Source organism: Cryptomeria japonica, chromosome 8 (assembly GCF_030272615.1).
Source record: "Cryptomeria japonica chromosome 8, Sugi_1.0, whole genome shotgun sequence".
NCBI classification, from domain to species: domain Eukaryota; kingdom Viridiplantae; phylum Streptophyta; class Pinopsida; order Cupressales; family Cupressaceae; genus Cryptomeria; species Cryptomeria japonica.
The window spans coordinates 458,288,989-458,350,657 of NC_081412.1; the positions used below are offsets into that span (position 1 = coordinate 458,288,989).

Consider the following 61,669-nt stretch of genomic DNA (forward strand, 5'->3'; position numbering starts at 1 on the left):
CTTAAGTGAGTCACTACAAAATGAACTTATGTCCAAAAACATCAAAAATTACTAAACACTTTTAAGTAGTAGCCCACTCATTCTGTTGATTGAGGATATTTGTGAGAAGTTCAGTGCAAGAGCATAGATGGTTTTGCTCCCAAGATACTCACCATACATATTTCCTTGAGTAGAAACATAGCTTTTTGAAAGGTTACTTGTTGCCCGATAAAAGTGGTGACTCCCCCATCATAGGGATCATCTATTTGTTATGCTTGCGCAAGACTTAGTATATCACATCCTTACCTACCATGGCAGGATTCATAAGGTATGTAGTACCAAAGTCGAAGAAATATCAAGATGTGGTCTGAAATTATCTCAACTGGCCATTTGACCTTAGGGATAAAAAGTGTTTGAAGATTTTGAGTCAAGACCATTGCAAAATTGAGCCGACTTCAGGCTTTGGAAACACCTAAAATACATTTGAAGGAAAGGGTCATAAAAAGTTCAAAAGATTGGGTTGATCTAGACCAGTACTTACTTGTGCCTTTTAAGGAAACATTCTTGTGTTTGTGTGCTTGCTTTGTTTTCTTGTCAAAGAAACATCATAAAACCAAAATCCAAAACAAGTATTCATCCCACACAGACATTTTCAAAAAGATAAAAAACAAACAGCAATAATCAAAAGTATCAAACTATATGACCATTCTTCACATCTTGAGAAAGAAGAATCTTCATCAACATATCAACTTGAAGAAAAGACCATTGAGCTCAAAGGCTCTTATACTAGGATGTTAAAAGGGGTCATATGGTGTTCTTAGGGGTCATATGGTGCCCTAAGGGGTCATATGGGCTCCTAAGGGGCCACACATGTGATAGAACACCATATGATCCCTTAGGACATCATATGACCCCATAGTATGGGGTCATATGGTGTCCTAAGGGGTCATGTCATGTACTAGGATGTTAAAATGGGTCATATGGTATCTTGAGCAGTCATATGGTGTCCTAAGGGGTTAGATTGTTTCGTTAGGGGTCATATGATGTCCTAAGGGGTGACACGTGTTAAAACACCATATGACCCCTTGGGAAACATATGACCCCTTAAGAGATCATATTGCCCTAAGGGGTCATATGGCATCCTAAAGGGTCGTATGGTGTTCTAAGGGGTCATGTCATGGACTAGGATGTTAAAAGGGGTCATATGGTGTCCTAAGGGGTCATGTTGTGCACTAGGATGTCAAAAGGGGTCATATGGTGTTCTAAGGGGTCATATGGTGTTCTAAAGGGTCATATGGTGTTGTTAGCGGTCATATGGGATCCTAAGGGGCTACACATGTGTTAGAACACCATATGACCTCTTAGGACACCATATGACCCATTAGGATCCATCATATTCTACTAAGGGTTCATACGGTGTCCTAAGGGATCATGTTTGTACTAAAATGTTAAAACAGGTCATATGGTATCTTGAGCTGTCATATCATTTCCTAAGGGGTTATATGGTGTCATTAGGGGTCATATGAGGTCCTAAGGTGTGAAACATGTGTTAGAACACCATATGACCCCTTAGGACACCATATAACCCATTAGGACATCATATTTTCCTAAGGGGTCATGTGGTGTCCTATGGGCTTATGTTGTGTACTAGGATGTTAAAAGGGTTCATATGGTATCCTAAGGGGTCATGTCATGTACTAGGATGTTAAAATGGATCATATGGTGTCTCGAGGGGTCATATGGTGTTGTTAGGGATCATATGGGTTTCGAAGGGGCACCACATGTGTTAGAACACCATATGACCCCTTAGGACACCATAAGAGAGAGAATATTAAAAACGCTAAAAGGGGACAAAGAGAGATAGGTCCTAAAAGGACTTAAGGAGAGAGAGAGAGAGAGAGAGAGAGAGAGAGAGAGAGAGAGAGAGAGAGAGAGAGAGAGATGTACTAGGATGTCTTAAGGGGCCTAGGATGTACTAAGGGATCATATGATTTGTTTGAATAGATCCTAGGATGTACTAAGGGGTCCTAGGATGTACTAAGATGTCCTAAGGAGTGGTATGATGTCTTAAGATGTACTACTTGGGGTCCTAGATGTCTTAAGGGGTCAATAGATGTCCTAGGATCTACTAAGGGGTTGCATGAGTCTTAATAGCTCTTAAGATGTACTAAGGGGTCATATGATGTATTAAGAGGTCCTAGGATGTACTAAGGGGTCCTAGGTGTCTTAAGGGGTCAAAATATGTTGTAGCATGTACTAGGTCATATAATGTCTTGATAGGTCCTAGGATATACTAAGGGGTCATAAGTGTCTTAAGGGGTCAAAAGATGTCCTAGCATGTACTAAGGCGTCCTATAATGTCTTGATAGGTCCTAGGATATACAAAGGGGTCCTAAGTGTCTTAAGGGGTCATAGGTGTCTTAAGATGTCCTAGGATGCACTAAGGGGTCCTAGGATAACATTTTAGCATCTAACTATACATGTATAACATTTATACATAACATTGAAAACATCTAGAATGTATACATAACATTTAAACATATCAGAAATAAATTTAAACATTTAAACATCTAATTAAGTAGGTAGGAAGAGAGAGAAATAGAGGTAGGGAGGGAGTTAGGGGAGGTGCATAGAAAGAGAAAGGAGACAAAGAGTAGAGAGTTAAAGATGTGAGAGAGAGGTGGAGAGATAGATCTAAATTTTGGGAGAGAGAGGAGAGAGATAGAGAGAGGTAGAGAGGGATATAGGAAGAGTAATATGGAGAGAGATAGGTCTAGAGCTTGATGGTGATAAAGAGAGTGATATAGAGAGAGCGAGAAAATGCTAATAGGAGCCTGTTGATTGCTGGAATTTGTCTAAGACTGAAAAATTTATAAGATCTTCTAAAATTTAGAATTCACATTATAACTCCTAGACATCTAAAACCATTCTCGAACATCCTGCCAATATATACATGAAATATAACTTAAAAGTAACGGGATACCATTTTCAGTTCTATTTTAAAATGGGATCCCATTTTTAAAACGGTATCCCGTTCCATTTTTAAAATGGGATCCCATTCTATTTTTGAAATGGGATCCTGTTTGCTTTTTTACTTTTAATTCTTGAAAAAAATAAAACAGGATCCCGTATCCTAAACAGTAAAAGGGATCCCATTTCTAAAAATTTTGAATTTTGGCTTAGTTGTTCCTTCGGATTTTGGCTTGGGAAATGGCTTGGAGTGGCGACCCTCTTGCTTGGACCTGGTTTGACTTGCAACTTGAAGGCCAAATCAATCTTCATACAAAATAATGACTTCAAAAATATATCTAAACACCAAAATTTCATAATTATTAAAAAAAAATGAAAACCCATTATTGTAGAGACTGTCTAGATTCCAAATATATAATTTTTTTTAAAATGGATCAATATTTTTTATTTTAAAAATAATTTCTAATGAAAGAGGTCCATAAACTTGAAATAACAGGGTTTTTTTAATAAATTTTTTGTCTCAAGTTTTTTGAAAAAAAAAAATATGGCATCAAACTAGAGATAATTCTATACAGTTTAAAAAAAAAAAAATTAAAATGTTAAGTTTAGGTCAAATTATGCTTGCCATACACGAGGATTTTTCAAAACAATGATTATGCCCAATAGAAAATTAACAAAAAAAAATATGCAGAAAAAAATTATACAAAAATATCCTAATCAAAGGTGAGTGAATTACAGATATTTTTGCAAAAGGATTAAAAAACAACTTTCATTTAGGTCAAATTATGCTTTCCGTACACGAGCATGGTATGGTCCTGAAAAGTGACTTTTAAACTATAGGTTTTAGTAATTTCTATTTAAACTTAATTTTTAAGATCTGGGTATTAAAATAAATTACATATTTGGAAAGTAGACTTTGAGCACTACATTTTCTATTACGGACTATTTTCAATATTCATTCTTCAAGTGCTTCAAATTTTTAGGTCAAATAGGATGAAATCTTAAAAAATATAGAAAACACTTCCACTTTTTGGCACTGAACTTCTTGCAGGCACCCGTGAGATTTGTAAGTGATGATACTACAAGAATAGTAGGAAAAGGGTACTATCAATATCGAAAATGATAAGATAAAGACAATATTTAAATATGTTGAAGGACTTAAGTGAAATCTACTAAGTGTCATCCAAATGTGTCGTCACTGGTATAATGTCATATTTCATAACAAAGGAAGTCAAATTTGAAAGGAAAGTTTAGGATAGTTGATTATAGATGTATATAAATCTAACACAACCTATATATCCTCAATGAGATCAATGGATATAAGTGATGCACGAGTCAGATAGATGAGAGTTGGTGGTGGTCTAAAATAATGGGTCATATCAAATTTATAGTCTTGTGAAGATCAACTCTAAGAATATCAATGGATATAAGTGATGCATGAGTCAGATATATGAGAGTTGGCGGTGGTATAAAATAATGGGTCATATCAAATTTTATAGTCTCGTGAAGATCAACTCTAAGAATATTGTAAGAGGTATGCCCAAAATTGCAAAACCCTAAAGCACCTTCTGCAAATAGTGCCAACAAGGAAAGCAAACAAGAACAAGCTTAAAATCAAAAGATTATTCAACATCAAAGCCTCTAGATTTAATGCATGCTATACAACCTAAAAGGATAACTAAAAGTGGAAGGTATTCTAAGGTTCTTTTTAAATGAAGGATAACAGAGTGCCCTCAAATTTGTGAAGTTGAATGAAAATATCCCTACAATAGAACCATAATTAAGATGGAGAGAACAAAATGAGTATAGTGAAAACAAAAACCTCTAATGTCTTATTGCGAGAAGATATGTTTCCCCTTGTTGCATGTAACCAAGCCTAGATAAAATAGTTTACAAACCTTCTGTACAAGATGAATGGATTCATATTACAATCTTGTTACAGTCATATTATAGTCATGGTACTATATCCTAATATATTCCTATGATATATATTAAGAGAGAGAGAGTCTTTGTTGTATAAACATACATATAGTTTCTTTTTCTAGTAAATGAAAAATATAATGGTATCATTTTGAACCTTCTATGTTTATATACAACTCAAAAATAATTACATAGTGTGTCCTAAAACCTTGTGTGCTTAACTTAGGAAAATAAGTATTCTACAAAGACAAGATGTATTGAGTTTTATTCTCTATCTTTAATACAAAAACAAATTATGAGATCACTCATAACATGTGTCACTAAGTGTCAATATTGAGTGCTAGTACCTTCACTCTCAAAGTAGTAAATCCCTTGTTTGAGTAGAACAATTCATCGTAGTCTAACATCACTTCAAGTAACCTGTTAAAAAAAGTAAAGGGTAACATAAATAAGAGAAACATTTAAGTTGTTATAAAGATCCTTTAGCCTTCATAAATTTTTAATTTATTATATATGTACACACTTCTTGAATGATAGTTATCATTAGAAATCATTCAAAAGACGTGATAGTCTCCATGTTGAAAAATTGTATTGGTCCTTCAAGAATAATAAACTACTATTATAGTTTGGTATGAATAGATTTTACTATGTTTCCTATACACTTCTCTTTGATAATTATCCTTCAAGTATAAGTTATTGTTTAATATCATTTCTTTTTCATATTAGACATTTTTTTAACAAAAATATAATGACATTTTTTTACATCTAGGTTTAGTAGTGTTTAGGTAAATTATTTCTCTCATTTTGTCCACATTATCTAATTCTGTGAAAAAAATGATAGTGTTAAAATTATGAACTTATGTAAATCCCCTAACAACTTAGGAATCCATGTACTAATCCATCTTCTCATGGATGGTGTTCAAGTACTAATCTAGATGATTTTAAATATTGATCTCATTTGAAAACTAGATGTATAACAAACAACATTACATAGATTGAGTTCTTTTAAAAAAACTTTATAATTTTGTAAGAAATTAGGAAATTCATGATTTTGTAAGATATTATTGTCAAACTTGTTTTACTAAAAAAACACCATAGTAGACAACATTGCATGTCATCATATTTTTTTTATATTTCACTTCATAGATTTATGCAAATAACTTATTTAAGAATTGAAAATCATTATTTGTTGCGCTACCATATTTTATCCACAAAAGAAGCTTTGTCATCAAAATCCATGCCCCACTTTCTTGTTTGAGCTAGTGGGGACCCCATTTTTCTTTTGTTTCTTCTTGTTTTCCTTTGTTTTTTTCCTTTTCTCCTCTTTTGCTTGTTTTGTTTTTCCCTATTCGGGCTTTTGAGGATTAGGGTTTGGGGTGATACTTGTCCATTTTGAGGCTTAGTAGCCTTAATCCCCAACCTTGACTTGTTTCTTATTTTTTATCTTGTAGGAATTAGTGAAGCTAATCCCTAACTCCCAATGCCCTCTTTTGGGGACCAAGCATCAAGGGTGTTAGGTATTTATATCTCCATGCATACCCAACACCCCAAATCCCTAACCTTAATAGAGAGTTGGGACCCAACCTACCACCCTAACATGCATTTTTTCCACTCATTGACTATAAATTTCCAATTCTAGGGTTCATTTAATCAATTTATTTTCACCATTTTCATTGTGGGTATGTACAGGATCATGAAGGACCAAAAAGTGGCGATATCCTAACTAAAGTCTTGATTGATAGGTTGATTGAAAAATATCTATAAATTTAAAATGGTGTCACATATTTTAAAACCAAAACATGTGTCACGTTATATGCTTCATATACTATACGATTAAAAAAACAAATTGAATTTCATAAATTTTTGACCAAGTTATGGTGGTTAGAAATACAATTTTTTTATATTTTGAAAAAGCTGTAGTAAAAAACCATAATTAATTATTTATTTAAAAAATATACAAAAAAATATGTGTCACGTCCACACATGATTCTTCTACTTATATCTAAAATCTTATTAAAAAATATTATGATTTGATTGTGGTTAGGGTGGTCAGATAGACACTTGCTTCCTATCTCTTTTACTAAAATTTTAGGACTACTGCATTGAAATTTCAAATTTTTGTCAAATAGATTGTTTTTTTTCAAAGAAAAACTAGTAGCTTAGAAACTACATTCAATTTTCTACAAATTCTATTATTACATATTTTTGAAATAATGTTGGTAACTTATTCAAATTTTTATGTGAAGTTTCCTAACTCTATTTTTCTGATTTTCATTTCCACTTAAGGGCATGTTTGGCCCACCATGATCTTGCATATACCCTTGCCCCTAAGCTATTTTTTGAAGGAAATTGAGAGATAGAGAAGTCAAGTGTTTCCTACAAGTGAGATCAATTGATTTGTAGGGATTCTCTTTGATGTAGTTAAGATTTGGGCTTGTCATTTATGGGATTGTGGATAGGTTTTTTTGTTATTTTCCTTTTTTGTGTGGGTTTATTTTATGGCTTTCTTTTGTTTTCTTTGTGTTTGTTCTTGTAAGTCACCTTTCATAATTCTTGACCATCTTCCTATTTTCTTTTGCTTTATTTTCCTAGTGTATCCCCATGGGGGTTTCCTTGCCATGATTCTATAGCATCTTAGAGATGTGTTTAGGCTTCATTTTTTTTCTTTGGCCTACCATTTCCTTTGTGTCTGTGTGTGCTCCTTTTCATTATGGTAGTATAAAGTAGTAAGTTTGGCCAAGATTGGTTTTGAATTGGTTGGGTTCTAGTTCTATTTCCATGTAGCACATATTCAAGACCACAACCCATCTACCCTAGGTTTCTTTGAAATAATCTATCAATTTTTTATCCTTGAAATAAGTTAGTTAAAATAGGGTTTTACATGTATAATAGAGCACAAATAATGTGATGAAAGTATAATATAAAATATATTTCCTTAGCATTCTCAAACTCAATCTAATATTAGTAAATAACTATCACACCACAAGGTTTGAAGGTGGCTAAATGCTAAAATAGTTTAGGGATTTTACACCCCTGATCTTTCATTTTATTGCTCTTGTAAGTGTCGAGCATCAAAGATGTTACATCTCTGATACCTGAAAATGTCTTAGGGATGTTACATCCTTGACCACTAAACATTATACCCAGTTTCTAGGGGTTTGACATCCCCAACCCTTGAAAAACCCTAGGTCCAAGATTTAAGAAGGGGATTGAGGATATAGCTCTCTCTCAATTATGAATGGTTGTTTTGATGCTAGCTTTAGCTTTAGTGTCAGTCTTGAGCTTGGTTTTCAATAAAAGTGCAACAAGTAACTATAAGAATAAGTTATTTTTATGTCGAGTAACATAATACTAACTTAACTTATTTTCACTCAAAATTGGCAATGATTGAGAAAAGAGTGGCTCTAGCAATGTAAAAATTCAATGGCTACCTTTCTCCAACCATGTTGGTATTAGTGGATAGGAATTCCAATGATACAAACCTAGGGCATATATATGTGAAAGACTTCTTAAGGAGAATGTGAAACCCAGATGGAAAAATAGTTTGGGATATATCCTTGGTATAGTCAGGATTGATACAAGTTGTAGGCTTTCCTATTTCACTACAATCGCCAGAGATGGTACTAGCCTATAATATGAACTAAAACTAAAATGAGACAAGAGTTTGCAGCCCATTAGGAGAAGTTATCTTGGATATCTCCCCTAAATCAACTTAAGAGGCACATTTCATATTCCACGACATGACCAATACTCCAAAGTCATAGTGGCTTGTGGGGAATAGTATTATGATAATGAAAAGAATCCAATGGAATACATCAATGAACAATTATTTTAAAATTTGAATAAGATTTAGCAATGAGAACAAATCAAGATGACCCATAGAGCTTACTTGTATATAGATGCAAGGGATTATGTCACTCACTTGACTAGAGTAGTTGACCTATTAGATGGTAAGGATTAGGCCATGCATGCTCCTATTCATAAAGACTACTAAAACTAGAAAGGAGTTGATTTATTAAAGTATATAAATGATAATTTGGATGAGCAACTAGTTAGAGTGAAAAATGATCCCAAATTATACATATCATACTTGGTCTACTCACTAGCTAGTTAGGCCACCTACCTTGGATTGAAGAAGAGAAGGTCAATCACCAACCTAAACATCAAAGTGCATAACCATTACCGTCAATTGACCTTGGAGAGAAGAAAAAATGATCATTATACAATCAATGTTGTTTTTTGTGTTTGCAGTAATAAGGGCTTTGGAAGGAGATTTTCTAAGATGATATCACTAGATGTTGATGTCAAGATCCAAGCATTTAGTAGCTATATATCATTCAATTTGGAATCTTCACATACATTAGAGTAGTAGGCTATATAATAGCCCCAAATAAATTGTTTCAGTATCCTTGTGAGTGATTGATTATCTTAGAACTTTAATCTACATGTCAATGATGCCCACAAGTTAGTGGTAAATAAACACAAACCTTGCTTTTAGCTACCAATCAAAGTGTGTTCTCACACTTTCCTAGAAATAAAGACAACGAATAAGGTGGAAGTTGACATATTAGAGTTTACATAAAACCCTTGTGCATATAAAGAAGAAAAAATGATTCAGTTGGTACATTTAACAAGGTGATAAGATTGCATTTCAAACGTGTGCCAAATATTGAAGATCATTTGGCGAACTATGTAGATGATCATGAAGTAAGAATAATAGACAATTATAGGTTAGACTTATACTTGGCAAGACAAGTAGATAAAATTTGGATTCTAGATGATATTTAGGCTAAAGATAGTGAAGTTAGATTGCATCCAATATACAACAAGAACAAGATCTTTGACACCCCAATTCATAATATAGCTATGAACCTAGCATATCAATAAGACATGCAACAACAAGCATGGGATTTTATATATGGGACTCATGAGTGGATCAACAATCCCTATCTAATGCTTAATTTTCCATAGGTGGAAGGAATGTGTCAACAAGATCAAGCAAGCACATCTAAGGGGGAAAAAGGCTACTTGTACCTCAAAGAAGCCATCTCGTCTGACTCACCCAACAAGCCATGCTAGAAAATTCATTGATTAGACTCCCCTTAGGGTGCATAGACAAATGAAAGCTAGTAAGAGAAATCAAAAGCTTCTTTCCATAAGTAGAAAGAAAACTAAGAAAAGGAAGGTGATTCCTCTTCACACTACTACCATTGTTGCCCCATCTTTGATCCATCAAAGAATCAAGTTTTCCAAAGATAAGGTGAAAATAAAAGAGGTGCTAAAGGATAGTCCTTGAGTTTACAAGATATTGAGGAAACGGCTGCCACCAATAAGAACAATTATAGACTATTCCGAATAAGAACCCAAAGAGGAAGAGAAACATCTATAGAGAAAGAAGAGGATGAGGGTAGAAACCCCTAGTGCACAAGAAAAAGTTGTTCCTTCCATCAAGACAAAGAAGAAATACCTCTATAATAGACTTCAACAAATTAAGGAAAAGTTTCATTGCCATGTTCCTTAGTCAATGTGATAGAAAAGGAAATAGTTGAGCAACAACCTCAAGATACCATTCATATTGAGGATGATGATGAAGAAGAGACTAAAAGAGATAATAAATTCTAGAAAAATACATAGAAGGGGAACTAAAGGAATCAAAAGGACTTGTAATTGAATAAAGCCTCCCCAAGGATGATACACAAGAATCAAACTTTCCATAATCAAATTTGGAGATTGAATAAATAGAAAAGGATGCTAAAGAGAATAAGCCTACTAACACCAAATTGGACATGTATGCCTTGAACAAAGAGAGTGAATAGGCTTTATGCTCCATGACCAAATGAGGAGATATCTAAGATGAAGATAATGAATGAAGGAACAAGCCTCCTCATGTCTAATTAGAGCATCAAGAAGAGGAACTCTTGAAGGATGGTCTTGAAGAATATCGTGTAGAGAAAGATGACAAGCCTCATAAGGAACAAGAATAAGAGTGTGATAGAGAGCATGAATAGGAAATGGACCAAGAAATAGAAGAAGTACCCCTATCACATGTTGAAGGATAGAATAAATAAGAAGAAAATCAAGGCGATAAAGGAAGTGATAAAAATGAGGGAAAGTTCAGACAAGAGAGATGACTATGTAGCTATGAACTAGCCCCAAAACAATAAATAGTAGTGAGAGCAAGAGGATAGAGATAAGGAAGATATTGTGTCTAGTAGTACTCCAATATGGTTAACTTGAACCATTTAACAAAGATAAAAAACAACATGATAAAATTGATGAAGGTGACTTTTCCATATTGGAACAAACATTTAGATCTCCTAAACCAAAGAAGAGAGACCACAAACTATTAGTTTTTACCACTGATGCCTCTAGCCATCAAAGGGAACAACTTGTTGTATTTTTAGTTGATAAAATTGAGATTGGGATAGAGCTCCAAGAGTATTAGATATAAGAGGTGGATCTCGGGGAGCAAAACAAATAAGGGGAGAAGCATTCTCTAAGATACCTAGTAGAAATAATCTTTGAGAGGTTGGATAAAGAAGAAGACACTAAGGAAGAATTGAAAGTACACATCAAGGAATTAAAAAAGAAAATGGTCATTTAATGGGACCAATAGGATCAACAACCTTTTCTACTAGTTCACAAGATCCATTCTCTCAAATCACATCATTCTCAAGTGGCGAATCTCTCATTAAAACTACATTAACCTAGAGACAAGAGTTTGATTGATAAGGATAGAAAGTGATTAATAACGTGATGAGCTTATAAAATTCCATCAAAGACCAATTGACAATGCTTCATGGTAGGTTAATAGGGGAAGGAAAATAGGCTATAAGAATTGAAGATATATTTCTCATGTGGGATGACTACCTCCCTATAGTTTGATAATTTAGAATACTAATGAAAAGACATTGTTAGAAAAGGGGATTCTCAATATTTCAAATAAAGGAATGATAGTAGAATGAAAAAAAGACATTAATATGGAAATAAAGGAGTAACAGAAGGCAAAAGAGAAGTTATTCAACAAATGAGTGGTGCAAACACGTTGTTGGTAAGAGAACAAGAGTTCCTAGAATCTCTCCCTTGTACTCTTTTAGATGATTAAATGATAGTTATTAATGCTCAAAAAATAGTGCAAGAATTTAAGGATAAGTTACATAGGGATTGTACTTTTCAGATCATTGAGAAAATGGTGTTGATGAAGCAATGAATTTAGATCATGCAAGCAAAGATTTCTCATTTTTAGGAAAAGAGAAGGAAGTTGAATATCTTCACCAAAATCTAGATTGTAAAACTAAAATATTAAAAAATACTAGATGTTGAAGTGTTGAAAAAAAATGGTGAATATTTTTAATCAAGAATCTCTAGAAGCAGTTGCTCACTTATAAGGATGATGTACTTCATATTTTGGATAGTTACAGTTGTAAAAAACAAGTTACAAGCAACAAATTTTGGATAAATATTCTCAAACTAGTTCTTGATACTTCTAGTTAACTTTAGTTCTTACTTGCAAAAAAGGGGGCTATAAAGGGCCATTTTTGTTTGTTCTCTAATGTCAAATAATTTATAGTTCATTTTTAGCTAAGTCAAGCAAAAAAATGGGTGATAAAATCCACATTTTGAAAAGAAATCCTGTCAGATTTGAAACAATAATTAACTTGAAATTCAAATGTGGTAAAAAGAGCTTGTTTTCTCTAGATTTCACACCCCAAATCAGTGATGTACCTTTTTCACAAGATTTAGAAGCAGTTTTCTTGATTTTTAGAGCAGTTTAAGAGTAGTTTTATTTAGTTTTTTTTTTTAAATCTCTTAGTTTCGCCCAAAAATCCTAGCTTCGGTTTTGTAAACTTAGCCTTGTAATTGATATATAAACCCTTCATTTCAACTTAGAAAGGTTTGAATTTTTCATATAGACATTATGGTGAAATGTTTATGCAATTCTTGGTGTTAAATTTCTACCAGATTTGTGAAATTTGAATGAATAAAGTTCAAGTTTGAACATCTCCTATTTGTATTGATGATTCAAACAAGTTTATTAAATGGTACTATTAATTATATGATTATTTGGCTACAAGGATAATTTTATGAGATCATTTTTTCAAAGTTCTTAATTAAATTTTAATCTTACATATGCACATGGGTATCACTCTATAGTTTGGTGAATTCTGAACATCTATCATTTAATTCCATTCCTTTGCATTGTATTTACATGAGTTGTGATATTTTGATGTGTCTACATGATTTCTTTTGATCTTGTCTAGCCACCACATGTAGTAGATTATTATATAATCAATATTGTTTGATAGTTGTTTCAAGTTCATATTACATTCTTTCTTGTAACTCCCCTACCTTTGTTGCTTATTTTACAAGTCATTAGGAGATGAGCTTGTTAATGTAGAATAGATTGTTAGATTAGAATGAGTTGTTCTCACTTGACTTGTGTGGGTTTTATATTAAAAAATACCAAAAAGATCATTTAGATTGTGACGAGATATCAATTACCATGAATACATCTCAATTGTTCCTACTGATCTGCACCGTATAGCTAAGACCTAGCCTTTTGCAACCTTGGAGTGAGAAATTTCAATTTGCAAGAGAGGATATCCATCCTCAGATCTCCTACTGGTGTTCGTGTTAACACCACAATTAGTAGAAGTCACGCAAAGCACCTTCAAATGTAGGTGTCACTCTCAAAAAAATAACAAAAAAATCACATCCATGCACTCAACATATTACAACATTCAAAACACATCTTAACAAACTTCAACAATCATAAGATCATTTTTTTCTATATACATGATGCTAAGAGATAATATGTAAAGCGATGAATTTAGATGAAGCACATAACCCGTAGAGATTTGATTTGACACTCTTTAAACCAAACTATCCCCTCATTATTTAAAATAAGTGTGAACTATATTATATATAAAAAATTATTATAATCTACAGATGTAAAATTTCATCTCTCACTCATATATATTAAAAAGAATTATTAGAATCTGATTAATGTAAAATTTTGCCTCTTATTTATATTGTTCTTTATATAATATAAGTGTGAACTGCAAATTTTAAGATTATCTTAATTTGTCTTTTAAAAAACCATGTGAAAGATTTTTAATCTTCTATATTAACAACATTACAATGATGTTAGTCGTGATATGAAACTCGAGTTTTTTATTGACCATCTAGAATACATGTGATCAGCATGATTGACATGATACAGTCAAATATGTACCTTGATTAGCCGTTGCCATCATAAAGTTAAAATATAATAAGTATGCAGCATTTTTAACAGTGCCAAACATGGTAGAAATGACATAAAAGTTGTTCAAAAGGAAACTTAAAAACTTTGTAACTCCCCTTGAAGACTGGCTATTCGTTAATGTTTCGGTCCAAGGCATTTCAGTCAATATTTTTTACTGTTATTCAATTTCAATTCATTCCCCACAGTTCAATCAGCGAAGGATTCTATAGTGTAGGCGTATGCTCTTCATCATTAAAAATATGGAAATTATGTCGGAAGCCGAAAAATGGAGACAGGTGGAACATCTTGTCCGCTTAAAGCGAATAATTCTTGTAGACTTTAAAGAGGAATAACAATGCAATTGTAGACTTTCCAAAGTTATCGTACACTTTCTAGATCAAATGTGATGTGTTTATTCTGGTTCAAAAATGGACGAATCTGTCAGACTAATAAGACTAACATTGCGTGTTAATTGCATCGTAGACTATTTTGGAATCAGAATAGCATCGTCAGATCAAATGTAAGAATACCAACACGTTTTTCTTCAAGTGAGTTTTGATAGAATGGCATATACTAACTGCCACTGCACAATTCTATATATACAGTCTGATAGGATTCCAAAGAATTATTCAATAATATTTAGAGTTGAGAGCTGGTTGTGCATTTTGGAAATGGAGGAGCAGAAATATATTATGAGGAATCCTCACACCAAGGTAAGGAGACTTCTCCCAAAGCGTGGGCATATTAAAAAGGAAATATTTTCTTCTATTCTTGCTGCAGTGGCTATTGCCGTCTGCAATATTTCCTGTTGTATCAAAGCCACTCCCATGGCCCTTTGTATGGACATCATTGGTCATGCTGATGGTGATGGTGAGGGTGAGAGGGATTTTCTCTTCTATCAAGCTCAATTCTATGTCCCTTTGCCTTATGACTCGAAAGTACATCCTCTCTGAGATTAGTATTTGGTAGGTTTATTATGTCATTTTTAGATTCGATTCGGTGATAGTCTTTGTATCACTATCTTGGATCACACTCTGTGATCTATTATCAAAAAATTCAATTGATGATCCATCATCATAAAAAAAAATTTTAAAAATGCCTTTTCTTTTCTATTTTTGCAGCAAGTTCAGAACTGAAATAAAATGTCAGTGTTTCTTCTATGATGGGCTTCCTCCTGACATAGTTTCTCACGGCTATGCTTTGTTTACTTGTTTTCGAAATTTTAGAAATGTTGACAAGTCAAGTGCATTGATTGGAAATATACCACAAAGAAAAGTAGTCTCATGAGATGAGATGATGGCTAGGTACAGGGAATCTATCAAAGGTTAAAGGATGGAATAATATTCTTAATTTTTTTTTGTTTCATGATTATTTTTCATTCTGATAATGAATCGCAGAGTGTGATGCAAAATGATGATTCAAAAAATTACATAATCAAAATCAGAAATAATAATAGCAATAAATTTCTGCTAAAGGTATATGAATTGTTTGTGAAAATACCTTACAGAAAATATCGCATCCCTCAAAACCATCCATTTGATCTCCTCGAGGGTATTTGGATTAATGGATCCATTGATGGCATGATGTAGTTCAATTGCATGTAGATACATCTTTGGACTAATTTGATAGTAATATTTTTGTAGTAAAATATCTACTAGGAACCCCAATTGATCTCATACGATGTGGACTCAATTGTTTTGTTGTGAGATTGATTCTTCATGCCAAACCAACCCTCTTCTCTTATCCCTAAATGTCAGTTCGAAATTAGAGGATCAATTGTTTGTATCATTAAATAATTGCAGTTGTTACAATGGCCATGTTTGGCGATTATAGATAGAAGCATAATCAATTAAAGTTATTTTACTAATAAATAAATAATTCGACCCAAGTACTTCAATGTTGATTACCTTAATCTCACTAATTGATTCATTTGATTTTGACTTCTTTATCATGATAACTAATAAGAATTTAATGATAATAAAAGAAAATGTGATCATATAAAACATAAATAAATAAATAAAATTGAACAAATAAAATATCAAAATAAAATTAAAAATAAGGTTACATTAGAAAGGTGAAGAGCTACCTTTCATGAAAGGGTGAGAAAGTAAAAGAAAGGGCATGTTTTTCATGAGGAAACCTGGTCATATATGATGTCATGGTGTCCTTCCTCCACAATAATTAATATTTACAAAACATGGCTATAAGAATGTCTTGAAAAGAGGAGACAAGGAAATAATTAAAGGATGTTTGTGAAATCCCATTTTGGGGGGAATTGTGGAGCAAAAGTTGAAGGGTTCATGCTTATGAAAGAAAGGATTTTTGTAAACTCCCTTTTTTTGGGGGGGGGGGGATTGTGGAGAAAAAGTTGAAGGGTTCATGCTTAGGAAATAAGGAAAGAGAGAATAGCGATGAAGGAGTGTAGGTTCAAAACAATTTAGAAAGAAGGAATAACAAAAATAGCTACACAATTATATCATTGTCATGACTATTATTATAGCTAGTATGCATTTTTATTTACAGGTGAATTACATTAAAACCCATACAATATAATAAATTATTGATAAACATAGCAATTATGGGAGCTTTAGAGAAAGACTAACCAAAATTGTAAGAAAAAAAATATTAATTTTTAATTTAGCTAATAAAATAACACACTCCCTATCACCATACACCCATGTGGTTGGAAATGGGGTAAGGATGCCTCTTGAAGTTGATGGGAATGGATTCTTGTGAACTGTTGTAGTTGCAAAGCCATTACATAGCATCGTGACCTTTATAAATTTATGACATGATTTTATAGTAGAAGAAAGAATGGAATAGATTCTCTCTTCTTGAATTATGATTTACTCTCCTTTAGCTTATATTGAATAAACAAGATTTAAAAATTATTTCAAGTTTCTTGGTGTCTCATATTAAGAAGAAAGTACAACTTGTATTGACTCTTTTAAGTTTAAGATTTCTTTTTTTTAATGAATATACTTAAAAAATAAAAGAATTATGTGCATGGATAGGTAAAATTAATATGGATAATTTTTTTATACTTGTACGCATATTGTTATTTATATTATTTGGATTCATTATACTAGATTGTATATTATCATTTATTTTGCTTAAATTCGCTTGCCTAATTTATACTATTAAAGTAATGTTAATAAAAATATATTTGCACATGTTGATTATTATAAATGCTATTCGTGATTTAAAATAGTTAAAAGTATTATTGATTAGAATATCATGTGTACATCATAATTATGATAAACTAAAACCGAAGACCTTGTATTGCGCCTCATAAGATGGCATAATTCATCCATTACACCTAGGTATCTTATAATAGATTAGATATATTGAGCCTTAAAGGATGGTATAACTCATCCATTACACTTTGGTAACTACTAGTAGCTTAGATCAATATGCTTAACAAGATAAAATGAAATAAGTTGATTGAATCAACATGATTGATATTACAACAATTTTCTTACTCATAAATGTTGGAAAGTGAAGCATGAGCCTCTCACTGCCATGCATATGATTCACTCAATGTTATTGCCATGCAAGATTCAGTTGATTACTATGATGCATGCTTAAACAATTAGTTTAAGCTACCACTGCTAATCTCGAAGCTCAGTAAAGAATGCAACAAATAATGCATTCTAGATGCATGTAACTGTTGGCATTATAACAGACAAGGAGAGATTGTTGCCAATTGAATAAGGATATTGAGAAGGTTGTTGATGATTATGGATATAACTGATTAAGGATGTTTACTATCTTAATATTATTATTTTGTCATTGATGTCAAGAAATTGATTTTCTAATTTAGTATGATGTTGCCATATCTTAAGAAGTATGATTTGATGAGTATAAAGATGTCGGTAAAAGACACAAACAGAGTGTTATGAATAAGGGGAGAAATAAGTTATTCAATGGGCAACTATTACCGAGTTAGACAATGATGAGTTCATGATGTTTAGATTGTTTTGATATCCTACATATGTTATTGATTGTAAGGTTAATACTATACTATGTTACCGAGCAAAGAACCTAGTCAGTAAACCCTAAGGAACCTAGTCGGTAGACCCTAAGGTTATTGCTATCGGTTAATGAAGGCAGAATGTCTATCGAGTGAAGTTTAGTATTTACCGAGTTGCAACCGAGTAATAACAGAATGCATTGAATGAACAAAAGTATTATTTAATGAAGGAAGCTGATGAGCTAGCTATGATTAAATGATTCGTATGAAGTGCATGAAGTTTTTAAAAAAATCTATGGCAAAGGAAAATTGGCAGGAAGATCTACAGCTTAGATTGAACCGCAATACCCTAGGACAAGTTCCAAGAAATGTATGCAAGTTCCAAGGCAGGGTAAAACATTTTTCAGATCGAAGGATACATTGAACCTAGTCAAGTTTGAAGATCTGATGGCTATGATTGATCATGGGAAATGTGATCAAGGAGATTAAGCGGTCAGCAAATTGTTTATAAATAAGGAACTATTGATAAACAATGTATGCAGGGAAATGTATGCACATGGATGCTATATAATGATTACTGAGCACAGAAGCTTGAAGACCTGTTTGAATGATAGAGTATAGAGCCCAGCAGATGGACAAGATAAGTCCTATTGTATTAAGAAAATAAGAATCTGCTTTAGCATTTTTAAATGTGAAGTTACAGATAGATTTTTATTACTGTTATTTTGTGAAGTGACAAAAAATCTCTTAACCGAGTGGACTTAACAGTCTTATTTGTAAAACCCTCTAGAAAGGTGACATTCTGATTGAGTGTTTGAAATCCTTTAACAAGGTCACTTCTAACAAGCTGAAGATCCCAACAGATCTAAGGGAAATCCCTTAATTGGGTCATATCTAGCAATGTGTTTGTAATCTTTAACAAGAATTGCTTTTAAACGAGCATACTCTAGAAGAGTATATTTCTTAGTGGGTTCAAAATCCCACAATGGCTTTTCCCTATTTGGGTTTCCACATTAAATCTGGTGTTATGAGTGTTATGATGTTTATATGCTTTTGAGTTTGCATGTTTAGGAGTTTTGGTTATATTACTAAAGTATATGTTACCGAGGATGAATATATTGTTTTTATGGAAGATTAAGTTTGTATGATTCACCCCCCCTCTCATCTTGTTAGTTATTGGATCTGTACTTACATTGAGTATCAGAACTATCAATTGGCATCAAAGCTTTGGACTCTGGAAGAAAAGTTTAAACGTACTTGAGGCAAAGATCTAAAGACGTATAAGAGGGATGCATCGAAGCTGAACAAGTCAAGTTTCTCTACATGGTAGAAAAAGATGAAGTTGCACCTATCAGGATTTGGAGAATATGTTGTATATTATCTGGAGAATGATTTCATTACACTGAGCACCTATCCATTGACAATGCAAGAGATAAAAGAAAAGCAAGAACATATTCAAGCAATGATTGAAATAACATCTACATTGACTGATTCAGAGTTTAATGATCTAGAAGGCTGCAATGATGCAAAGGCAATGTGGGACAAGCTCATATTTGTGGATGGTGGAGATGAACATGTTCAAAGAGCAAAAGTAGATAGTCTAAGGGGACAACTTGAATCTATGAGGATGAATGAAGGTGAGTTAATAACCCAGTACAGTACAATACTAAAGGAGATTGTCAATCAAATCAAAGGAGTAGGTGGAACTATTGAAGAAAAGGATATAACAAGTAAGTTATTAAGAACCCTTCTACCAGCTTATGTAATCCGAGTCTTTGCAATCAATGAATTAAGGTCTGTACCCAATATGCCAGTTTCTTTAGATGCTACTATTGGTAAGCTACATGCATTTGAGTTAAGTAACTTTGATAACAGTGGGTCATCGGTAAATAAAGTTCAGTGTGCATTTAGTTCTTTTCATATTCGTGAATCTGATTATTACAATGATGTTAGTCGTGATATGAAACTCGAGTTTTTTATTGACCATCTAGAATACATGTGATCAGCATGATTGAAATGATACAGACAAATATGTACCTTGATTAGCCGTTGCCATCATAAAGTTAAAATATAATAAGTATGCAGCATTTGTAACAGTGCCAAACATGGTAGAAATGACATAAAAGCTGTTCAAAAGGAAACTTAAAAACTTTGTAACTCCCCTTGAAGACTGGCTATTCGTTAATGTTTCGGTCCAAGGCATTTCAATCAATATTTTTTACTGTTCTTCAATTTCAATACATTCCCCACAGTTCAATCAACGAAGGATTCTATAGTGTAGGCGTATGCTCTTCATCATTAAAAATATGGAAATTATGTCGGAAGCCGAAAAATGGAGACAGGTGGAACATCTTGTCCGCTTAAAGCGAATAATTCTTGTAGACTTTAAAGAGGAATAACAATGCAATTGTAGACTTTCCAAAGTTATCGTACACTTTCTAGATCAAATGTGATGTGTTTATTCTGGTTCAAAAATGGACGAATCTGTCAGACTAATAAGACTAACATTGCGTGTTAATTGCATCGTAGACTATTTTGGAATCAGAATAGCATCGTCAGATCAAATGTAAGAATACCAACATGTTTTTCTTCAAGTGAGTTTTGATAGAATGGCATATACTAACTGCCACTGCACAATTCTATATATACAGTCTGATAGGATCCCAAAGAATTATTCAATAATATTTAGAGTTGAGAGCTGGTTGTGCATTTTGGAAATGGAGGAGCAGAAATATATTATGAGGAATCCTCACACCAAGGTAAGGAGACTTCTCCCAAAGTGTGGGCATATTAAAAAGGAAATATTTTCTTCTATTCTTGCTGCAGTGGCTATTGCCGTCTGCAATATTTCCTGTTGTATCAAAGCCATTCCCATGGCCCTTTGTATGGACATCATTGGTCATGCTGATGGTGATGGTGAGGGTGAGAGGGATTTTCTCTTCTATCAAGCTCAATTCTATGTCCCTTTGCCTTATGACTCGAAAGTACATCCTCTCTGAGATTAGTATTGGATAGGTTTATTATGTCATTTTTAGATTCGATTCGGTGATAGTCTTTGTATCAGTATCTTGGATCACACTCTGTGATCTATTATCAATAAATTCAATTGATGATCCATCATCATAAAAAAAAAAAATTTAAAATGCCTTTTCTTTTCTATTTTTACAGTCAGTTCAGAACTGAAATAAAATGTCAGCGTTTCTTCTATGATGGGCTTCCTCCTGACATAGTTTCTCACGGATATGCTTTGTTTACTTGTTTTCGAAAGTTGAGAAATGTTGACAAGTCAAGTGCATTGATTGGAAATATACCACAAAGAAAAGTAGTCTCATGAGATGAGATGATGGCTAGGTACAGGGAATCTATCAAAGGTTAAAGGATGGAATAATATTCTTAATTTTTTTTTGTTTCATGATTATTTTTCATTCTGATAATGAATCGCAGAGTGTGATGCAAAATGATGATTCAAAAAATTACATAATCAAAATCAGAAATAATAATAGCAATAAATTTCTGCTAAAGGTATATGAATTGTTTGTGAAAATACCTTACAGAAAATATCGCATCCCTCAAAACCATCCATTTGATCTCCTCGAGGGTATTTGGATTAATGGATCCATTGATGGCATGATGTAGTTCAATTGCATGTAGATACATCTTTGCACTAATTTGATAGTAATATTTTTGTAGTAAAATATCTACTAGGAACCCCAATTGATCTCATACGATGTCGACTCAATTGTTGTGTTGTGAGATTGATTCTTGATGCCAAACCAACCCGCTTCTCCTATCCCTAAATCTCAGTTCGAAATTAGAGGATCAATTGTTTGTATCATGAAATAATTGCAGTTGTTACAATGGCCATGTTTGGCGATTATAGATAGAAGCATAATCAATTAAAGTTATTTTACTAATAAATAAATAATTTGACCCAAGTACTTCAATGTTGATTACCTTAATCTCACTAATTGATTCATTTGATTCTGACTTCTTTATCATGATAAATAATAAGAATTTAATGATAATAAAAGAAAATGTGATCATATAAAACATAAATAAATAAATAAAATTGAACAAATAAAATATCAAAATAAAATTAAAAATAAGGTTACCTTAGAAAGGTGAAGAGCTACCTTTCGTGAAAGGGTGAGAAAGTAAAAGAAAGGGCATGTTTTTCATGAGGAAACCTGGTCATATATGATGTCATGGTGTCCTTCCTCCACAATAATTAATATTTACAAAACATGGCTATAAGAATGTCTTGAAAAGAGGAGACAAGGAAAGAATTAAAGGATTTTTGTAAAATCCCATTTTGGGGGGAATTGTGGAGCAAAAGTTGAAGGCTTCATGCTTATGAAAGAAAGGATTTTTGTAAACTCCCTTTTTTTTGGGGGGGGGGGGATTGTGGAGAAAAAGTTGAAGGGTTCATGCTTAGGAAATAAGGAAAGAGAGAATAGGGGTGAAGGAGTGTAGGTTGAAAACAATTTAGAAAGAAGGAATAACAAAAATAGCTACACAATTATATCATTGTCATGACTATTATTATAGCTAGTATGCATTTTTATTTACAAGTGAATTACATTAAAACCCATACAATATAATAAATTATTGATAAACATAGCAATTATGGGAGCTTTAGAGAAAGACTAACCAAAATTGTAAGTAAAAAAATATTAATTTTTAATTTAGCTAATAAAATAACACAATCCCTATCATCATACACCCATGTGGTTGGAAATGGGGTAAGGATGCCTCTTGAAGTTGATGGGAATGGATTCTTGTGAACTGTTGTAGTTGCAAAGCCATTACATAGCATTGTGACCTTTATAAATTTAAGACATGATTTTATAGTAGAAGAAAGAATAGAATAGATTCTCTCTTCTTGAATTATGATTTACTCTCCTTTAGCTTATATTGAATAAACAAGATTTAAAAATTATTTCAAGTTTCTTGGTGTCTCATATTAAGAAGAAAGTACAACTTGTATTGACTCTTTTAAGTTTAAGATTTCTTTTTTTTAATGAATATACTCAAAAAATAGAAGAATTATGTGCATCGATAGGTAAAATTAATATGGATAATTTTTTTATACTTGTACGCATATTGTTATTTATATTATTTGGATTCATTATACTAGATTGTATATTATCATTTATTTTGCTTAAATTCGCTTGCCTAATTTATACTATTAAAGTAATGTTAATAAAAATATATTTGCACATGTTGATTATTATAAATGCTATTCGTGATTTAAAATAGTTAAAAGTATTATTGATTAGAATATCATGTGTACATCATAATTATGATAAACTAAAACCGAAGACCTTGTATTGCGCCTCATAGGATGGCATAATTCATCCATTACACCTAGGTATCTTATAATAGATTAGATATATTGAGCCTTAAAGGATGGTATAACTCATCCATTACACTTTGGTAACTACTAGTAGATTAGATCAATATGCTTGACAAGATAAAATGAAATAAGTTGATTGAATCAACATGATTGATATTACAACAATTTTCTTACTCATAAATGTTGGAAAGTGAAGCATGAGCCTCTCACTGCCATGCATATGATTCACTCAATGTTATTGCCATGCAACATTCAGTTGATTACCATGATGCATGCTTAAACAATTAGTTTAAGCTACCACTGCTAATCTCGAAGCTCAGTAAAGAATGCAACAAATAATGCATTCTAGATGCATGTAACTGTTGGCATTATAACAGACAAGGAGAGATTGTTGGCATTTGAATAGGGATATTGAGAAGGTTTTTGATGATTATGGATATAACTGATTAAGGATGTTTACTATCTTAATATTATTATTTTGTCATTGATGTCAAGAAATTGATTTTCTAATTTAGTATGATGTTGCCCTATCTTAAGAAGTATGATTTGATGAGTATAAAGATGTCGGTAAAAGACACAGACAGAGTGTTATGAATAAGGGGAGAAATAAGTTATTCAATGGGCAACTATTACCGAGTTAGACAATGATGAGTTCATGATGTTTAGATTGTTTTGATATACTACATATGTTATTGATTGTAAGGTTAATACTATACTATGTTACCGAGCAAAGAACCTTGTCGGTAAACCCTAAGGAACCTAGTCGGTAGACCCTAAGGTTATTGCTATCGGTTAATGAAGGTAGAATGTCTATCGAGTGAAGTTTAGTATTTACCGAGTTGTAACCGAGTAATAACAGAATGCATTGAATGAACAAAAGTATTATTTAATGAAGGAAGCTGATGAGCTAGCTATGATTAAATGATTGGTATGAAGTGCATGAAGTTTTTAAAAAAATCTATGGCAAAGGAAAATTGGCAGGAAGATCTACAGCTCAGATTGAACCGCAATACCCTTGGACAAGTTCCAAGAAATGTATGCAAGTTCCAAGGTAGGGTAAAACATTTTTCAGATTGAAGGATACATTGAACCTAGTCAAGTTTGAAGATCTGATGGCTATGATTGATCATGGGAAATGTGATCAAGGAGATTAAGCGATCAACAAATTGTTTATAAATAAGGAACTATTGATAAACAATGTATGCAGGGAAATGTATGCACATGCATGCTATATAATGATTACTGAGCACAGAAGCTTGAAGACCTATTTGAATGATAGAGTATAGAGCCTAGTAGATGGACAAGATAAGTCCTATTGTATTAAGAAAATAAGAATCTGCTTTAGCATTTTTAAATGTGAAGTTGCAGATAGATTTTTATTACTGTTATTTTGTGAAGTGACAAAAAATCTCTTAACCGAGTGGACTTAACAGTCTTATTTAAAAAACCCTCTAGAAAGGTGACATTCTGATTGAGTGTTTCAAATCCTTTAACAAGGTCACTTCTAACAAGCTGAAGATCCTAACAGATCTAAAGGAAATCCCTTAATTGGGTCACATCTAGCAATGTGTTTGTAATCTTCAACAAGAATTGCTTTTAACCGAGCATACTCTAGAAGAGTATATTTCTTAGTGGGTTGAAAATCCCACAATGGCTTTTCCCTATTTGGGTTTCCACGTTAAATCTGGTGTTATGAGTGTTATGATGTTTATATGCTTTTGAGTTTGCATGTTTAGCAGTTTTGGTTATATTACTGAAGTATATGTTACCGAGGTTGAATCTATTATTTTTATGGAAGATTAAGTTTGTATTATTCACCCCCCCTCTCATCTTGTTAGTTATTGGATCTGTACTTACATTGAGTATCAGAACTATCAATTGGCATCAAAGCTTTGGACTCCGGAAGAAAAGTATAAAGGTACTTGAGGCAAAGATCTAAAGACGTATAAAAGGGATGCATCGAAGCTGAACAAGTCAAGTTTCTCTACATGGTAGAAAAAGATGAAGTTGCACCTATCAGGATTTGCAGAATATGTTGTATATTATCTGGAGAATGATTTCATTACACTGAACACCTATCCATTGACAATGCAAGATATAAAAGAAAAGCAAGAACATATTCAAGCAATGATTGAAATAACATCTACATTGACTGATTCAGAGTTTAATGATCTAGAAGGCTGCAATTATGCAAAGGCAATGTGGGACAAGCTCATATCTATGGATGGTGGAGATGAACATGTTCAAAGAGAAAAAGTGGATAGTCTAAGAGGACAACTTGAATCTATGAGGATGAATGAAGGTGAGTTAATAACCCAGTACAGTACAAGACTAAAGGAGATTGTTAATCAAATCAAAGGAGTAGGTGGAACTATTGAAGAAAAGGATATAACAAGTAAGTTATTAAGAACCCTTCTACCAGCTTATGTAATCCGAGTCTCTGCAATCAATGAATTAAGGTCTGTACCCAACATGCCAGTTTCTTTAGATGCTACTATTCTTAAGCTACATGTATTTGAGTTAAGTAACTTTGATAACAGTGGGTCATCGGTAAATAAAGTTGAGTCTGCATATGATGTTAGTCATGATATGAAACTCGAGTTTTTTATTGACCATCTAGAATACATGTCATCAGCATGATTGACATGATACAGTCAAATATGTACCTTGATTAGTCGTTGCCATCATAAAGTTAAAATATAATAAGTATGCAGCATTTGTAACAGTGCCAAACATGGTAGAAATGACATAAAAGCTGTTCAAAAGGAAACTTAAAAACTTTGTAACTCCCCTTGAAGACTGGCTATTCGTTAATGTTTCAGTCCAAGGCATTTCAGTCAATATTTTTTACTGTTCTTCAATTTCAATTCATTCCCCACAGTTCAATCAGCGAAGGATTCTATAGTGTAGGCGTATGCTCTTCATCATTAAAAATATGGAAATTATGTCGGAAGCCGAAAAATGGAGACAGGTGGAACATCTTGTCCGCTTAAAGCGAATAATTCTTGTAGACTTTAAAGAGGAATAACAATGCAATTGTAGACTTTTCAAAGTTATCGTACACTTTCTAGATCAAATGTGATGTGTTTATTCTGGTTCAAAAATGGACGAATCTGTCAGACTAATAAGACTAACATTGCGTGTTAATTGCATCGTAGACTATTTTGGAATTAGAATAGCATCGTCAGATCAAATGTAAGAATACCAACACGTTTTTCTTCAAGTGAGTTTTGATAGAATGGCATATACTAACTGCCACTGCACAATTCTATATATACAGTCTGATAGGATTCCAAAGAATTATTCAATAATATTTAGAGTTGAGAGCTGGTTGTGCATTTTGGAAATGGAGGAGCAGAAATATATTATGAGGAATCCTCACACCAAGTTAAGGAGACTTCTCCCAAAGCGTGGGCATATTAAAAAGGAAATATTTTCTTCTATTCTTGCTGCAGTGGCTATTGTCGTCTGCAATATTTCCTGTTGTATCAAAGCCACTCCCATGGCCCTTTGTATGGACATCATTGGTCATGCTGATGGTGATGGTGAGGGTGAGAGGGATTTTCTCTTCTATCAAGCTCAATTCTATGTCCCTTTGCCTTATGACTCGAAAGTACATCCTCTCTGAGATTAGTATTTGGTAGGTTTATTATGTCATTTTTAGATTCGATTCGGTGATAGTCTTTGTATCACTATCTTGGATCACACTCTGTGATCTATTATCAAAAAATTAAATTGATGATCCCTCATCATAAAAAAAATTTTAAAAAATGCCTTTTCTTTTCTATTTTTGCAGCAAGTTCAGAACTGAAATAAAATGTCAGTGTTTCTTCTATGATGGGCTTCCTCCTGACATAGTTTCTCACGGATATGCTTTGTTTACTTGTTTTCGAAATTTCAGAAATGTTGACAAGTCAAGTGCATTGATTGGAAATATACCACAAAGAAAAGTAGTCTCATGAGATGAGATGATGGCTAGGTACAGGGAATCTATCAAAGGTTAAAGGATGGAATAATATTCTTATTTTTTTTTTGTTTCATGATTATTTTTCATTCTGATAATGAATCGCAGAGTGTGATGCAAAATGATGATTCAAAAAATTACATAATCAAAATCAGAAATAATAATAGCAATAAATTTCTACTAAAGGTATATGAATTGTTTGTGAAAATACCTTACAGAAAATATCGCATCCCTCAAAACCATCCATTTGATCTCCTCAAGGGTATTTGGATTAATGCATCCATTGATGGCATGACGTAGTTCAATTGCATGTAGATACATCTTTGGACTAATTTGATAGTAATATTTTTGTAGTAAAATATCTACTAGGAACCCCAATTGATCTCATACGATGTGGACTCAATTGTTTTGTTGTGAGATTGATTCTTGATGCCAAACCAACCCTCTTCTCTTATCCCTAAATGTCAGTTCAAAATTAGAGGATCAATTGTTTGTATCATTAAATAATTGCAGTTGTTACAATGGCCATGTTTGGCGATTATAGATAGAAGCATAATCAATTAAAGTTATTTTACTAATAAATAAATAATTCGACCCAAGTACTTCAATGTTGATTACCTTAATCTCACTAATTGGTTCATTTGATTTTGACTTCTTTATCATGATAGATAATAAGAATTTAATGATAATAAAAGAAAACGTGATCATATAAAACATAAATAAATAAATAAAATTGAACAAATAAAATATCAAAATAAAATTAAAAATAAGGTTACATTAGAAAGGTGAAGAGCTACCTTTCGTGAAAGGGTGAGAAAGTAAAAGAAAGGGCATGTTTTTCATGAGGAAACCTGGTCATATATGATGTCATGGTGTCCTTCCTCCACAATAATTAATATTTACAAAACATGGCTATAAGAATGTCTTGAAAAGAGGAGAGAAGGAAATAATTAAAGGATTTTGTAAAATCCCAGTTTGGGGGGAATTGTGGAGCAAATGTTGAAGGGTTCATGCTTATGAAAGAAAGGATTTTTGTAAACTCCCTTTTTTTTGGGGGGGGGGATTGTGGAGAAAAAGTTGAAGGGTTCATGCTTAGGAAATAAGGAAAGAGAGAATAGGGGTGAAGGAGTCTAGGTTGAAAACAATTTAGAAAGAAGGAATAACAAAAATAGCTACACAATTATATCATTGTCATGACTATTATTATAGCTAGTATGCATTTTTATTTACAGGTGAATTACATTAAAACCCATACAATATAATAAATTATTGATAAACATAGCAATTATGGGAGCTTTAGAGAAAGACTAACCAAAATTGTAAGAAAAAAAACATTAATTTTTAATTTAGCTAATAAAATAACACACTCCCTATCACCATACACCCATGTGGTTGGAAATGGGGTAAGGATGCCTCTTGAAGTTGATGGGAATGGATTCTTGTGAACTGTTGTAGTTGCAAAGCCATTACATAGCATCGTGACCTTTATAGATTTAAGACATGATTTTATAGTAGAAGAAAGAATGGAATAGATTCTCTCTTCTTGAATTATGATTTACTCTCCTTTAGCTTATATTGAATAAACAAGATTTAAAAATTATTTCAAGTTTCTTGGTGTCTCATATTAAGAAGAAAGTACAACTTGTATTGACTCTTTTAAGTTTAAGATTTCTTTTTTTTAATGAATATACTCAAAAAATAGAAGAATTATGTGCATGGATAGGTAAAATTAATATGGATAATTTTTTTATACTTGTACGCATATTGTTATTTATATTGTTTGGATTCATTATACTAGATTGTATATTATCATTTATTTTGCTTAAATTCGCTTGCCTAATTTATACTATTAAAGTAATGTTAATAAAAATATATTTGCACATGTTGATTATTATAAATGCTATTCGTGATTTAAAATAGTTAAAAGTATTATTGATTAGAATATCATGTGTACATCATAATTATGATAAACTAAAACCGAAGACCTTGTATTGCGCCTCATAGGATGGCATAATTCATCCATTACACCTAGGTATCTTATAATAGATTAGATATATTGAACCTTAAAGGATGGTATAACTCATCCATTACACTTTGGTAACTACTAGTAGATTAGATCAATATGCTTGACAAGATAAAATGAAATAAGTTGATTGAATCAACATGATTGATATTACAACAATTTTCTTACTCATAAATGTTGGAAAGTGAAGCATGAGCCTCTCACTGCCATGCATATGATTCACTCAATGTTATTGCCATGCAACATCTAGTTGATTGCCATGATGCATGCTTAAACAATTAGTTTAAGCTACCACTGCTAATCTCGAAGCTCAGTAAAGAATGCAACAAATAATGCATTCTAGATGCATGTAACTGTTGGCATTATAACAGACAAGGAGAGATTGTTGGCATTTGAATAAGGATATTGAGAAGGTTGTTGATGATTATGGATATAACTGATTAAGGATGTTTACTATCTTAATATTATTATTTTGTCATTGATGTCAACAAATTGATTTTCTAATTTAGTATGATGTTGCCATATCTTAAGAAGTATGATTTGATGAGTATAAAGATGTCGGGAAAAGACACAGACAAAGTGTTATGAATAAGGGGAGAAATAAGTTATTCAATGGGCAACTATTACCGAGTTAGACAATGATGAGTTCATGATGTTTAGATTGTTTTGATATCCTACATATGTTATTGATTGTAAGGTTAATACTATACTATGTTACCGAGCAAAGAACCTAGTCGGTAAACACTAAGGAACCTAGTCGGTAGACCCTAAGGTTATTGCTATCGGTTAATGAAGGTAGAATGTCTATCGAGTGAAGTTTAGTATTTACCGAGTTGCAACCGAGTAATAACAAAATCCATTGAATGAACAAAAGTATTATTTAATGAAGGAAGCTGATGAGCTAGCTATGATTAAATGATTGGTATGAAGTGCATGAAGTTTTTAAAAAAATCTATGGCAAAGGAAAATTGGCAGGAAGATCTACAGCTCAGATTGAACCGCAATACCCTAGGACAAGTTCCAAGAAATGTATGCAAGTTCCAAGGCAGGGTAAAACATTTTTCAGATCGAAGGATACATTGAACCTAGTCAAGTTTGAAGATCTGATGGCTATGATTGATCATGGGAAAAGTGATCAAGGAGATTAAGCGGTCAGCAAATTGTTTATAAATAAGGAACTATTGATAAACAATGTATGCAGGCAAATGTATGCACATGGATGCTATATAATGATTACTGAGCACAGAAGCTTGAAGACCTGTTTGAATAATAGAGTATAGGGCCCAACAGATGGACAAGATAAGTCCTATTGTATTAAGAAAATAAGAATCTGCTTTAGCATTTTTAAATGTGAAGTTGCAGATAGATTTTTATTACTGTTATTTTGTGAAGTGACAAAAAATCTCTTAACCGAGTGGACTTAACAGTCTTATTTGTAAAACCCTCTAGAAAGGTGACATTCTGATTGAGTGTTTGAAATCCTTTAACAAGGTCACTTCTAACAAGTTGAAGATCCTAACAGATCTAAGGGAAATCCCTTAATTAGGTCACATCTAGCAATGTGTTTGTAATCTTTAACAAGAATTGCTTTTAACCGAGCATCCTCTAGAAGAGTATATTTCTTAGTGGGTTCAAAATCTTACAATGGCTTTTCCCTATTTGGGTTTCCACGTTAAATCTGGTGTTATGAGTGTTATGATGTTTATATGCTTTTGAGTTTGCATGTTTAGCAGTTTTGGTTATATCACTGAAGTATATGTTACCGAGGTTGAATCTATTGTTTTTATGGAAGATTAAGTTTGTATTATTCACCCCCCCTCTCATCTTGGTAGTTATTGGATCTGTACTTACATTAAGTATCAGAACTATCAATTGGTATCAAAGCTTTGGACTCCAGAAGAAAAGTTTAAAGGTACTTGAGGCAAAGATCTAAAGACGTATAAGAGGGATGCATCGAAGCTGAACAAGTCAAGTTTCTCTACATGGTAGAAAAAGATGAAGTTGCACCTATCAGGATTTGGAGAATATGTTGTATATTATCTGGAGAATGATTTCATTACACTGAGCACCTATCCATTGACAATGCAAGAGATAAAAGAAAAGCAAGAACATATTCAAGCAATGATTGAAATAACATCTACATTGACTGATTCAGAGTTTAATGATCTAGAAGGCTGCAATGATGCAAAGGCAATGTGGGACAAGCTCATATCTGTGGATGGTGGAGATGAACATGTTCAAAGAGCAAAAGTAGATAGTATAAGAGGACAACTTGAATCTATGAGGATGAATGAAGGTGAGTTAATAACCCAGTACAGTACAAGACTAAAGGAGATTGTCAATCAAATCAAAGGGGTAGGTGGAACTATTGAAGAAAAGGATATAACAAGTAAGTTATTAAGAACCCTTCTACCAGCTTATGTAATCCGAGTCTCTGCAATCAATGAATTAAGGTCTGTACCCAATATGCCAGTTTCTTTAGATGCTACTATTGGTAAGCTACATGCATTTGAGTTAAGTAACTTTGATAACAGTGGGTCATCGGTAAATAAAGTTGAGTCTGCATTTAGTTCTTTTCATATTGGTGAATCTGATTATTACAATGATAGAATGAGTAAGTACACTAAAGGGTATCACAGTTGAGCAAGTGAAAGATTTTGTAAGAACATGGAGGAAGTACACAAACTGTATGAGGAAATCAAAAAGCAAGAAGGTTACCGAGAGGCAAAGGTAAGTATAAAGGAAAACTACCTTTGAAATGTTTCAATTGTGATAAGATCGGACATATGGCTTCTAACTGTCCTGACAAAGAATCTACTGAAAAGAGAGATTATCAAGATGACAGACAGAAAGATAATCATTATAGAGGACACCGAGACTTTAGAAGAAGAGATAGAAAGACATGCTTAATAGCCGATGAGGAATCCAATGATGATAAATCAGATGAAACTGATACAGAGGAGGTAGTTTATGTGGCTATCAAAGATGGATTAGATGAAGAAAGGTATGAAGAAAAAGCCCTAATATCTCACATAAATACTAATGATTCTTGGATCATAGATTGTGGATGCTCACATCACATGACAGGTGATAAACACAAGTTTGTTATGTTAGAAAACTATGATGGAAGCTATGTAAGATTTGGTAATGATGCACCATGTCCAGTAAAAGGTAGAGGATCTATAACACTTCTTGACAATGCAAGATGCAATGATGTTTATTGGGTTGAAGGTTTGAAATACAATTTGTTGAGTGTAGCACAGCTAAACAATATAGGATACCGAATAGAATTTCAGAAAGGAATTGTCAAAGTTCATGACAAGCATGGAAAGTTAGCTACTACTGGGACATAAACAAAAGGTAACACATTTCACCTTGACTCAACTTGGAACAAGTGTTTGTATGCAAAGATAGATGATACCTGGTTATGGCATAAAAGGTTTTGTCATGTAAATTTTGATAATCTGATCAAAATAAGTAAGAAGCGGCAGGTAAGAGGTCTACCGAGTTTGGAAAAGCCTAAGAATGCTATGTGTCGAGGATGCCAGATGGGTAAAATGACAAGATCAAGCTTTACAAGTAAGTCCTACACTTCAAAGGTAATTTTAGATCTTGTGCACACTGATCTTTGTGGTCCTATGAAAGTTCAAAGTTATTACGGTGATAAATATTTCATATTATTTGTGGATGATTACTCAAGGATGACGTCAATTATGTTTTTAAAAGAAAAATAAGAAGCTTTTCAAATGTTTAAATGGTACAAGGCAAGAGTTGAAAATGAAACAGGAAGACAACAGAAATGTCTTAGATCAAATAGAGGAGGAGAGTTCACATCTGATGAGTTCAACTTATTCTGCAATGATCATGGTATTAAAAGACAAGTCTCTGCATCGAGAACTCCACAACAAAATGGAATGGCTGAGAGAAGAAATAGATCTATTGTGGATTGTGCCAGAACCCCGATGTTATTCTTCTAGAAGCAAAGCATTTAAATGTCTGATTAAATCATCTAACAAAATAGTAGAAAGTGCAAATGTGAAAATTGATGAATTTGCAGAAAGAAATGATGAAGGAAACTCTAAAGAACCAGAAGATTATGATGAATTTGTCTATGTTCAACCGACAAGTCCTACCAAGAAAACTGTAGAAGGAAATGAAGAGAATATCCAGTTACCGAGTGATGAAGAAGATCATACAGAGCCTACCGAGCCTATATTAGCCAAGTATGTCAAAAGACATCATGCATCAAGTCAGATTATAGGAGATAAGGATGATCCAGTGACGACAAGGAACAAACTGAGACAGAACACATGTTTGATATCTGAATTTGAACCGAGGATAGTGAAAGAGGCATTTAACAGTGAAGATTGGATAAATGCTATGACAAAAGAGATTGATCAAATCAAGAAGAATGACACATGGACACTAGTCCCAAGACCGAAGGACAAAAATGTAATCGGTACAAAGTGGATTTTCAGAAACAAGCTGAATGAAAAAGGTGAGGTCATTCGAAATAAAGCAAGACTAGTTCGCAAAGGTTATGCTCAAGAAGAAGGAATTGATTATGGTGAAACTTTTGCACCTGTGGCAAGACTTGAAGGAGTAAGAACATTGTTGGCATATGTTGCTTATAAGAATTTCAAGGTATATCAAATGGATGTCAAATCTGCATTTCTGAATGGTATATTAGAAGAAGAAGTTTGTATTGAACAACCTGAAGGATTTGTTGAAGACAAGAATAAAGTTCAGGTATGTAAATTGAACAAAGCTTTATATGGTTTCAAACAAGCACCTAGAGCATGGTATGAAATATTGCACTCTTATTTAATCAAGATTGGTTTTATAAGAACAAGTGAAAACAACATTATGTACTTGAAGAATGATGAAAATGGAATACTGATCTCAGCCATATTTGTTGATGATATTATCTTCTGTGGAAATGACTCTTTATGCAAGAACTTTGGAAATGAAATAAGCAAAGAATTTGAGATGTCATTAATCGGTGAGATAAAGTATTTTATAGGTTTACAGATACTGCAAATGAAAAATGAGATTTTCATTACTCAATCTTAATACATAAAGGAAATCTTGAAGAAATTTGGAATGGAGGATTCAAAACCAGTAAGTACTCCTATGACTACCAACTGTAAACTATCAAAGAATGATGAATCTACATCTATTGATGAGACACTTTACCGATCCATGATTGGAAAGCTACAATATGTTGTTCATAGCAGGCCAGATATAGCACATGCAGTAGGTATAGTTGTAAGATTCTCTGCAGATCCTAAGGAAACACACATGACAACAATTAAGAGAATTTTCAGATACTTGAAAGGCACTGAGGATTATGGCTTAGTATATCAGAAAGGAAATGACTTTGATTTAAAAGTTTATACGAATGCTGATTGGGTAGGCAACATTGATGATAGGAAAAGCACAAGTGGAGGAGCTTTCTTTTTAGGAGAAAGACTAGTGAGTTGGCTTAGCAAGAAACAAGGATGTGTTTCATAGTCAACAACAGAAGCTAAATACGTTGTTGTAGCATTGAATTGTACCAACATAGCATGGATCAAACAACTGTTGGATGGTATAAATGAGAAAGTTACCGAGCCAGTAACTATATTATGTGACAATACTAGTACCATTAACATTTCAAAGAATCCAGTTATGCACTCTAAGACAAAGCACATCTCTATCAAATATCATTATCTTAGAGAAGAAGCTCAAGAGAAGAAAGTGGTGTTGGAGTATGTTAGCACAAAGGAACAAATAGCAGATATCTTCACCAAGCCACTGCCAAGGGACACTTTTGAGTATCTCAGAAGTAAGTTAGGGGTCCTACCCCTATCTTTCATTCACTGATCGAGTTCGGTGAAAGCATCAATTCAATGACTCTAGAAAATATCTTTTAGGAGTTGATGCTGATTTACACACTTTAGGATGTTTTCTAAAGGTGTGCAGGAAACAATACAGGGAACAGAAATTGAAGACAAAATGCTCTGACTGAGACTAAGTTGACATAACAGCAGGAAATCACTTCATACAGGAAGAAATTATGTTTTAGTTCTTTAATTTTTAGCATTGTTGCAAAGGGGGAGAAGACTGGAAAAAAGGAGTGGATACTAATGTATGGGGGAGAAGACTGATGATAGGAGGAGAGCATTTCAGCATTTCAGAATCTCACAACAATCCGAATCAATTAGGTCAAATCAATTGGTTTTGCCATCAATGCCAAAGGGGGAGATTGTTGGCATTTGAATAAGGATATTGAGAAGGTTGTTGATGATTATGGATATAACTGATTAAGGATGTTTAACGTCTTAATATTATTATTTTGTCATTGATGTCAAGAAATTGATTTTCTAATTCAGTATGATGTTGCCATATCTTAAGAAGTATGATTTGATGAGTATAAAGATGTCGGTAAAAGACACAGAAAGAATGTGATGAATAAGGGGAGAAATAAGTTATTCAATGGGCAACTATTATTGAGTTAGACAATGATGAGATCATGATGTTTGATTGTTTTGATATCCTACATATGTTATTGATCGTAAGGTTAATACTATACTATGTTACCAAGCAAAGAACCTAGTCGGTAAACCCTAAGGTTATCACTATCGATTAATGAAGGTAGAATGTCTACCGAGTGAAGTTTAGTATTTATCGAGTTGCAACCGAGTAATAATAGAATGCATTGAATGAATAAAAGAATTATTTAATGAAGGAAGCTGATGAGCTGGCTATGATTAAATGTTTGGTATGCCGTGCATGAAGTTTGTTAAAGAATCTAGGGAAAAGGAAAATTGGCAGGAAGATCTACAGCTCAGATTGAACCGCAATACCCTAGCACAAGTTCCAAGAAATGTATGCAAGTTCCAAGGTGGGGTAAAACATTTTTTAGATCGAAGGATACATTGAACCTAGTTAAGTTTGAAGATCTGATGGCTATGATTGATCATGGGAAATGTGATCAAAGAAATTAAGCGGTCAGCAAATTGTTTATAAATAAGGAACTGTTGATAAACAATGTATGTGAGCAAATATATGCACAGGGATGCTACATAGTGATTACCGAGCACAGAAGCTTGAAGACCTATTTGAATAATAGAGTATAGAGCCTAGCAGATGGACAAGATAAGTCCTATTATATTGAGACAATAAGAATCTACTTTAGCATTTTTAGATGTGAAGTTGTAGATAGATTTTTATTACTGTTATTTTGTGAAGTGATAGAAAATCTCTTAACCGAGTGGAATTAACAGTCTTATTTGTAAAACCCTCTAGCAAGGTGACATTCTAATTGAGTGTTTGAAATCCTTTAACAAGGTCACTTCTAACAAGGTGAAGATCCTAACAGATCTGAGGGAAATCCCTTAACCGGGTCACATCTAGCAATGTGTTTGTAATCTTTAACAGGATTTGCTTTTAACCGAGCATACTCTAGAAGAGTATATTTCTTAGTGGGTCCGAAATCCCACAGTGGTTTTTCCCCATTCGGGTTTCCACATTAAATCTGGTGTTATGAGTGTTATGATGTTTATATGCTTTTGAGTTTGCATATTTTGCAGTTTTTGTTATATTACTGAAGTATATGTTACCGAGGTTGAATTTGTTGTTTTTATGGAAGATTAAGTTTGTATGATTCACCCCCCCCCCCCCTCTAATCTTGTTAGCTATTGGATCTGTACTTACATTAAGTATCAGAACTATCAGTAACAAACAAGTGTACTTCTAGTATATTTTTAGTAGCTAATTAATTTATATAGGGATCCCCTATTTTTGGATCTATAGAGTCAATATTAATGTTTTTAATACACTCTATAATGAGAATGCAGAAGAAAGACGTCATTACTGAGGCATGATATAATCAATTAATAATGAATAGTGAAATTTGCATGTTAAGGAAATTTTTTTCGTTTGCTTTGATAGTTGTGTTTATTTTCTTTTCTATAGTTGTGAGTGCAAAATCCATAGTTTGTGTTTCAAAATTCTACATATGGTATCAGAGCAAAAACAAACTAGGATCTCGAAATAATTCAAAAGACAAAAGAAAGGGCATTAGAAAAAAAGAGCAAGTTGTATTGAAGAAGATCATCAAAAGACTGAGTTTTAGATTGATAAAGGTTAATTATGATGTAAAACCATAGTCAAGGGAGAAATCATTGCATGGAGATCATTGGTAACCACTAAAAGTCAAAGCTGCACTAAATAGAGAAGGACATTGCTAAGGAGGAATCAAAGATCTCTAACCGAGAGAAGGCAATTTTTAGAAAGGCTAAACAAGTGTGAAAAATTGTAGGAAAATAAAAAAAAGTGTATGAATCACAATCAAGTGCATAAGGTGAGTTATTTTATTTCAATGGGGAAGTCAAGTAAAAAGGTGAAAAAAAGAAAATGCAAATTTAATGTGGGAAAAAAGGCCTATTGAAAGAAGAAATGACAAAAATTAAGAAGTGTAATTTCTAGTTGATAGCAAATTTAAAGAAGTTTGTAAAAGAAAGATGCAAGTATTTATGTGAAATTGAGAAAAGAAAATGGAGAATATTAAAGCAAAAATAAAAAATAGAAGCAAAATTAACATTATTTGATGAGGTCAAGAGAAAGAATGAAAATTCGAATAAACAACTAGAAGTGATGTCTCATGAGACATAGAAGATTTGTTTCATTCCTTTGAACAATCCCAAAAGTTTCTTCATACGAAAATGATAAAGATCCTTTAAATTATATTAAACAAGATTATATTACTTAAATTTTACTAAAATATAATTAAAAAAATGATTTCACATTAAAAACTCTCTCTATCACATCCTATCCTCAATCACATCATATGATTCCAATTTTAATTTACAAATTATTTGATGATTTCCTTCTCCTTTTGAAGGCTGCCTTTAATAATTTGAACATGTACTCTAAAAGGGCATAATGTTGATGCGTTTGAAACGAAAAGCGTGCAAAAAATACTTCGCTGTGTGTTGACCACACGACTCAGTAAAGAGATATGATCATCACGTTGGACTATAAATAGCATGTCCATTTACATGGCTCTACGCAAGGAAACAAATGTGGGACTAAATCTCAAAGCAAACTGCAAAAGCATAGGAAATAAAGACTGCAAGTGGAATACAATTCAATTCAAATCCCTTACAAATGCCACTTTTTGTCTTCTTTTACAAAACACTCGTTATTGCAGTTTATTATTATCTTTAATAATGTATTTCTTTGGTTTAAAATAAATTGAAAGATACGGCTAAGAATGCGGGGATAGCTCAGTTGGGAGAGCGTCAGACTGAAGATCTGAAGGTCGCGTGTTTGATCCACGCTCACCGCACTACACTCATCTTTGATGTTATTTGATGTTGAAAAAACGAAATGGGAGAATTCTTTGTTTTTGTTAACTTAAACACAATTGAAATGTTGTACGAGTTAGTTTCTTCAACGAGGTATGGTCATTTGCATAGCGTTGTAAAGTGCAAGGTAATAACTTTCTTATGATGTTTTTGTCCTTGAATGGAGTTTGATAATAATATTTGAGAAAATAGTGAATATTTTGTACAGGATTCATGTGTTGTATGTTTATTTGAAATAAAAATATTTAAATATGTTATTGGATGATTGACAAGTGAGTGTTTTGGACAAGTGAGTGTTTTTATAATTTTTTTTTGTCAAAATCGTTTCATATTGTGTTTGGTTGACAAGATCTACCCATGCAAGTGTCTCATAAAGGAGAATAGATTTAGGGGCTTTTCATGCAAGTTTCTAAAGGTAGAGAACAAGAATTTCAAAATCATGCTTCTACCGTGATAAATAACAATGTTTTGACAACTACTTTGGCAAAAAACTCTTAGGATCTATTTTTAGAGTTTTTTGCTTTCTTTTGTTAAAATCAAAGATTATTTTCCAAATGATACCTATCAAGCTCAATCCTCTTCAAAATGCTAAAGACTTAGAGGGTGAAGAATGTCTAGATGAAAGGCCAATAGCACAAATTGTTGTGGACTCTCTAGATAATTCTATGTCTACTCATCCTTATCCTTATATGATCATATTAGAACAATGCTTGGTCTCCTTCTATCTTGCAAATTTTACCCTTCTCAAGTTCAAACCACTATCCAATTCAACTTACTTTAGCAACAAGAAGCTCATCAGAAAAACCTTCATTTCAATTTGAAGAATGTGGTTTATAGATGTAAAATTGTTTACTTTTTCTCAAACAATGGTGGAAGTATTCTCCATTTTTGGAAGGTTGTTTCAATTACTGATAAAATTTCCCTACATTAGATAGAAATTAAAGGATTGGAATACCAATCATTTCAAGTATGTCTTCACTCAAAAATTAAAAAAATTCCTCTCAACAAGTGATGAGATCAATGAGCATATGATCAAACTTTGAATGAATAGCTCTTCTTTTCATCTTTTAAAAAAACTTTTGTAGGACTTGGAAGAGATTTTGACAAGAGAAGAATTACATTGGAGGCAAAAATCTCAAGAAATGTGGTTGAAGGATGGGGACCATAACACTAGTTTTATTTACCTTTTAGCCAACCTACACCATCAGGGAAATGCCATCTTCTTAATCAACTCTCCAGATGGTCAATTGCTTCTAGAGGAAGAAACAATCAAGCAAGAAGTGAGTTTCTTTCAATCTTTCTCTCCAAAATCTACTTTGTCACATGGTCAGTGTTGGTTGTTCCAGCTAATTCCTATAACACTCCTAACGATTTTCCCTCTCTCATCAGTGGATGTTGTCGATCAATGGCTAATGCTTCAAAATCCTTCAAAATTTGAGAGAATTCTCCTTCTCTTTTGGCTTTGCAAAACCAAGGCAAGTACACCTGATAATACTTAAAAATTTGACAAATGAATCAAAATTATTATCCATGTATAGAATATTCTTAGACTTATGACCAGAATGCATAAGTTTTCAACCAGAATTGGCTCAATTCTAGTTACTCATCTTTACTAATATGCATCAGAGAATGAAAAATATATTTTAACTCTACTCCTACTAACATTAATGAAATGGAATTTGATTTGATTTTGGATTGGTTACTGAGACTTAGCCCAAATGGGACCAGTACATATATCCATTGAAACAGAGTCCTACATGAAATGAATCTCATGAAATGCACTTAGAAATCTGAAAACCTATGCCTAACATAAGCATTCTAGAATTCATTATTTCAAACCATACTTAATAAATCTCTACCGTGTTACTTAAATATTGTAATGCATTTAAAGGATTAAATTTCTTCCTTAAAGAAAACTAGTAAATACACTACACATTTGTGAGATCTTCACAAAGACAATCTTATCCATCCTAAACAAATAAACTCGTATAATCAAAATAACACCAAATAGGAGACAATCTAGAATGATGTTTTCATTAATCTTCACTGAAGTGTTCAATACAATTCACATAACATAAGACTATAGTTCTATTTTTTGTAAATATGTTTTTCACAAACTAGCTCTACTACCTATCACATGCAAAAATGATATCAATACCCCTAAAAAGTAACATTGAATTCTGTTTTATAACAACAAGGGAGAAACAAGATTCAGGTTACTTTGCCATATGTCACATTTTATTTTATTTTAACAACAGAATATGCCAAGAGCATCTTTATGACCCAAAATACTAAGAGAGGGAAAATGAAAACAACATAGTCGATTATCTTCTAATGATTAAATCTGATTTGATTCCCTTGGTTGACACATTCATGCTGATTTGGAAAATGAAGCAAAATTGATGGTGAACTGGCATCTGCGGGTCCCATTGGAAGATGACATATAGATTAACAAAATATCCTTGATTAGAGAAATGATCAAGGCTGAAATATCTTCTTGTTCTACTCTTCATTTTTCTACCAAGAGAAACTGACTACAAGTGTCAATGTGGTTATTGTAGGTTGGATTTGCTACAATTGGATTTTGTTGCATTCTGTCTATTTAAAATTTTGACATTATATTCGAGCTCATACAACCTGTCCAGCCGTTTGTGTGGATTATCCTCTAGTTTATTAGCACCATCCATAGCCTTATAAATTACATCATGCAACAAAACCTTCATGAACTCAACTTTCTATTCTTGCTTTGTCTTAACCTCTTGAGTATCTTTAACAAAAGATGGTGGAGTAAGCCTTTGATACATGTCCATGAAATTTATGATGTTCCAACAATAGTGAATCCACTTCAGTCTTTGTAACCCTCAACTCATTAATCAAGCTCGTCCAAGGTTTCTAAGCTTCACTTTTAAAATTTTGACATTATATTCGATCTCATACAACCCCTCCAACCGTTTGTGCGAGTTATCCTCTAGTTTATTAGCATCATCTATAGCCTTATAAATTACACCATGCAACAAAACCTTCGTGAGCTCAACTTTCTATTATTGCTTTGTCTTATCCTCCTTTGTATCTTTAACAAAAGATGGTGGAGTAGTGCCTTGTACTTTGTTAAACCTATTGAAAGCCTTTGATACATGTCCATCAAATTTATGGTGTTCCACCAATAGTGAATCCACTTATGTCTTTGTAACCCTCAACTCATTAATCAAGCTCATCCAAGATTTCTAAGCTTCACTTTTAACATTTCTCAGAATAATTATACAGACAATGTAGAAGTTTTCTTTTGATCAAATATTTTACAACAATTTTTAAATGAAACTCCACCTTTCTTTGTGTATGAACCATTTGGACAATACTTTGATATCTTGTTCACATGAGTTTCAAGTGCGGTAACATTTGTTGAAATTTGGCTTTGATTAAATTTTAAGCTATTTTGAATTTTCAAGTTTTGAGCTTCTTTCTCAACGACACATTTTGTTGCTGAGCCTTGACCAATTATCTCTCATCTTTTATTTTTTTCTCCCTTTCAAAGCTAGCATCAATCTTTAATCTTGAAGTTGTAACCTCGACTTCCAATAAGAGGCCCTTGCCTAAGACACATTTAGCAACTTCTTCAGATCATTTATCTCTTTCTTGACTTGTACAATAAGTTTTTCTTGTTCTTGTTACCAATTTGATCCCTTTTGGGTTAAAATTGCCTAGAGATAAGGTCTAGGCCTTATTAGGAGATTTTGATCAGCTTTCGACAAATTTTACTAAATTGTCAAAAATGTTGTATGGCAGCCATATATTTCTAAATCTCTTTTGTTTTATTGGAGGGAAGTGAAGATTCAAAATTGAGAAATAAAACCTCCACGTGGTTTAGTTGTGACATGGTGTACAAAGAGTCAAGGTGTCTCTCATATTTTAAAGATGGTCAAAATTTATGCTTCCACGTTACATTTGGAGTTGAAAAGGTTTTAAGTTCTATTTTTTGTGTTATGGTATGTTCATACCCAAGTCTACCCGTAGCATGGTTTCAATTAGGGTTTTGGGCAGTAAAGTTCCAGTTTTCTCTACAAAATCTTCTTATGCAAGCTCTGATATTGCAAAAAAAGGGCATTACAAGTGCAGTCATCTAAGCCACGTGAGGATTCATGCATGCAAAAAGGGAATGTTGAGAGGGTGTTAACAAGAAGAAGCCTTTATATTAAGCGAGATGCTAAGAGATTTCGTATTCAAACTTCATGTACAAGAGAGGTCCGTTGTATATCTTCCCTTGTTTGGAGAGCTTGTTCATAAATAGTGATATCTTGTTTCATAAAAGCTAGCATAGATTTTCTGTCACTCTCCTTGTTTTCATGGTGTTCTCCCTTTCTACTTCCCTTCCAAAAGTTCTCATAAGTGGAGTCCACTGTCAAAGAGGATCATAGCCAAAACCCATAGTCATGAACCAAAAGCAAGACAAGAATTGTGCCTTTGAGAAAGACTATTATTTCAAAGCCATAATAAAGTCTGAGATCGACACGAGGGAATATGGGACAGTCAAGAATGATGATCTATTGGTATTTCATCAAAAGAAGTAAAGCATCAGATCTAATACTGCGACAAAGAACAGTGACTGATATGAAGGAATGGAGCAATTCAAAAGACCAGTCTAAGAAAGGCTATCGTGTGCGACCTTTCTTAGCCTTAGGCACCATTGTGTAACAATAAGAACAGTAAGAATATCATGGAAGAAAGTGCCTCGGGCCTGTCAAGGGCAGCTTGCAATCTGATCATGACATTCATCAAATCAGTCACAAAATGCACAGTGATAGATACAAACACCAACACACTATTGTGGATGGCAATAAGTCTTAATCATCTAGGCAGTATACTAAGGATGAGCAGTCAAATGAAGGCTGTCATAGAGACAATAATATTCAACAATTTGTATTGAGACACACAGTGATTGGGATCTTGATAGAGAAACAAATACGATATTAGTCTTCGCAGTCCAGAGTTTCATGATAATGATAACTATCATCACTCATCACCCAAAGCTTCAAAGTTTTATCAATGAGCTTGAGGTATGATGAAGAGCAGCACTAATCATGATATGCAGGGATGATAGGAGACAAAGGTTGCAGTCATGAGAAGATGACAAACAATGAGTCAATATATAGTAGCAAGTCAAGGCCCAAAGTTTCACAAACTCATCAAAGATTCCATAGTCCATAAAAGAAATCTTAAGATCAACAAAATAACAAAGCATGGTTTTAAAGATGATCCTGTTGCAGTATTGAAGTCAGTACCCTACTCTTTCAAAGGTCATGATACAGTCCTAATGTAAAGTAGACGTAGTATGGGTTTTCTGAGGAGTGTATTTTGATGTATGTATTGTATGTGATTAGTATTGAAAGTCATAGGACAAGAGGAACAATTTTATTCATAGCTCATGCACAAAAATCAAAATCATGGGACCATGACAAAACACAATGAGAATTAATGCTAATAACACAGGATCAGTTTTTTTATGAAGATGATTTTATTTAGCTGAGCATTTAAAGTTTTAAGGATTTAGCATGAGATATGGCACATAAGATTTCAAAGGGCAGGTCTTGAGACTAGTGGCTGAAGACATGCTATTAGCAGTCAAGAATACAAAGGAAGAATTACTATCTAAAGGACAAAACAGTGGTGAGGCTGTGTAATGAATACACACCATTACTATCTCAAAGAAAGATTCATTCTCAGCCAAGTATGAAAACGTTTGTGAAAGATGAAAAGCGCATTGTTGCAAAGGTCAGACCAATAAAGACAGCGAGTATGATCAAGATGCAAACCTAGAGCAGAGGATAAGGAAATATCAACAGTCATGAACAGCTTATGCACACCAATAAACAGATAAGAGTTACAGTCAAGAGACAACGAGGTGCAATAGGGTCTACATCAGCAGCACGATCAATATAAAGACATATTTGTTCAAAAGGAACAAAGATAGGGCCAAAATTAGAATATTCAAGGGTGAGTTTGGCTTTAGAAATATGAGAATGGCTTGTGAGCCTTCATGATTGATAACCATTAATCAGAGCAGCTGATTAGTCAAGCTATATGGAGAATAATGCAGTTATGAGGTAGTATTCAGTCAGTTATGAAAGGCTACAAGAAAAAAGAGTTTTATGACAGCCCACGTCACACAAGAAAGTCAATAAGACGCAGCAGAACTTTGTCTATGCAGCATCCATATTGTACCATTGAATGTGTTAATTAATTAATTAATAATTAAAACATAACACTCATTTATTTTTCAATTAATTATTAAATATGATTAATAGTAAAATATGAGTACTGATAGACGTTGCCAGCTAGCAGTGGCCTAAGTCAATGATGAAGGGTTACTGTGCAAGGAGCAGCCTAGATTTGGGGCACAGTGATGAAGATCCAACAGAAAAGTCGCAACTTCATGGCACGATAGTCCTTGGAATCCATGATTTTAAATGATCACAGTGACAGTCGTACGTAATAGGTGGCAGCAATATCTTTGTATCAACCAAGGAAATCTACAGTGACTGTCAAGAAAGACAATCTCCGGACAGTCAAAGGATACCATGTCTTGAATTCCATAGTCAAGTAATACTCATGGTTAAGCATATTCAAGGTTCCTTTTGAAAATTTGTTTTCCCTTAGCTCAAAGGGTTAAAGTTTGCACTCATGTCAATATAACTGTTTTCAAGTGCCCAGTATCAAAGGTGAGGTTACAGAGTTTATGCAGTGATTAAGACTCGGAGCAATCCATTTATGATAATGAGGACAGTGCTAATGTAGAGGATCACAGGCTATAACTGATAAAATACAGCACAAACACAGAAATACAGAGGAGACAAGATAAGAGAGAAATACATAAATGGGCTCTGAGATTGTATTTCGAATACATTCAATTTATAGACCATTACATATTAAATGTTCGGAAACTGTAGATTAGAGTTAGCTGCAGCAATAATGTTGGGCAGGTGAAAGAAGTCTCTGGAATAACTGCACGTGAAAGGCATGGATGTCTAGAAGCTTCCCTTGGTCTGTATCGACACTTGATCAGCTACAATTAATTTACCTTCTAACATCCCCCCATAAATTAATTGTCTAATTGGTTTTGATATCCCTCCATAATCGAATTAGGATGGGTCCTCGTCTCAAGCCTTTTTAGGTACCCATTTACAACAAAATTTGTTTCCCCTAATCACTTTGGGTTTTCACAGTTTACCCTTAACTGATTCGCTACAAACTTCTTTTGCAATAACTTTTGGGTTTTTAACCGGTTTACCCATAGCCATTTGGGTTTTCCCCAGTTGATACAATCACTTTGCATTTCATATTACTTTGGGTTTTTTAACCCAAACAAGTGGCTTTGACTTACCACAAACCATCACAAGAGACTCAACACTAACATGGTTCCAATGACCATCAGGATGGGGAAACTTTCATCACTGCGGAATTTTTTCCTAAAATTATTGAGTCCATATAAAAAGCAAACCATCTACCGAGACACATAGGTAACCAGCCACTATGCTCGCCAGTTCTATAGGAATGCTTTTCAGATACATGGTTCATCAATAATTTATACCACAAGCTCTGGGGTGTCGGGTACCACCGATCATGCACCCCTTACATAAGCACACTTGTTAACTTCACAAACAACACTAAACTATGTGAATTCTCACAATCTTCACAACTTACAACACTTGGGGAATATCTTCTTAATCCAACAATCTTCTTTTACATAACCACTTTGACAGGGATATAGCCTTTACATTAGACACACAAGTTTTCTCACCTCCAACCCAAACACTTTGAACATTTAATCAAAACACCATTTGGTCACCTCCAACCAAAAACATTTTAAACATGATCAGACATCTTGCTGGAAACTCCTTATGAAAACATAGCACAAATAGAACACTGAGTTCCACAGGCTTTCCTCATATAATAGAGATGCCTCTTAGACTCTGTATTGTTGACCACATAAGCAACAAGTAATACAAAGCCCACCTAGATTCATACAACATACTCTCCTTCTTTTGACAACATACAAAGAAAAACATGGACACTTCAGCAGATTATCTCATGGCCCATATACCAAACAATCAACACTGTAGAGCCCACAAAGAAACATAGCTCCTCCTTTGCACACAGCCAAACCCAATTCACAACACACACAGGTAACAGCTTCATTAGAAAATATGAGCTCTGTTTAGCAGCGATATCACCTTCAGCAGCGTCAACGTATCCTACAATTTGGGCGGCTCCTAAGCAACTTGTCTTCAAACCAACATTCCTTCAGATTCATCTGCCTCTCCAAGCTCTTCAAGATCGTATACCATTAGCTCTGATACGATGATAAAAAACAGCACAAACACAGAAATATAGAGGAGACAAGATAAGAGAGAAACCCATAAATGGGCTCTGAGATTGTATTTCGAATACATTCAATTTATAGACCATTACATATTAAATGTTCGGAAACTGTAGATTAGAGTTAGCTGCAGCAATAATGGTGGGCAAGTGAAAGAAGTCTCTGGAATAACTGCACGTGAAAGGCATGGATGTCTAGAAGCTTCCCTTGGTCTGTACCAACACTTGATCAGCTACAATTAATTTACCTTCTAACAATAACCCAAGGCAATAATCCATTCACAAAGGCTCGGGATATGCAGCGAGATTAAAGGGAAAAACACAAGGATAGCAGCCACAGTGACAATCCATGAATAGACCGCAGTCTTTAGGGCAGTCTAGAAAGACAATAATAAGTATTTAGAGGGGTCCACCATGAAGTCCCTGCTCACCTCTTCTAATTTCTTCATTCCATATGAAGCATCAAAGCATTCTTCATTCCGTATAAAGCATCGAAGCAGATTTTGGGACAATGAGAAAGAAGAAAAATGCATTCATAACAGTGAACAAAGTTAAGAATAGTGAGCAAGAAATGGAAAGTCACAATCAAATACACAGAGCATTCTTCAAAGTCCAAGGACATGAAGGTATAAAGACCTTCAAGGATAATAGTCATGAGTAGAATATCAACTCAAAAAGACAGTGTCATGAAGCAGTGAACCTTGTTCAAACCTAAGCATTAATATCAGTGAGCTAAAGTATTAACAATGATGAGTTCATGATAGGATAGTCATGAAGATGTTGCAAAGAGAATGATGAACAGAAGTTTGTAACATACAAAGGCTGCCATAGGGCATGAGAGATATATTTGAATTTCAAAATACAAGGTAACCATCAAGTCAAACTTGAGTTCAAATTTTAAAATGAATCAAGGGGGTCATTCAAAAGACAAAATCCCACTTTTAGGGAGATTTTGAGACCTAAACAATAGTCCAACCCTTGATTTAAGGGGTCTTATAGCTTGTCCATTAGTCAAGGGCAGTTCTAAGAGTGCAAACATTGCCTTCACTTCAGTTTGACCCTGATTTTGGGGAGTTTCCAAGTGATCTCGCCTAGCGTATTTCAATTTAAGAATTTACCATTAATTTGCGACCTGATTTCAAGGGACAAAGAAGCAGCCAGCACACTTAACAAGCTACTTGAGTCAACAGGTCAAAGGGAGCCAATATTTTGAAATTCAAAATTTAGGAACCTCTAAAAAAGACATTTTTCTCATTCATTTGTAATCAGTTCTGGCTTTTCACTGTATGTACAACAGAGAAATGAGTCTTGCAACTAAAATTTCTTTAAGTTTGTCTCTAATTTTTGTATGTATTTAATTTTTGTATGTATTTAGCTATGTTATTACTTATAACCTCCTATACATGAAACTCAAAGTGATTTCTATTTATTGTAATCAGATTCTTTGGAAATTTCAACGAAGAACTCAACGGTTCTTGCTCATTATTGTATCATTTACATTGTGAATTGATTTTTAGTCCTTTTTTGCTCATGCATCAATATCATGTCTTAGTGAGAATTCCTTAGATTTGATCAAGTTATATATTGTTATAAGTTTATTTCAGTCAGCATTGTTGTATGGTTTATTTCATCTTGTATGCAAACTAAAATCAATAACCTTTATATGAAGTGCTTATGATCATCTTAGGAACAAATGAGTTGTGAACTCAATTAGTGTCTTTGTTGAATCCATTGTAATCAGTCAATTTAGGACAACAGAAAATAAAATATCTTGGTGCATCACCGCTTGAGTAGATTAGATTTTAATTTCCAAAGCATTTCTATATCCCTTTTCTCTGCAAGAATTGATAGTTTTAGGAAATTTCAAAGAGAACCAGCCCTCTTTGGGGGTCTACTTCCATAATAGGGTACCCACAACCTAGAGGTAGTCCCATGTGTCACAGGTTAGCTGAGTCTAGGTTTAGCTAGGGTGCAAACCTTAGTGATAACAATTCTTCCACTCTTGTCCTATTGAATATGGCAATATTTACATTTAGTTATGCTACTTCTGTAACTAATATGTCCTTGAGTCTATAAACAATGAACTTCCCTGGGACCTACTGTGGGCTGGGACCTACTGTGGGCCAGCTACTATAATTGGTCTTTTTCCCTCTAGATATAAACACTTCAATGATAGAGTGTTATCTAAGGGCCCAAAGTCTGATGGAAAAATAAGTATATCCAGCCCTTCATCTATTAATCTACATTCAACTCCTTCATATCTCATTAAGTTATCAAAAGCAATACAAGATGCAAGATCAAGGACTTGGATTAGTAGATAGCCATCCTTCCTCAGTATCTCTCTTCTTTCTTTGTTGTCATGTTATATAATTATTCCTTCACAGCCTCCAAAAATTTCTCCACATACTCATCATGTTACTCAGAGGGAATATCACCTTTCTTGTCAATTAGTTCTCTTCACTTCTTCTTATAAACAAACATTTTGAACTCTTCAGAGTGAATAAATTCATCATCTGATAAATTCCTAATTCTCCATACATTATTGTCTCCATCAAGAGAAGTTCCTAGAGTTTGAGAGGAGGACACAACATGAAGTTTGATTTTCTTAGGACACAAAACACTATATCTTCAAAAAATCTCCATTAACTTTTACATGCATTTCCTAGTTTTATTTATTTAGATATAAAAAAATTCTTTCGAAGGCTAGATTGAATTATTATTACAACACCAATTTTTCTAAGGACTTAAATCTTTCATTATTTATTCTTATTTAGATTTAAAATTTTCCATTGCTTCCTAGATAATATAATAAATTTTACTTTTATCTTTAGGTAATTTAGATTTAGAATCATATTCTAGTTTTTGTATTTACATACTTCGAAACACTCTATCAATTCATAAGATTTTCAAAATTGTGTTATCATAATTCAAATACTAGTTTCTGTTAAACTAATAATCAAAAAAATTACCAAAAAATATAATTCTTATGTCCAATTAAACTTTAAATTCGATTCATTTAATTGTATTTAGTCAAAATACAATCAATGAGTTTCATTCATGTGAGACAGATAGCTAACTCAGCACATTTTTCATAAAAATTAAAATGATAGTTACTTCCTTGTACAAATTCTAGCATTACACTTGTATAAAATTAAAAATCAAAAGCACAATTGTAAGATTATTGTTTTGTAGGTTTTATAAAGGTCTAACAATGAACATGTCAACATTAGACCAAGATTGACATGGGAACACCAACTCAACAAACTAATATACAAACCCAGCAAGAAAATTAAGCATCTCTTTCCTCTCACTTCTAATAGAAAGTCTATGTGTCTGAAGATTAGAGAGGTTTGGGTGAGGGTCATCTTAGATGAGATTGTATAATTGAACACAAAAAATTTCAATGTTGAGAAATTCTAAGAACAATCTATAATCTTGCTCACACCGAATCCATAAAGAAAATTAAAGGATGCATGAGAAAGAACTTTAGCCTGTGCAATATATTTACATCTCGTAAAAGATTTAATCAAACTAGAAACGCATAGGCTTAACACCTTATATAAATTTTTTCAACACTAGCTTAACTAAATTCAAGCTAGCGATGCACTTAGCCAAAATAGAATCATAGCAACCACACTCCTTATAATATTTGCCAAGAAACACCTCAACAATCCACCTACAACTCCTAAATTGAACATCATAGTCCATCATTAGGCACTCCTTCCTCATGAAGTGAGTAAGATATTTAGGCAAGTCCAATCCAAGACAACAATACCATTGTCTAAGATATTTAGGCAAGTCCAATCCAAGACAACAATACCATTGTCACCCATAGGAATCTTCTTCCTTGAAAAGCGAGTATTATTTTAGATGTATATGGAAACAAAAAAAAAAGGAGGTTCAAATGAGGCCGATTATTTTGTTGAAAATTATTTGAAGCTAAACTTCAATAAGTAATACATAATCTATAAAGTTCACATTTCAATATGTCAAAAGAAAAAGAATTGTAGTGGTTGAATCTATTTTCTAGAGTGCAAGAAATTTTTGTTATGGTTAAGATTAATAAGGTTGGATTCTAAGTACATTTAGATATGTTCTTTATTTTATCACTAAATTATTACATAGCATCTTTTGGGGATGCTAAAAAATCTTGTGTTAAGTATTTTCAAAATCAGTTAGTATAAAGATATGTAAAATAATTACCTTTTTTTTTAATTTAGATAAATATATCAAACATATGTAGAGCACTATATATATGTATTTAAAAATGTGAAAACTTCATTAAAATTTCATAATGTTTAACATAAAAAAAGGTTATATGATTACAAAGATAAGAAGTATATTGATGCTTTTATAGTGGTTTTTCTAAATTCCAATCTAATACATGCAAAATTGATAGGGAAGAAGTTTAACATTTCTTAGTTACCAAGGCACTATAACTTAGATCAATCCATAAAATTTGAAGAATATTAAAAATAATAATCTTAATTCATGCAAATAGTTTTAGATCACTTATGTTGAGCTAGATTCCATTTAGAAAACCAATTGAAATGTGAATATGTTAATGCTATTTGAATTGTGTGATTGACCACTAGGCCTCTTGATATATTATATGTGAAAGAATTGAATGTCTTTAAATACAAGGAAATAATATTTGTCATGCAAACATGTATTTAATTGACTCTATATTAACATGTTGAAGATAAAAAATCAATCAAATTTTAAATTTGGGTGGGATGAGTCCATGATTGAAAGGATGACATGACTCTGAACTAATCCTGATATAGAAAAGAGACTAAATGATAGTGGATAGCATGTGCATGAGAACAAGTGCAAGCATGGGAGCAATACATAAGTAGATTAGACAAATATATAACAATATGTGGACACAAGAAAAATAACAATTAATCAATGTATATAAAGATGTATAAAATAAGTGGATAATATCAAACAAGGGACACAGTTTTATTAAAATTTATAATGTTTACCTATATATTTTGAAAAAATTCTTCACAAAATAAAAATAACATTAAATGTAAAATAATATAAATATATAAATTTTACCCTTATCACATAAAACATAATGAAATAACAATAGCAAACTTTAATAGAGATTAAGTTTCCACCTTCCATGTTTTTTATTACAGAAAAAAACAAGTTTTGAAGGGACCCAAAACCCTTTACATCGGGATTACATAAGATAAATCATTTAAATCCCAAATAGAACAAAACCATCAGACAAAACCCCACAGGGCTGAGAGACAGCAAATACAAACAAAAAAGACCACCCAACCCGCCAATACAACAAAAAGATAGCACCAATACAACAACAGAAATAGAAAATCAACCCAAATTTTTAAGATTTTCAACAACATCAACACTCAACTAATGCATCTTCTTGGCAACATTCTTCAATTCCAGAATGCCCTGAGGCACTTCAGTGACTCTCTTTTTCAGGCTAGAACAAGTACGTTTACTTGGAGGACTCGACACTTTAGCACCAGCAGCCACTTCCTTATCCACATCCACAACTGTCCTTTTCATATGAGATTTCTCTAAATTGCTAATCATTGTAGACATAGTTTTCAGCAAAGACCTTAACAATATTTTGACTGCTCTCCATGATGCCCCGAAGGGTAGCCACGCATTTGGAAATCCTAGCCTCAACATCCACAATTTTTTTATCACATATCTCCTTCACTTTTTGGGTGCCCTCCATGTTTTTAGCCATGCAATCAATCAGAACTTTATTTTTGCTTTCAGTCCATAGAGCACCCGTCGAAGCACCCTCAACCACCTCCTTACCAGTACTAACAGGATGTGCACCAACAAAAACATGTGGCTTTTCCCCATCACTCACATTAGCCTACATAATTTCCATCTTGGAAGATAAAGACCACTACTTGAGATTAATGTTCTTAATCTCATAAAACACCCACCTGAAAAGATGAAAAACCTCTAGAGAGCCGATCTTGGCAATGTTCAGCACATCAAATGGGATATCCTGTTTAGGATGAAAGTCTTATGAAGTAAAATCCACCGACTCCTTGGAATTGTGTTTCAAGCCATGGGAGGAAGAAGACACCTCAACATTCTGAGTCTGATTCAGGGAGTCCTGATCACCAGAGCTGTCCAAAACCATCAAAGTGGTCTTTCAAAATTTCCCCTTAGGTCATTTACTTGAACCCTCTCCACCAACATCAGGGGACCCCTTACTAACACCCAAAGAAACCAACTTAAGCCCAATTTCACCCTTTTCGTTGGTGTGGGGGAGGAAATCCCCATCATTGCTATCAATTTCCCAACCCTCCGACTCTGAATCCTTACTATCATAAATCTCTTCTGGAGTAATGGAAGAGGGCTTTCTAGGGTTTTCAGAACCCTAAACTTCAAATGCTCATAGATAAGAGAATTTAATCCTTGGTGAAAAATTGGATTAACATGGGGATTCTCCTTAAAATTAGAAATACTAGCATTAAACAAAGACAATAGATAAAACGGAAAATAAATTTTCTCACTGTGGCAAAAGTGGTTAAGGAGAACAAAATGATAGCCGTAGATTTTGGTGAACCTGCCATCCAAAGTGAAAAAATCCATAATCACCCTCAAGAGCCCCCTCCAAATGGGCTTAATCTGATGTGGCTCAAAATGGTTTTTATTCGCTTTCACCAATCGCTCACGCTCCTTATCTTTCTTGGGGAATTTCTTCACAATAGCATCAGAGATTTTTCTATCTCTGTCAAATTTTATCCCCTCCATGGACATGCTCATCACTTTAGCTATAAGCTCTTCATTAATCTCTATAACCCTACCAAATAGATTCACCTTACCATCCTTCCACCCTTTCACAAACTGCATGGTAACACTCTAAATGTGCCCATGCAACTTCTCCAGGAATGGCACCACACCCCCCTTTTGCAACCTGTTGTTCCAGATGGTAGGATTCTTCTTCTAGTTAGCACAATTAGTCGGCTCCACTCTGCATCTATTACCCCCCATAGTCTCAATTCCTGACACAGAAACAACACAGTGAAACAGAGTCAACAACATAAAAACCAGCGCCAGCTTCCAAAACAAGTAACACCCATAAATTGTGTAAGGTCTAGAGGTAATAATTATAAGTGAAGGCATTTAGACCAAACACAAGCCAAAAAATGATGACAAAATTAATCACTTTCATCATCGGATTTAGTAAGAATCTCCTCAAATCTGCCACGTGTTAGATCATGCATGAGAAAGGACCGAACCTTACTCTCTAGGGTTTCTTCCTTAAACCAGGTCTTCCTTGAGTTAAGCCTAACCACCATATTAGCAAAATAATTTGCTACACTATTAACTTCCCTATAGTTATGGGAAATGCAGGACTCATCAAAGGTTTTGATTATAGTCATAGAGGCTTTAATGATATTCTCAATAGTCCAGGAAGGCTTAATTTTCCCCCTTAGGTATTGAATAATTTTATTCGAGTCACCCTCAATCCACACCTTGCTGCATCATAATTGTTTAGCAATTTGCAAAGTTTGGAAGGCACCCATGGCTTCAACAAGGTGCTTGGTCTAGGTACCCATGGGGAGTGCCACCACTGCAATACACCTACCATGCTCATCCCTTATGACTCCCCCAGACCCATCCAGTCTCGAATTACCTTTAGCCCCCCCATCAAAGTTAATTTTAAAACATCATGAAGGAGGAAAGCTCCACACATAGCCATCTCTAGTCTTCTTCACCTGTCTTTGAATTCTGGGCATAAGAACTCTCCACTCCTTAGAGAAAAAAATCTCATAATCACTACTCAAGACTGAAGAGAACAAAGAAACAACACTAAACACCACATTAATATTCTCAGAGATGGCCCTGCAAATTTTTTCAGCCACCACATCAGGGGGAAGAGAAGAATCCCTGAAAATCTGGTTATTCCTCTCCTTCCATATCTCTCAAGAGACATGAGGGAAAATAAAGGACCACAACATCTTTAAGGTAGGGTTAGAAGAAGGACACCTCCACTGCATAAAAAAATCCAAAATATGCTATGGGAAGACCCAATACAGGTTTCCACTTCTAAAAGACTCTGCTGCAAATATCAAAAGAAAACATCTTTTGGGGAGCAAAAACCCCTTCTATAGAGATTATCAGTAGTGAAAATTTTATTTTGAAGCATAAGACAGAAAAAGATGTCAACTTTAGGGATAAGGTTCTTCACCCATGCATTCACCCAGCAGGAGGGGTAGAGGAAGCAGGAGACAACAAATAAATAGTAGAGGCCACCAAAAAGCGACCAGATGACGTTCCTTTCCAAATCAGAGAATCCTAAGAATTCAAATAAGGGAGGCAACAAAGAAGAGACAACTGGATAGGAAGAAGCGAAGGAAAGACATCAGAAAAATTAACCCACCCAAAGTCTTTCCAGTATTCCACCACAAAAACCCTAATAGTAGCTGTGCAATCCTCCATAAAAGGAGCAAAATTAGGATTGTCACATAAAGGACCAAGAGAGAGCCATAAATCTTCCTAGAATATAACAGCCTTACCATTTCCCACCTTCCAAGCACATCCCTTCATAGCCACCTCTCTATCTTTGAGCACATCATTCCAAAGGAAAGAACTCGAGGGGACAACTTCTGCACTAAAAAGCTCCTTCAGAGAGGAAACAAAACAGACACTTGTTGTGCTAGATCGAGTTCCATTCATGATTGTTTTCAAAAATCCTCCATATTTGTTTGGACAAGAGGGCTTTATTAAAGGATTAGATACATCGAATACCCAAACCACCTCCTGCTTTAGGTTTACAAACACTCTCCCACGCAAGAAAAGACATACGCTTTTTCTCCTCCACCCCAGACCAAAGGAACCGCTTTTGAATCCTTTCAATAACATTAGAAAATATGGTAGGAATTTTAAAGAGACTTAAAGCATAGGCTGGGATATTTTGAAGAGTGGAATTCAGAAGTTATAATTTCCCTGCCTAACTCAACAAAGCGTCTTTCCACCCCACCAGCTTTTTATTGAATCTATCAATTAGAGACAGCCAAAAGGAATCAGATAGTTTCAAACAGAGGGGAAGGCCAAGATAAGTAGAAGGAAAAGAACTAATATCATAGCCAAGAATGTCCACAATCCTTCTCTGCTTGACCTCAAGAGTGTTGAAAAAGAAAAGGGAACTTTTATTCCAATTAATCAACTAACCAGAAGCCTTACTATAAATATATAAAGCATTCTTCAAAGTTCTTTCTTCCCTAATAGTAGAGCTCCCCAAAATAATAGTATCATCAATGAACTGCTGGTGGGAGCACACAAGATTAGACGAAGAAGACCTCAAACCCTGAAAAGAACCTTTTGAAACAAGTTTCAACAAGTATTTGCCAAGAGCTTCCGCCATAATGGTGAAGAGGATTGGATAAATTAGATCCCCCTATCTTAAACCTTTGGAAGACTTGAAGATGGGAGAAGAGGACCCATTAATAAGGACAACAAAGGAGTGAGTAGAGACCAACTGCCAAATAAGCCTAATAACTCTGCTACAAAACCCAAAGGCTTGAAGGATTCTGGAAAGAAAAGACCAATCAACTCGGTCATAAGCTTTGGAAAGATCCATATTCATAAGAAATCCCTCTTTATGAGACACATCCAAGGAATGGATGTTCTCATGCACCGTAGTGATAGAGTCAAGAATCTGCCTTCCCAGAACAAAGTCATTCTATTATGGGGAAATCATAGCAAGAAAAATAGACAGAAGTCTCAAAGTGAGAACCTTTGAAATAATCTTGTAAAAGGAATTATAGAGGCTAATATAGCGGATACAATCCATAGCCTCAACCCCAATAGACTTAGGGATCAACACAATAAAAGTAGAGTTAAGCTCCTTTAGCAAATTCCTGGCCCCAAAAAATTCTTTCACCCCATCATAGACATCCTTCTCCATAATGTGCCAAAAAGTTTGAAAGAAAAACATCGGAAAGCCATCCGACCTCAAGGTTTTATTACCTTCAAAGGAAAAAATGACAACTTTAATTCTATCCTTAGAAGGAATAGCAGTCAAAAAATTATTATGCTCCTCATTCAAGATAGAGGGAATGGCTTCTAAAAGAGAATTCTGAGCTTCAACATCCATATTATCTTTAGTTGAAAGAAGGGAGGAAAACAATCTAGAGGCTTCCCCACAAATTTAATCATCTTTCAACAACGTCCAATCACCCACCACCAACTTAGAAATCATATTGGCCGCTTTATGTTTAAGGGCAGTTAAATGGAAAAATATTGTATTTTTGTTCTCGGCAGACAACCATAATGCTCTGGACCTTTGCTTCCAAAAGACCTTTTCCCTTGCAATAATTTCATGGTATTTCTTCAAAATATCATTCTCCCTTTCCAAAGAACCAGAAGAATAACCTTCAGCCTAAATCTTGTCTTGAATATCTGTAAGCTCACACTAAATAGTAGACTTAGAAGCAAAAAGGTTACCAAACACATCTTTATTCCATCTTCTAATATTATCTTTCACAAATCTGATTTTTTTGGCAACCCTGAACATAGTAGACCCATCCACTGCAATATTCCACCACTGCTTAATACTATCTTCCAACAATGGGTGGGACAACCACATCTTTTCAAACTTGAAGGGAAATTTTCTCTTACCATTAATAGCCTCAGCAACAAAAGAAATAGGGAAATTATCAGATCCAACCCTAGGAGGGTTGTAAGAGAGTAGCCATATTTTACCAGCCAATTATTAAAGATAAGGGTATGATCTAGATGCACTTGGATCAAATAATCACCCGCTCTCCTATTGGTCCAGGTAAAAGAGGCACCTTGAAGATCAACATCATGTAAAGAAAGAGCATCAATAAAAGCCATCAAGTCCAACCAACTATCCACTTGGATTTGAGAGCCTCTAATTTTTTCATAATTATGAAGAGGAGTATTAAAATCTCCCATAATAATCCAATTGTCATTATAGTGCTTGGAGAGATGAGCCTCCAACTTCTTCCAAAACTTATTCCTAGCCACTTTAGAATTGGGAGTGTAGATATTAGAAATAACCAAGGATAACTCATCCCTAATATGATGAAATTTGACAGAGACAAAATTGGTATCCACATCCATGATTTCACCTTTAATATAGTTAATATTCCAAAACATAGCAGTCCCACCTGAGGCACCTTCAGAACTACTACCAACCACCCCACAATGCCTAAAAGACTTCAAAATTTTCACCTTTTCTTTAACCACTTTAGTTTCTTGAATAAATTATGAATAATATCTTGTTTATCGGGTGCATTGAGTTCCCTTATGTTCTAGGAAATGAAATGGGGGGGGTTGACACTACCTTCTATGGAGCCTGCTTAGAGAGATAAAGAGCGCAGGATTCAAATTAGACCAAGAGAACATACCTCATAGATGGTCCGCTGACTACCATCCGCTATATTACATTGACATTCTTGATCTCTAATCCATTTAGTATATTCCCTACCAAGAGTGGCATTTGGGGTGCCAGTATCATCTTTACACTTCTGCCTAGTAAAAACACCAACTTGTGATGCCCCAACATTCTATCCAAATTTCTTAGACTTCTTTTTCTCCACTTGAGTAAATGGGACTTCATCCCCCAAAACTGCCTGAGTAGGCACATTATTTTCTTTCCCCAATTTCAGGGGACCAATCCCACCAACATACTCCTTTTGATTAATCTTCAATGAGGTCTGAGAAAGAGGGGGCCTCTCCACCTCAGGGTAGGTAGATATCACACACTCCACAGATTGAGAACTCAAACAATTCAAGGAAACATTCAAAACCTCCATTTCCATACGCTTAGGAATAGTTAAAGCAACCCCTCCATCATTTTTTCCTTCATCTATCTCTCCATCCTTAAGTTGCAGGTCAGAAGTATTAGGCTTCAAATAATCTTTAGCAATACATTGCTCCAATTTATCAGTACCATCATCACTATTTCCTTCTTCCATTTCTCTATCCTCCTTTTGCTGGTCTAGAGTCTTTGGCTTTAGAATATCATTAGCACCACCTTGCTCTAATTGAATTGGAACAATTGCAGAAGATCCATTTGGACCCCTTTGACCAACATTATCCTTAAAAATAGGGATGCCATACCCAATCAGAACCCTCGCAGAAGATATAGGACAAGTCTCAACCATGCCAGCATCGCCCTAAACCTCCTTAGTTTTTTTCTCTCTCCATATTTGCTATCGAGGGTCACTCTTGGGGGAAACATTCTTGTTATTGGGGGAAACATTCGTGTTGGTTTGTAGAGGACATTTCTTATCCCAGTGCCTATACTTTTTACAATGGAAGCAAACAAATGATATAGTCTCAAATTCCACTGGCTGAGTCCATTTTCCCAACTTAGAAATGATATCCATCGAGGATGGGAGATCAATATTCTGACTAATACAAATATAGATCCTAGCGTAAACCATTCTTTTCCTGGCTGCCATCATTGGGTCAACAGATAAGAGTTCTCCAAAGGAGCTGGCCAGACCCTTAAACACATCCTCATGCCAAAATTCCAAGGGAAAGCTAGGCACTCTAACCCAAACAGGGGCAGAAGAAAAACTACCATCATTCAGATCTAGATTGGGAAACCAACACTTCAAAGCCAAAGAGGTCTTCCCAATAACCCAAGGGCCTCCACAAAGAACAACATACAAATCTTCTTCACAAGAAAAGGCAAAGGAGAAAAAGCCTTTTGGCATAGCTGTTATTTCGATCTGACCTTTCAAGCACCATTTCTTCTTGGCAAAATCTCTAACCAAATCAATGTTAGGCCTAGGGCCCATGAACTTGCCAACTAATGATAGAGCCATAATAAAGATGTTATGATCTATCACCTGATTAGGGACAACAATCACAAATCACCTAGAAGCTGGCTTTGAAATATTACTAACAGGAGAGATTGCCGACTTACCACGAGGTTTAACACCAAAGAGGGAGGACCAAAGTTTATCAGCAACCTGACCCCCCTTATCACGAGAACCCCTACCAGGATCATCTAGAATCCCCTCATTTTGTGGGTCCCCATCTTCAAAAATTGCACCTTCATCCTAAGCGTCTCCTGTCTTTTCACCGCCTTGTCCTTCCTGTTGTCCTTCAAGTCCTGCACCCGCAACATTCCCCTAAAAATTTGTCATGATTGAAGGAGTAGGCTGCCTGCCCAAGTTCCCACTCAAACTCCCCATTGAATTTTTTCCTACCTTCCATGTTGATGTGAATTGAGCTTCTAATTTATGATTGTGCATTCTTTTTTCTTATCAATATTTTAAATCATACTATATGATTTATAATCAAAATCAAGAGCTAGAGAAAAGAGTATAAGATCTGAAACTTTGAATAGACATATAAAAGAAAATATGATATCTGAAACTTCGCATCCTATTCTATTATTTATCATAATAGTAAACTTTGCCTACCTCCTCAAGCATAATAAAGTATTTAATTGAGAAAAGTCTATTAGAGAATTAAGTATTTCTCTCTCACAAGATTAACATGAGATATGAGATATGAGCTAATTTATCATAATAGTAAACTTTGCCTACCTCCTCAAACATAATGAAGTATTTAATTGAGAAGAGTCTATTCGAGAATTAAGTATTAAAGTCTATTAGAGAATTAAGTATTTTTCTCTCACAAGATTAACATGAGATATGAGATATGAGCAAATGAAGAGTCTTTATATCCATTCAAATCAAATATTTTTATTATATAAACAGAAAAAAGGCTTCCACCCTTACAAAGTAGAGCTAGAGATAATCAAAATGTACTTAACAATAACAGAAAAACGCACAGCCACTAAGCAAGACAAAATAACAAAACAACAGAAAATAGAAAATACAACCCAGAAAACAAAAGAACACAGTAGAGAAGGACTACTAAAGAGAACTTCAATCCTTCTTATTCTCCTTCTCAAAGAACAGACAACAATATCCGACTCCCACAACACATAAAATGGAAAAATTACCCACCCTTACAAATAAGAGAATGAAATGATGGAAAAGTACTTAACAATAACAGAAAGATAATCAGCTACTAAGCAAGACAAACGAACATAAAACAACAAACACAACCCTAAAAAAAATGAACACAGTAATAAAGATAAGTTCAATCCTCCTTGTTGATGGTTCCCTCCACCACATTTTCAGCTGGTTTAGATGGCATTGGACAACAATATCCAACTCTCGCAGCACATGATCCGATGTCGCAACACATAAATTGATTAGCAGGGTAAGGCCAATCACAGTCCTCATCACTCAAACAACATGGTTATGCATGAAATCTCAGTCTCATTTACAATCTTGCATGCATTTGTATTCATTTAACATTATACACTCCAATTTGGCTCTCATTTATTTAGTTCACGATGGGTCCGTGATCATTAGGATGTCCTTGCAAGTGCAAATTTGTCTTGTCCTAAAATAATAATTAAATATTTAGGATTGGTCAGATGCTCCAGTTTACCTTTCCTTACCCACAATTTTCTAAACAAACATTTCCATGAATTCATAGGATATG

At 33.9% G+C, this 61,669-nt stretch overlaps 1 protein-coding gene and 1 non-coding gene across 2 annotated transcripts; one reads left to right on the plus strand and one right to left on the minus strand.

Annotated features, from left to right (window-relative positions):
• Positions 1-38,690: 38,690 nt before the first annotated feature.
• Positions 38,691-38,763, plus strand: TRNAF-GAA (transfer RNA phenylalanine (anticodon GAA)). Its single transcript has one exon. It is a non-coding gene; the product is annotated as a tRNA-Phe (tRNA).
• Positions 38,764-59,346: 20,583 nt separating this feature from the next.
• On the minus strand, positions 59,347-59,967 carry LOC131857723 (uncharacterized). The gene has a single exon (XM_059210432.1). The coding sequence runs from the start codon at positions 59,965-59,967 to the stop codon at positions 59,347-59,349; it is 621 nt and encodes a 206-aa protein (XP_059066415.1).
• Between the last annotated feature and the right edge of the window lie 1,702 nt (positions 59,968-61,669).

Coding starts and splice junctions, on each gene's coding strand:
- LOC131857723 (XM_059210432.1), bottom strand. CDS start 59,967: ATGGCTCTATCATTAGTTGGCAAGTTCATGGGCCCTAGGCCTAACATT.